The 62695-nt window shown below is 45.3% G+C and overlaps 2 protein-coding genes across 3 annotated transcripts; one reads left to right on the top strand and one right to left on the bottom strand.

Annotated features, from left to right (window-relative positions):
• Window positions 1–27245: 27245 nt before the first annotated feature.
• Window positions 27246–34706, bottom strand: LOC136405857 (small ribosomal subunit protein eS4, X isoform-like). 2 transcript variants are annotated; one of them, XM_066385434.1, is made up of 2 exons: window positions 34583–34706; window positions 27246–28331 (listed from the first exon to the last, which is right to left on the bottom strand). In XM_066385434.1, exon 2 carries the CDS (start codon window positions 28293–28295, stop codon window positions 27504–27506), a length of 792 nt encoding a protein of 263 aa, XP_066241531.1. In that variant the 5' UTR covers window positions 28296–28331; window positions 34583–34706; the 3' UTR covers window positions 27246–27503. The 2 variants fall into 2 exon arrangements, with proteins under 2 accessions (XP_066241531.1, XP_066241532.1); XM_066385435.1 differs by lacking the exon at window positions 34583–34706 and adding an exon at window positions 28592–28642.
• Window positions 34707–34847: 141 nt separating this feature from the next.
• XRCC2 (X-ray repair cross complementing 2) lies at window positions 34848–57383 on the top strand. The gene is made up of 3 exons (XM_066385433.1): window positions 34848–34991; window positions 40587–40668; window positions 51850–57383. Exons 1-3 carry the CDS (start codon window positions 34953–34955, stop codon window positions 52569–52571), a joined length of 843 nt encoding a protein of 280 aa, XP_066241530.1. The 5' UTR covers window positions 34848–34952; the 3' UTR covers window positions 52572–57383.
• The last annotated feature ends 5312 nt before the right edge of the window (window positions 57384–62695 follow it).

The raw sequence follows: 62695 nt of genomic DNA, 5'->3' as shown, positions 1-62695 counted from the left end.
TATATATATATATATATGTACATATATATGTATCTGAACATATATGTGTGTCTGTACATATATATATCTTTACATATATATGTGTGTCTGTACATATATATATATGTATCTGTAAGGCAGGGGTCTCAAACTCAACTTAGCATGTTGGCCGCAGAGCAAGATCACAGGGTTCGGTGGGCCGCACTAGGTCTACAAAAGGCAACTGTTACGCAACACTTTTCTCACTGCAGTTGAAAAAAAAAAAGTCAGTACAACAAGCACAATCGTACATGCAGTTTTACTCAGTGTCACAAAACGACCAGAAACTGTAGTTCGCATCGCAACTGCTGTTAACTAAGCTAATATCTAGCTAGGATGCTAGAGAAATGAAAAATACAAGTAGGCCCCTAGGCTTACTTAATTTTATCCAAAATATTTTGAACTTCGTGGATTAGTCTGCGGGCCGCACAAAATTGTTCGGTGGGCCGCGAGTTTGAGACCCCTGCTGTAAGGTGACCAATCGTCTTCCTTAAGGGAGGACTGTCCTTCTTTTGTAAGTTCCATCCTCCCTGGAAAAGTGTCCCCCTACATGTCCTCCTTTTTGATATTGGAAGATTAATCTGTCAATGTTCGTATTTGATCAAAGTAGAGTCGATCCACTGCGTGTGATGTGACGTATTTGTATCTGAGTACTTTTTTCTTACAATTATTATTAAAAATTAACAGGCGTGTAAGCATAATTACAATATAAAATATTACAAATGTTTTTATTATACATTTATCATATTATAGTGTATTGTTGCAATGAATAAAATGTTTTTTTTATTTACAATATTGTTTTCTTCAATTTATTTTTGTCCTCCTTTTCATTGTAAAAAAGTTGGTCACCTTAGTGTCTGAAGCCTGCCCCTACCCCCCCTCCCTAGGATAGGGCTCGTGTTTGTTCTACCACTGGTGATCGGTGTTGCACGCATGTGTACAGTAGTACTCGCAGCACCCATGGAAAGCAGCCAAATGTCTGTTAAATGAATGAATAATCTTCACCTTAAAGAAAAAAAAATATAGGCCCTGGCCGGTTGGCTCAGTAGTAGAGTGTCGGCCTGGCGTGCATAAGTCCCCGGTTCGATTCCCGGCCAGGGCACACAGGAGAAGCGCCCATCTGCTTCTCCACACCTCCCCCTCTCCTTCCTCTCTGTCTCTCTCTTCCCCTCCGGCAGCTGAGGCTTCATTGGAGCAAAGATGGTCCGGGTGCTGGGGATGGCTCCATGGCCTCTGCCCCAGGCGCTAGAGTGGCTCTGGTCGCAACAAAGCGACGCCCCCGGAGGGGCAGAACATCGCCCCCTGGTGAGCAGAGCATGGCCCCCTGGTGGGCAGAGCATCGCCCCCTGGTGGGCGTGCCGGGTGGATCCCGGTCGGGCGCATGCGGGAGTCTGTCTGACTGTCTCTCCCCGTTTCCAGCTTCAGAAAAATACAAAAAAGAAAAAATATATATATATATATTGTTAGACTCAGGATACCTAGCAGAAAACTGCCTAATTTCTTCTCTAGGAGGAGAACACACAGAACAAATGCATGGCCAGCCTTCAGAAATGAATGGCCTCAGATTGAGTCAACGCCACACCCAGAGCATTAGGGGGAGGAATGTTTTCAAGTACAGTACCAAAGACGGGATCGTTCCAAAGTTCTTACCCAAACGAGGGACCAAAGCAGGCAAGCCCCTGCTACGTTTTATAAAGAGATCGAAGGTTCCAGTGGCTTCCTGCTTCCTGCCCTCTCACACAGTCTTGGTATTAATTTTCATGAGCCTTCTGGAGACGTGGTTCCATGTAGCTTAACTAGTATTTAAAGCATTGTTTCTTGTTTTTTCTTTTCCCTAGGAGAAGAGATAGATTAGTTGGTCATTCTAGGTAACCTATGATCATTTCTTTTTGAAAATGTACCTATGAGGGTCAAATAAGGCTCAGAGCTAAGAAACACATTCCCAGAAGTCCCTAGCTGCTAGCATCTTCTAGGAACTGAAAAAAAATGGTTATCCAGCCTGACCAGGTGGTGGAGCAGTGGATAGAGCATCGGACTGGGATGCGGAGGACCCAGGTCGCCAGCTTGAGCGCAGACTCATCTGGCTTGAGCAAAAAGCTCACTGGCTTGGACCCAAGGTCGCTGGCTCAAGCAAGGGGTTACTCGGTCTGCTGAAGGCCCTCAGTCAAGGCACATATGAGAAAGCAATCAATGAACAACTAAGGTGTTGCAATGCACAAGGAAAAACTAATGATTGATGCTTATCATCTCTCTCTGTTCCTGTCTATCTCGCTCTGTCTCTGAAAAAAAAAAAAAAAGGTTATCCAATAAGTAAAAGTCATCAGGCAGTTTTTAAAACCTATCGATTACACGTAACATTTGCTTTTATTAGCTTTTTATTATCACAAGCAAATAAAAGTGGAAATTAGGTGTAATTTCTTTTTTTTTTTTTTTTACAGAGACAGAGAGTGAGTCAGAGAGAGGGATAGACAGGGACAGACAGAAACAGAGAGGGATGAGAAGCATCAATCATTAGTTTTTCATTGCGCATTGCAACACCTTAGTTGTTCATTGATTGCTTTCTCATATGTGCCTTGACCGTGGGCCTTCAGCAAACCGAGTAACCCCTTGCTGGAGCCAGCGACCTTGGGTTCAAGCTGGTGGGCTTTTTTTTTTTTTTGCTCAAACCAGATGCGCCCGCGCTCAAGCTGGTGACCTCGGGGTCTCAAACCTGGGTCCTCTGCAACCCAGTCCGACGCTCTATCCACTGCGCCACCGCCTGGTCAGGCTAGGTGTAATTTCTGTGTTAACGTTTTTATTGTTTTTTTTCCCCTGTACACGGTGAGGCAAAAGTAGGTTTACAGTTATTCATATGGAAAATAATACAATAAGAAATAACAATACACAGCATCCTGAAAGAACAAGATTGCGAGTTCGTTCCTACCTCAGGGCACACAGGGGAAGCAACCAATGAATGCACAACTAAATGGAACAACAAATGAATGCTTTCCTCCTCCCCTCTCTCTCCCTTCCTCTCTCTGTTTCTCTAAAAATCAGTCAATAAATTAAAAAAAAATACATATGACAAAAATAACCTGTTTCCTGTACTCATAACTGTAAACCTACTTTTGCCACCCACCCTGAATATTACAACACATGCTTCTGTGTTATTCTTCTCAGATCCTACACTCCCTGAGACCAGAGATGAGTGGCATTCCTTTTGACAGTGTTTTGAGCAACACATCCACGGAGAAATAAAGCTCAAATTTCGTAAGAATCACTTCTATTAATTACATTCCTAAGGAGGTTTGCTCCTTCCAACAGACTGCAGAATTCTCTCTGGGTGAAAGGAAAGGAAAGTCTTAGTTGTCTTTCTTTAGCTACGGGGCATCTCTTTAGGTGCTTTTGCCCAACAAGGGCCTCTTACTCCACCCCTAGCCCAACCCACTTCCACCCCACCCCCACTCATCCTCAATAGGCAGAAACATGGAAACTGGAACAGTTCCTGCCTAGAAGAGATGCTGACATCTCTCTTCCATAGTGGATGATGGGACGATTTCATAGCAACTATCCTGACTGCGGCACAGCCCAGCACCACCCTCAGATGAACTTTTTTTTTTTTTTCTTTGTAGCTCATCTTTCTATTCTGACATCATTCTTGGGCCTTCATCAGTGTCTCATAAGAGAGTCTTAATTTTCTTCCTTTAACCCATGCTTAGTAAGTAAGTCTTCATTTAATGCTGGTCTTTCTTTTCTTTTCTTTTCTTTTTTTTTTTTTTTTTTTTTTTTTTTTGCATTTTTCCGAAGCTGGAAACGTGGAGGCAGTCAGACAGACTCTCGCATGCGCCCGACCGGAATCCACCCGGCATGCCCTCTAGGGGGTGATGCTCTGCCCATCTAGGGTGTTGCTCTGTTGCAACCTGGGCCATTCTAGCGCCTGAGGCAGAGGCCATGGAGCCATCCTCAGCGCCCGGGCCAACTTTGCTTCAACGGAGCCTTGGCTGCGGGAGGGGAAGAGAGAGACAGAGAGGAAGGAGAGGGGGAGCGGTAGAGAAGCAGACGGGCGCTTCTCCTGTGTGCCCTGGCTGGGAATCGAACCTGGGACTCCTGCACGCCAGGCCGATGCTCTACCACTGAGCCAACCAGCCAGGTCTTGGTCTTTCTTTTTTTTTTTTACAGAGACAGAGAGAGTCAGAGAGAGGGACAGACAGACAGGAACGGAGAGAGATGAGAAGCATCAATCATTAGTTTTTTGTTGTGCATTGCAACACCTTAGTTCATTGATTGCTTTCTCATATGTGCCTTGACCATGGGGCTACAGCAGACCGAGTAACCCCTTGCTTGAGCCAGAGACCTTGGGTCCAAGCTGGTGAGTTTTTGCTCAAACCAGATGAGCCTGCGCTCAAGCTGGCGACCTCGGGGTCTCAAACCTGGGTCCTTCCACATCCCAGTCCGATGCTCTATCCACTGCGCCACTGCCTGGTCAGGCAGATGACCTTCTAATTAAACTCCTTATGATGCACGTTTATGTCTAGGAATAAGGTGACCCAACTTTTTTACAATGAAAAGGACAAAAATAAATTGAAGAAAACAATATTGTAAATAAAAGAAACATTTTATTAATTGCAACAAAAATACACTATAATATGATAAATGCATAGTAATTTTTTTTTTTTTTGTATTTTTCTGAAGCTGGAAACGGGGAGAGACAGTCAGACAGACTCCCACATGCGCCCGACCGGGATCCACCCGGCACGCCCACCAGGGGGCGATGCTCTGCCCCTCCGGGGCGTCGCTCTGTTGCAACCAGAGCCACTCTAGAGCCTGGGGTAGAGGCCGAGGAGCCATCCCCAGCGTCCGGGCCATCTTTGCTCCAGTGGAGCCTCGGCTATGGGAGGGGAAGAGAGAGACAGAGAGGAAGGAGAGGGGGAGGGGTGGAGAAGCAGATGGACGCTTCTCCTGTGTGCCCTGGCCGGGAATCGAACCAGGGACTTCTGCACGCCAGGCCAATGCTCTACCACTGAGCCAACCGGCCAGGGCCTGCATAGTAATATTTTAATTACAATATTACATTTGTAATATTTTATATTGTAATTATTTTTACATGCCTATTCATTTTTAATAATAATCAGAAAAAAGTACTCATTTAGATACAAATGCGTCACATCACACACAATGGATTGACTCTGCATCGATTGAATATGGACCTTTACAGATTAATCTTCTAATATCAAAAATGAAGACATGTAGGAGGACACTTTTCGAGGGAGGACAGAATTTACAAAAGAAGGACAGTCTTCCCTAAAGGAAGACGATTGGTCACCTTACTAGGAAGACAGCTTTAAAATAATAATAATAATAATAATAATAATAATAATCAGGGCTTAGAGGGTGTCCATCTCGTGGGATTTTAGTCAGTAAGCGCTGGGACATGATCTTAATTTCCTGCATTTAACTAGTCATGCTGCGCCAACACTAAGGGCTGTGTTCAAAATCTGCCCACCGGGCAGCTCCCTGCATTCTCAATGGTGGAGCGGCAGGCAGGGGCGATCTGTGTGTCCCATGTTGCCATGAGGATGCAAATACAGAAAGGGGGACCAAAAAAAAAACGAGTGTCCCACTCCTTTGAAAGTAGCTGGCATTCTCTTATTTTTCCAGAGGAAGGGTCTGTCACTGGGCTCAATGGACCACCCCACTGATCTTGGCAGTTGTGGAGGAAAATGTTCCAAGTTGGAGCTGATTGGCCAGAGCCTGTGGACTAGGCCAGAGTTGAGAATGAGAAACCCAAACCCTCAAGGCTGCTGAGGAAGGACTGGTTAGTCAATCTGACCATATTCAGATCAACTCTGCTGTGTTTCTGTCCCTCATCCACCCCCATGGAGATTATGGGTCCTGGACCCCTCCCCCTCCTCTTCTCCTCTCCACTATGGCTCAGCTGCCAAGTCTTGTTCATTCAATCCTACCGCTCATTTCTCTTGTGCCTACAGTCCTGCTTTTTTTGTCTCACTGTCAGTGTCACTCTGGCCTAACCGCTCAATAGCTTCCCTGGAGCCGGGCTGCCTCCATGCTTCTGCCATCCTGCACATCTCTTGGGAACACAAGAACTCCCCCACCCACCACCCACCCCTGCTCTGAGAAGGCGTGGAACACAGAAAGTCTGCATGCACATCATATCGACGACTCCATGTGATTACGCAGTGGTTCTCAAAGTGTGCACCAGGGTGTACTGGCACGCCCTAGAAGATTTCCAAGTGCTCCCTGTGGTATTCCTGAGAACTATGTGCCTGTTGGGGACCAAAAAACAAACAGGGTTTTTGGAGTTTAGATTTTTGGGGAAAGAGGTGTGGGGAATTAGCTGTAAGCTGACAGTCTGTCCAAACCCCCACCTCACTTGCCTGATTAGGTTGCAAAAGGATGTTAAGCTGTGATGCTGGATTGTTTACACTACCCCTTATGTTCCCCAGAAAGACTGGAGGCAAGTTTCTTCTATCCTTTGTTTGGTGTAAAAGTTAGATAATATGTACGGTAGGGTTTTTCTGCATTCAACACAATTAAGAGTAAAAAGAGAGGAATTCTTCAATGTATTGTCGAGGAAATGAGAGTTCGCCTTTCAGATATAAGCCCAAACATTGAAGAAATCGCTAGAACACATCAGGCTCATGTTTCTCATAAACACGAGAATGAAGAAACTTAACACAGCCTGACCAGGCGGTGGTGCAGTGGATAGAGCATCAGACTGGGATGTGGAAGGACCCAGGTTCGAGAACCCGACGTCACCAGCTTGAGCACAGGCTCATCTGGCTTGAGCAAAGCTCATCAGCTTGGACCCAAGGTTGCTGGCTCCAGCAAGGGGTTCCTCAGTCTGCTGAAGACTCGCGGTCAAGGCACATATGAGAAAGCAATCAATGAACAACTAAGGTGTCGCAACGAAAAACTGATGATTGATGCTTCTCATCTCTCTCCGTTCCTGTCTGTCTATCCCTATCTGTCCCTCTCTCTGACTCTCTCTCTGTCCCTGTAAATAAATAAATTAAATTAAATTAAATTAAAAAAAAAAAAGTAACTTAACACATTCATGCCAGGACCTGCTGAATTTACTAAATCTTACTAAGAACGTGTCTATATATATATAAAAAGATAACTTTTTTGTCGTTGTTTTATTTTTTAACCCCTCTTTTTTATCAGAATAAATTTAATTTTGTCATATTTATTTTGTTTAATTACCATAAAAGCATGCTTGGCCTTTATATTTTTTTCTTTAATATTTGACTTAATTATTATAACATATTTCTCAGAAATTTGTATATAGTGTGCCTACAATTATTTGTAGGATTTCAAATATGCCCCAACTTCAAAAAGTTTGAGAACCACTGGATTACGGACTTGGATCCAAACCCTTATGATGACATTCAGGGTCCTTCCTCTGTGGTCTGCTCCCGAACTACCTTGCAAATCTCAGCATATGTGATGCCCCTTGGACACATCTGGGCACAGAGGCTGCATGCCATAAGCCTCAGTCTAGAACCGTGGTAGTCAACCTGGTCCCTACCGCCCACTAGTGGGTATTCCAGCTTTCATGGTGAGTGGTAGCGGAGCAACCAAAGTATAAATTAATAGATTTAACTATAGTAAGTTGTTTTATAAAAATTTGTTCTGCCAAACTTAGCTAAAATCCAACATAATGCACTTGGTAAGTAATTATTATTATATGCTTTAACTTGCTGTAACTCTGCTTTATACATTTTATAAAGTAAAGTTACTTCCCTACTTTATAAATCACCATTACTGTGGGACCAGTGGGTGGTTAGAAAATTTTACTACTAACAGAGATACAAAAGTGGGCAGTAGGTATAAAAAGGTTGACTACCCCTGGTCTTGAACATTCTTCTTCACCTACCCCCATCCTCTTCCTCCTTCAAGACTCTGTTCAAACTTCACTCATCCTTCCAACTTTGCTTCAAAGCCACTCCATTTATTCTTTCAACAAAATAAGGGAAGGGGGGCCCTGGCCGGTTGGCTCAGCGGTAGAGCGTCGGCCTGGCGTGCAGGGGACCCGGGTTCGATTCCCGGCCAGGGCACATAGGAGAAGTGCCCATCTGCTTCTCCACCCCCCCTCCTTCCTCTCTGTCTCTCTCTTCCCCTCCCGCAGCCAAGACTCCATTGGAGCAGAGATGGCCCGGGCGCCGGGGATGGCTCCTTGGCCTCTGCCCCAGGCGCTAGAGTGGCTCTGGTCGCGGCAGAGCGACGCCCCAGAGGGGCAGAGCATCGCCCCCTGGTGGGCAGAGCGTCGCCCCCTGGTGGGCGTGCCGGGTGGATCCCGGTCGGGCGCATGCGGGAGTCTGTCTGACTGTCTCTCCCCGTTTCCAGCTTCTGTAAAATACAAAAAAAAAAAGGGGGGAGAGGGGCTTCTTTCATCAATACTAAGTGCGAGCTCTACAGGGGGGTGCAAGTCAGGATCCTGGGATGAAACCAGGTGGTATGCATTTTGAGGAGGTCTGCTGTTCTAGCAAACAGAATTATGGCTTCATTCTTTTTTTTCTTTTAATTTTTTTTAAACTTTATTTATTTATTTATTTTAGAGAGGAGAGAGAGAGAGAGAGAGAGAGAGAGAGGAAGGGAGGAGCAGAAAGCATCAACTCCCATATGTGCCTTGATCAGGCAAGCCCAGGGTTTTGAACCAGCGACCTCAGCGTTCCAGGTCGAAGCTTTATCCACTGCGCCACCACAGGTCAGGCTTATGGCTTCATTCTTAACTACTGCCTGTCCAGTGCTCATGGAGGACAGAGTTACAGTGGTATCTTAGCTTCCAAAGCAGTTCGGGACATCCTCACAATTTAATCTTTGTAACAGTCCTCCCATAGGGAGATATTATAAACACCTCTCTTGCTCAAATATGAAAATGGAGGCTTCACACTTTTCACAGTAGGACATGTTAGAATTTTAAGTTTGCTCTGGGCCCCTTCTTGAGGCCCTAGGGAGGAAACAGGAAAAGACTAACATGTTGCCACCCCAGAGTCTAGTGAGCCTAGGGCTAATGTTATGTTGGGGCTGAAAGGAACTTCAGTAATCTGTTTGTCCTTCAGACTAACTGGACCCTTCAGTCATTTCAGATGCACTTGGACAGTTTTGAGAGCTCTTCACCTTGAATGTTTCCCATTTCCAGTAACGAAGGCTCATGAAGTTCCATTAAGCAGTCACTATATGTTCTAGAGACTGAGCTGCAGCCAAAACATATCGAATTCTTTTGCCAAATGGGCATAGAACTGCTGAGTCATATAACTGGATGCCTAGCAATCTGGACAGAGCGTGCTGCCAAGTGCTAAGCCCAAATGTTTCTTGCCATTATGAAATCTAACAAGCAACAGGTTCTGGAGGCGTTGGCTTCCCGGGGGCCTTTCCTTTCCTTATTGATGCTTATTCTAGAATTTTTTTTTCAGAAGTGCCCAGCAGGAAATCTTGTGTAATTATAATAGAATGAATGAATCAAGACCATGACATTTCAAACTATCTTGCCTGACATAGGCAGGGTCCTTTTGAATGTGAGAAGTTGGGCAGGGGCCCTGGCTGGTTGGCTCAGCAGTAGAGCATTGGCCCGGCGTGTGGAAGTCCTGGGTTCAATTTCTAGCTAGGGCACACAGAAGAAGTGCCCATTTGCTTCTCCACCCTTCCCCCTCTCTTTCCTCTCTATCCCTCTCTTTCCTTCCTGCAGCTACAGCAAAATTGGCCTGGGCGCTGAGGACAGGTCCATGGCCTCTGCCTAAGGCGCTAGAATGGCCAGAGTTGCAATGGAGCAATGCCCCAAATGGGCCAAGCATCACCCCCTGGTGGGCTTGCCGGGGTGGATCCCCATCGAGGGTATGAGGGGGTCTGTTTTTCTGCCTCCCGGCTTCTCACTTCCAGAAAAAAAAAAAAAAAAAAAAAAGGTTTGGCAGGGAACCACACAAGGTTAGGGGAAGGGTGAGGCTGCTAAGTTTGTCTTTTCATCCTACTTGACATTACATTTGCAACAATGTATATGTGAAAACTGGGCGCGGAATTATGTTTCTGGGTCTTATCTTACTATTTTTTGTGCTTCCTTACTTATCTAGGGACAAGATGGTTCTAAGCAAGAGTAGTTTTCAGAAAAAGGAATAGTCATTGTATTCCTGATTATTGTAACTGGTAACAACTAGCTGTCAGTTAAGGTAAAAGAAAAAAAAATTGTATTCTTAATCCAGACATTTTTTTTTAATCCAGACATTTTTCATTGTATCAGTTTATAGCAATAAAAAATGTATAAAATCAATTTTGCTTGTTGATTAAAATATGGAAAGAACTCCAACCTTCGTAGCTTTTCAGAACCTCAAAATCCCCCCTTAGAAACTTAAACATGTTTGCGCATGAGTCATTTAACGTGTCTGAGCTTTAGCTTTCTTATCTGGAAGGATTTCTCCAAGTTTAACCGTGAGTTTATAGAAACACAAGACACTGTGACCTAGAAAGCATTCCGTACCATTATCGCCCTGATTCTTGGCAACTGCTTTTCTAGTTCTTAGAAGAACCTGAGAGTTGTGTGGCCACAACCACACAGCTCTATTCTGGCTATTTGGATTATAACTAAGGGATGAAAAAAGAGGTGAAGTAAGTGAAATAAATTAGGCAGAGAAAGACAAACACTGTAGTGTATGATTTCACTTACACGTGTGGAATCTAAAAACAAACAAACAAAAACACATGGCCAGGAGGTGGCGCAGTGGATACAGTGTCGGCCTATCCACCGGGATGCTGAGGACCCAGGATCAAAATCCCAAGGTCGTCAGCTTGAGCCCAAAGGCCACTGGTTAGAAATCTAAGGTCACTGGCTAGAGTCCAAGGTTGCTGGCTTGAGCAAAGGGTCACTGACTTGGCTAGAGCCCCTCCCCGGTCAAGGCACATATGAGAAAGCAGTGAACAACTAAGGTGCAACAAGGAAGAATTGATGCTTCTCATTTCTCTCCTTTCCTCTGTCTGACCTTTGCTCTGTGTCTCTCGCTAAAAGACAAAAAACAAACAAACAAAAAGCAAAGTCTACCCCCCCTTATAAACACACATGACATTCAAAAGATTATTTTGATGACAAGCGAAGGCTAGTCTCCTTATGTTTGGTCTGATTATTATGGAGCCGTGGCAAGAGTGTTACCTTAATTTGTCAAGTGCAACTCTCAAAAATATCTTTGGATTGGAAGTAACTCCCCTGTAATCCAACAGTTCCATTCCCAAATATATACCCAAGATTAGCAATGCATACTATCTGCAAAAAAACACACAAACATGCTCATGGTGGCTGTGTTATAATAACCAAGAATTCTACATTCCCCATCTACCTGAAAGGAATATTGGAAGGTCAAACGAGATAATAAATGTCACAGTGCTTTGAGACAGTCAGAAGAGGAGTTATAACTCCTATAAACATCAGGAGTTATAACTCGTGAATTTGAAACAATGAGTGACATTCTCCAACCAGAATTTTAAAAATCAGTTCTTGAATTTAGATTTTTTATTTTATTTTATTTTATTTATTTATTTTTTTTTTTGTATTTTTCTGAAGCTGGAAACGGGGAGGCAGTCAGACAGACTCCCGCTTGCGCCCAACCGGGATCCACCCAGCATGCCCACCAGGGGGCGATGCTCTGCCCATCTGGGGCGTCGCTCTGTTGAGACCAGAGCCATTCTAGCGCCTGAGGCAGAGGCCACGGAGCCATCCCCAGCGCCCGGGCCATCCCTGCTCCAATGGAGCCCCGGCTGCGGGAGGGGAAGAGAGAGACAGAGAGGAAGGAGAGGGGGAGGGGTGGAGAAGCAGATGGGCGCTTCTCCTGTGTGCCCTGGCCAGGAATCAAACCCGGGATTCCCGCACGCCAGGCCGACGCTCTACCACTGAGCCAACCGGCCAGGGCCAAATTTAGATTTTCTAAATTCTATTAAGTTTTACTGCAAAATGCCATTTATTAAACACTGGACACATAGGGGTGGCTCTTTCTCAACACATAGTTTGTATGTAAGGCACTAAAACCTAAAGGCTTGACTTGTAGGCAGAGACGATGAACTCAACGGTGAAAGCCCATTGTCCAGTGTTCAAAAAGATATTTAAATCCAATGCTTTCAAGAATCTGTCCAGGGAGGCTTCTGGGAAGGTGCTAATTGCCGTGAGGAATCAGTGGTCATTTAGCAGGGTCTGATGACATCAGTCTGACTCATGCGAGGATATAAAACTAGCATGAGGTCATTTTAAGCTAATCAGATGGGCAGCTGAGAAAGGTCCCACCTCACTGTTTATTACCTCAACCGGCAACAAAGGGACTGGACTCAGTTAGTGGAAACCCTGGGTTTAATGAATCCGACTCAATCAGGAGGGTCGGTGTAATTATGTCATTAAAAGCCATACTCCCGGACTCTGTCTGCTCCCATTGGCCCTAAGACCACTTTCCCAAAGGTGATGTGATTCTGTGGTCATTAAAAAAGGGCTTCCTGCTTTCAACAGTCGAGTTTTTCTTAGGGTGGTAGCCAATGAGCGTTGTCTGGGTGACCAGGAGTTTGTTCTGGGTCACTGGGAATGTTTGTTAGCGGTCTGCAGAAACTGTTGGTAATGCCCACCAGCTTCTCTTCCAATGGCAGATGGCTAATCGGCCAGTGGATGTGACCATACTAAGAAAAAGAAGGCTGGTTTTATTGAATGGCGTTTGGGAACTGGTCTGGTCTTAATGGTGGGTTCAGGTCAGACGTCCACAAATTATTACAATTCAGGGGAGGGGCCAATAAAGAAGTTTGGAGGGCTGTGGGGAAGGGGAGTACCAAAGGATGGGCTTTTTTTTTTTCTTCTTCTACTATCTGACGGGTGGGGTCAGGCGCGGCTCTTCAGAGAAGTGACTCTTTCAGCCATTTGTAAGATGGATTGACATAGAGGTGAGAGCCAAAAGGCCATAGAAGTAATGAGAATCCCAGACAAATGAAAACAATTACTGTGTCAGGGCCAGAAGATCAGAAGTGGATAAGAGATTTTTCCACAGAGTATGAAGGGGACCACCATTTAACCACATCCCAAAACATGCCCCTCTGGGATTGTGATAATTTGAGGCTGGCTAATTTTAAGAACAGGCAGACCTGGGGAAAAGCTCTGAAAATCCAGGTATGTTCATCTTTGTAAAGGATACTGGCATTGGTCAGGAGATCTCAATCTGCCGGGGGTAGGGGGGCTTCCCTTCACTGGACCAGGCCTGCCCTCACGATCATTGGAAAAGGCAAGGGCTGAAATCTGCATGTCACCCTGCCCCTTGTTTTCTGTGCTTTTCCTGGTCCCCTCTCCTAAGTGATCCTCCACACCCAGCCTCATCTTTGATCTTTAGCCAATAGGTGGTACTCAAGGTGGCCACCTCCACTATTTTGGTGAATGACTCAGTGTTCCTGGGTCTCTCCCTCCGTGTACAGGAGGTGTACATGTTATTAAACCTCAATTTGATTTTCTCCAGATAATCTGTGTCATGTTAATTGGATGATCCATCCAGCCAGAAGAAGGGTAGAGGATAATTTTTCCTCTCTGGTCCCCTGCCCGATAACGGTGTCAGGAGCACTGAACCACACACATGGGACCATCCTAACTGGGGTGCATGCACTGTTTGTGCGGGCCCCGCCCCGTGAAGCTGGTCCTGGCTGCAAGACCCTAGTGTCACCTGTGGTGCTGGGGCCCCCGTGCACTGGGGAGAGCAGGTAGCCCGTGTTTGTAAGCTCTGTAGCACAGTTCACAAGCGCCAGGAACCTCTTGGAATCAAAATGAAACTCCAAGAGAAAGAAAATCTTGTTTCTCCCTTTTGGACTCCCTTCCATGCGACATGGTGACTTACAGTCTAATGTGGTCCCCAAAGGCTCCCCCGACAATTTAGAAATGGAGAAGAGCAAGTGCCTTCATAAGAGGGGCGTCTTGGTCACAGTGCCAGTGGCCTTGTGCCTCTCTGCCACTCTCAGGAAGTAGACTATCACTGCTGGTAGACTTTGAGTTGTGGTCATGAAAAGCTCAAAATTCCCAGTATGGGATCATTTTGTGACTGCTTTGACATCCCTGAGGTGTGTGCTAGCCAGTATGTGTACTTACGCGCGTGCGCGCGCGACACTAGGAGGTGGTGTTGTCCGGTTTTATCTCCGTTCTGCTTGTCAAAGAACTTGGAACCCCTATTGTCCAGAGGTGAAGAAATGCTCCTAATTGGTGCTTCGCAGCCGTTTAAATAATATCAGCTTGCCTGACCAGGCGGTGGCGCAGTGGATAGAGCGTCGGACTGGGATGCAGAGGACCCAAGTTCGAGACCCCAAGCTTGCCAGCTTGAGCGCAGGCTCATCTGGTTTGAGCAAAAAGCCCACCAGCTTGAACCCAAGGTCACTGGTTCCAGCAAAGGGTCACTCAGTCTGCTGAAGGCCCGCGGTCAAGGCACATATGAGAAAGCAATCAATGAACAACTAAGGTGTTGCAACGTGCAACGAAAAACTAATGATTGATGCTTCTCATCTCTCTCTGTTCCTGTCTGTCTGTCCCTGTCTGTCCCTCTCTCTGACTCACTGTCTCTGTAAAAAATAAATAAATAAAAAAATTTTAAATAATATCAGCATTAGGAGGGTGCCCACCAAGGAAAAAGGCAAAGGTAGTCCGGACTGCAGGGTCCCTTGATTCACTCGGTTTTGTAATCCACTCAATCTAAAACCACAGGGTCAGATTCTGGTTTCTAGGTAGCCTGATATTCCGGTGACTTGACTAACTGTCCAGGAACTGAAGGAGCCTTTAGATTTTTTTCCAGGTAAACGTGCAGTTCAGTGAACCCAAGTGAGGCACTGGCTTTGACGAGAGGGGAAGTTTGTACTTGATTTACGTGGCCCGTGGCTTAATAGATTTCCTTGGTTGGGAAAACAAAGTAGACGTGACACAGGGGAACCTAGGAATTCATAGTCTAGCTGCCAAGGCTGTTCACCGGTTCACTGGAGCCTCAGGCAGGTCTGTGAGCAACTGCACCCCTTCCCCAGGGGCCTCAGATCCTAGCACCCATGTCTGGGGAAAGCCAGCGGGGGCAGGGAGGGAGGAGAGGTGTATGGTGTTTCCCATCTTACAGCACATCAAAGGGGGTAATGCGTGTTACACAAGTAAGGATGCATGACTGGGTATTTAAGGAAGTAATATGAACTGTGTGGTCTATGTGCCCGCAGGGTTTCCAGGTGAGGTCAGTTGAGATCCCTTTCTGACTGTCATAACCCAGCTCCACAAAAAGGTGTCACCCAAGAGAGGCAGAGGCCAGCGGGGGTGTTACCAGGCGCAGACGGAAGTCCACAACCCTGCCTTGATTTAATTTTTTCCCTAATGCTTTTCTTTTTTTTTTTTTTTTTTTTTTTATAAATTTTTATTAATGATAATGGGATGACATTAATAAATCAGGGTACATATATTCAAAGAAAACATGTCTAGGTTATTTTGTCATTAAATTATGTTGCATACCCCTCGCCCAAAGTCAGATTGTCCTCCGCCTCCCTCTATCTAGTTCTCTGTGCCCCTCCCCCTCCCCCTAACTCTCTCCCTCCCTCCCTCCCTCCCATGTCCTCCCTCCCCCCACCCCTGGTAACCACCACACTCTTGTCCATGTCTCTTAGTCTCGTTTTTATATTCCACCAATGTATGGAATCATGTAGTTCTTGTTTTTTTCTGATTTACTTATTTCACTCCGTATAATGTTATCAAGATCCCACCATTTTGCTGTAAATGACTTGATGTCATCATTTCTTATGGCTGAGTAGTATTCCATAATGTATATGTGCCACATCTTCTTTATCCAGTCTTCTATTGAAGGGCTTTTTGGTTGTTTCCATGTCTTGGCCACTGTGAACAGTGCTGCAATGAACATGGGGCTACATGTGTCTTTACGTATCAATGTTTCTGAGGTTTTGGGGTATATACCCAGTAGAGGGATTGCTGGGTCGTAAGGTAGTTCTATTTGCAGTTTTTTGAGGAACCACCATACTTTCCTCCATAATGGTTGTACTACTTTACAGTCCCACCAACAGTGGATGAGAGTTCCCTTTTCTCCACAGCCTCTCCAACATTTGCTATTACCCGTCTTGTTGATAATAGCTAATCTAACAGGGGTGAGGTGGTATCTCATTGCAGTTCTGATTTGCATTTCTCTAATAACTAATGAAGCTGAGCATCTTTTCATATATCTGTTGGCCATTTGTATTTCTTCCTGGGAGAAGTGTCTGTTCATGTCCTCTTCCCATTTTTTTATTGGATTGTTTGTTTGTTTGTTGTTGAGTTTTATGAGTTCTTTGTAAAGGATATTAGGCCCTTATCTGAGCTGTTGTTTGAAAATATCATTTCCCATTTAGTTGGCTGTCTGTTTATTTTGATATCAGTTTCTCTTGCTGAGCAAAAACTTTTTATTCTGATGTAGTCCCATTCATTTATCTTTGCCTTCACTTCTCTTGCCATTGGAGTCAAGTTCATAAAATGTTCTTTAAAACCCAGGTCCATGATTTTAGTACCTATGTCTTCTTCTATGTACTTTATTGTTTCAGGTCTTATATTTAGGTCTTTGATCCATTTTGAATTAATTTTAGTACACGGGGACAGGCTGTAGTCGAGTTTCATTCTTTTGCATGTGGCTTTCCAGTTTTCCTAACACCATTTGTTGAAGAGGCTTTCTTTTCTCCATTGTGTGTTGTTGGCCCCTTTATCAAAGATTATTTGACCATATATATGTGGTTTTATTTCTGGGCTTTCTATTCTGTTTCATTGGTCTGAGTGTCTATTTTTCTGCCAATACCATGCTGTTTTGATTATCGTGGCCCTATAATATAGTTTAAAGTCAGGTATTGTAATGCCCCCAGCTTCATTCTTTTTCCTTAGGATTGTTTTGGCTATTCGGGGTTTTTTATAGTTCCATATAAATCTGATGATTTTTGTTCCATTTCTTTAAAAAATCTCATAGGAATTTTGATGGGAATTGCATTAAATTTATATATTGCTTTGGGTAATATGGCCATTTTAATTATATTTATTCTTCCTATCCAAGAACAAGGAATATTTTTCCATCTCATTCTGTCTTTTTCTATTTCTCTTAATAATGCCTTGTAGTTTTCGTTATATAGGTCCTTTACATTCTTTGTTATGTTTATTCCTAGGTATTTTATTTTTTTTGTTGCAATCGTGAAGGGGATTATTTTTTTGAGTTCGTTTTCTAATATTTCATTGTTGGCATATAGAAAGGCTATGGACTTTTGTATGTTAATTTTGTATCCTGCGACCTTACTGTATTGGTTTATTGTTTCTAATAATCTTTTTGTGGAGTCCTTCGGGTTTTCGATGTATAGGATCGTATCATCAGCAAAAAGTGATACCTTTACTTCTTCTTTTCCGATATGGATGCCTTTTATTTCTTTGTCTTGTCTGATTGCTCTGGCCAGAACTTCTAGCACCACGTTAAATAAGAGTGGAGAGAGTGGACAACCCTGTCTTGTTCCTGATTTAAGGTAGAAAGTCCTCAGTTTTATGCCGTTTAATATGATGTTGGTTGATGGTTTATCATATATGGCCTTTATCATGTTGAGATCTTTTCCTTCTATACCCATTTTGTTGAGAGTCTTAAACATAAAATTGTGTTGTATTTTATCAAAAGCCTTTTCTGCATCTATTGAAAAGATCATGTGGTTTTTGTTCTTTGTTTTGTTGATATGATGTATTACGTTAACCGTTTTGCGTATGTTGAACCATCCTTGAGATTCTGGGATGAATCCCACTTGATCATGATGTATTATTTTTTTAATATGTTGTTGTATTCGGTTTGCCAGTATTTTGTTTAGTATTTTAGCATCTGTATTCATTAGAGATATTGGTCTGTAGTTTTCTTTCTTTGTGCCATCCTTGCCAGGTTTTGGTATGAGGGTTATGTTGGCCTCATAACATGTGTTTGGAAGTATTGCTTCTTCTTCAATTTTTTGGAAGACTTTGAGTAGAATAGGAACCAAGTCTTCTTTGAATGTTTGATAGAATTCACTAGTATAACCGTCTGGGCCTGGACTTTTATTTTTGGGGAGGTTTTTAATAGTTTTTTCTATTTCCTCCCTGCTGATTGGTCTGTTTAGGCTTTCCGCTTTTTCATGACTCAGTCTAGGAAGGTTGTATTGTTCTAGGAATTTATCCATTTCTTCTAGATTGTTGTATTTGGTGGCATATAATTTTTCATAGTATTCTACAATAATTCTTTGTATATCTATGATGTCTGTGGTGATCTCTCCTCTTTCATTTTGGATTTTATTTATTTGAGTCCTGTGCCTTTTTTCCTTGGTGAGTCTTGCCAAGGGTTTGTCAATTTTGTTGATCTTTTCAAAGAACCAGCTCCTTGTTTTATTGATTTTTTCTATAGTTTTTCTGTTCTCTATTTCATTTATTTCTGCTCTGATTTTTATTATCTCCTTTCTTCGGCTGGTTTTGGGTTGTTTTTGTTCTTCTTTTTCTAGTTCCTTAAGGTGTGAAGTTAAGTGGTTTACTTCGGCTCTCTCTTGTTTGTTCATATAGGCCTGAAGTGGTATGAACTTTCCTCTTATTACTGCTTTTGCTGCATCCCAGAGATTCTGATATGTCGTGTTGTCATTTCCATTTGTCTGTATATATCTTTTGATCTCTGCGCTTATTTCTTCTTTGACCCATTCATTTTTTTAGAAGTATGTTGTTTAGTTTCCACATTTTTGTGGGTTTTTCCCCCTCTTTTTTGCAGTTGAATTCTAGTTTCAAGGCTTTATGATCAGAAAATGTGCTTGGTACAATTTCAATTTTTCTAAATTTGCTGATATTGTCTTTGTGGTCCAACATATGGTCAATTCTTGAGACTGTTCCATGTACACTAGAGAAAAATGTACACTCTTTTCGTTTAAGGCCACTATATCTTTATTGATTCTCTTTTTGGATGACCGATCTAGAGCCGTCAGCGGTGTATTGAGGTCTCCAAGTATGATTGTATTTTTGTTAGTTTTTGTTTTAAGGTCAATAAGTAGCTGTCTTATATATTTTGGTGCTCCTTGGTTTGGTGCATATATATTAAGGATTGTTATGTCTTCTTGATTCAACTTCCCCTTAATCATTATGAAATTACCATTTTTGTCTCTGAGTACTTTTTCTGTCTTGTAGTCAGCATTATTAGATATGAGTATTGCTACACCTGCTTTTTTTTGGGTGTTGTTTGCTTGGAGTATTGTTTTCCAGCCTTTCACTTTGAATTTGTTTTTATCCTTGTTGCTTAGATGTGTTTCTTGTAGGCAGCATATAGTTGGATTTTCTTTTTTAGTCCATTCTGCTACTCTGTGTCTTTTTATTGGTAAGTTTACTCCATTTACATTTAGTGTAATTATTGACACTAGTGGGTTCCCTACTGCCATTTTATAAATTGCTTTCTGTTAGTTTTGTATCTTGTTTGATTCTTCTCTTTTGTTTTTCTATCATTTGTTTTTGTTTGTTTGTGTTCCATACTTCTTTCCTCTGTTGCTACCTTTTTTAAGTCAAGTGTTTTTGTGGTGTTTTTTTCAAGGGTGGTTACCATTAAGTAATGAAAAGGGTACCTACCATATTCATTGTAGTACCCTATCTTATGAGTATTTCTGCACTTCATCGTCCTTTGCTACTGTTAATCTCCATCCTCTCCCCCCTTTTTTTCCTTTGCTGTCACAGTTTAAGTTTGGTTTTATTGTGTTCTTGGTGGAGCTGTTACTTGTGGTGTTGTTTTCTTTTGTTCTTTGAATCTGGTTGGAAAACGCCCTTTAGTATTTCCTGGAGTGGGGGCTTTCTGCTGATAAATTCTCTCATCTTTTCTGTATTTGTGAATGTTTTTATATCTCCTTCGTACTTGAAGGATAGCTTTGATGGGTATAGTATTCTTGGCTGAAAGTTCCTCTCTTTCAGGGCTTTAAATATTGGGGTCCACTCTCTTCTAGCTTGTAGAGTTTCTGCTGAGAAATCTGATGATAATCTAATAGGCCTTCCTTTATATGTTGTATTCTTCTTTTCCCTGGCTGCCTTGAGAATTTTTTCTTTGTCATTGGTTTGTGTCATCTTTATTATGATGTGCCTTGGAGTGGGTTTGTTGGGGTTAAGAAAACTTGGTGTTCTGTTTGCTTCTTGAATTTGAGGCTTTAGTTCTTTCCACAGGCTTGGGAAGTTCTCGTCTATTATTTGTTTGAGTATATTCTCCATTCCATTTTCTTTCTCTTCACCCTCTGATATACCTATTATTCTTATGTTATTCTTTCTGATGGAGTCAGACAATTCCTGTAGGGCTTTCTCGTTTTTTATTATTTTTGAGTCTTTTTCTTCTTCTCTCTGTTGTGCCTCTAATTGTTTGTCTTCTACTTCACTAATCCTATCTTCTATCTGGGCTGTTCTGTTAGCTAAGCTTGTTACCTCGTTTTTCAGCTCGTGAATTGAGTTTTTCATTTCTGTTTGATTTGTTTTTATACTTTCAATTTCCTTGGTAATATATTCTTTGTGTTCATTGAGTTGTTTTCTGATCTCCCTAAATTGCCTTTCTGTGTTTTCTTGTATATCTCTGAGTATTTTTAAGATTTCTATTTTAAATTCTCTGTCATTTAGCTCCAAGGCTTCCAATATGTTAAGTCTTTTCTCCATAGATTTTTCCACATCTATTTGTGTTACCTCTCTTTCTTTTGTATCCATAATATTCGATTTCCTCTTTCTTATTGGCATCTGAGGGTGGTCTTGTTGATAGCACTAATTAGAATTAATAAAGAGTAAAAAGAAAGAAAAAAAAAAGGTAAAACACCCCACAAAAAAAACAGTAATAATTTATTATTTCCCCCTTTTTTCTTTCTTCTCTTTCCCTCCTTTCCCCTCCTCAGGGAAATATCGTGATGACCTGTGAATTATAATATGCTAAATGGAACAAAAACTGCCTATAATGGAGGGCCTGATTTGGGGTGAAGAGTCCAAGGGGCAAAAAAAAGGGAGTAGGGACCTACTAAATGCAAAAAAAAAAAAAAAAAAAGGAAGAAAATCTTAGACAAGCATAAGATGATTTGCTTGTAAGTGATGGTTGACTAAGAGATATAATGAGAGGGATAAGAGGAAACCAGAAAAAAGGAGAAAAAAAAAAGAATAATAAAGAAAAAAATAAAAATAATAAGTAAAAATCTGTTGTATTAAGTGGAGCGAAGACTAAATACAATGGAGACCTTGGGTTGGGAGGAATGCTAGTGAGTTAAAAAGCAACGTAAAAAGTACCCAAAATGCCACAAAAATAAACAAACAAACAAAAACAAAAGCGAAAAAGAAAAATAAAACCAAAAAAAAAAACCCTTGAGTCCCAAATTAACTAATTTGTTCGTGATTGAGGATTAAATGGGATGAAAAGTAAAACGAGAAAAGAAAAAACGAATAGAAATGAAAAAATAAGAAAAAGAGAAAAACGAAGGAAGAAAAAAAAAGAAAGAGAAAAAAACAAAATAAAGCAAAACAAAAAAAAAAACAAAAGAGGAGAGAGTGAGAGTTAAGTGTTTTGGAGTATAACCTTAAAGGAGGGTGAGGATGAATATAAGAAATAAAATGTAACACTCATGGGTAGTGTAGTTCAAGAAAAGGGAAGCATAAGATGGGCAGAGAATAGAAGGACCGAGGTGGAGGAAATAGAAATAATAATAATAATAAAGGCAATAAGATAGAAGAAACAAACAACAGCAAAAAAAAAATTAGTGGAACAAGTTGTAAAGTCTGTGGATTTTTCTTGATTTTGAGAGGTTAACTTCTTCCTTTTTCTTTTCTCTTCCTCTTCCTGGTCGGTGACTCTGTACCCCAGGCTCTGCCCCTGTGTCACACTTAGGTAGGGATTTGCAGTTGATGGGATTCTATGGCAATGTCATATAATTGGCTTTAGTCTTGCTGGTAGTCAAGGCTTGTTGGTGTTTGCAGGGTCCAACGATGAGAGAGTTTGCTTTCCTGGAGTCTCTCTCCTAGTCCCCCCTTCCTGAATTAGCAGCCTGGTGATCCAGCTATAAGGCTGCTACTGCTTCTGCCTGGGGAGTAAGAGGCTCAAAGAGCTAGGAAATCCCCACTCTATCCCCACTCAGCGCAAGGCTTTGGGAAAGGCTCTGGCAGTCAGAGCCTCCAGTGTAATCAGGCGGGGGTGGGAGTCAATTGTTGTCAAGGTGAATGTTCAGCGCCTAGCATTCAGTTGGACCACTCAACCCAGGTTTTCCACACTTTGTAGCCTGTTTTGGCTGGGAAGAAGAGGCACTAGTCTCTGCTTGCGACTAGTGTAGTAAAGATCTTATTATCTGCCAAGTCCCTCTTGTTAGCGTTTATCCCTGAATATGGAGGCTCTATCAATCAGAAGTTGCCCCCACCCCTTTAGCGAGAGGCACTAAGAAATATCACGCCTCTTGTCTTCTATCGCTGAACTGAGAGAGATCTTATCAATTAGAGCCCGTGGGTGCGCAGATTTCATGGGTTAAGCTAATTTCAGTGATTGGGTCCGCAGCTGTGCTCCCGAAGGTATTTCAGGCTGCCTGCGCGCCCCTCCCCCAACGCTTGATTGTTAGCTTGAATGGCTGGGTGAGGTGCCCCGCCCACGGAGAGAATCTCCCAAGTAGGGAAGACCACCCTGGCGCCTCTCCCGCTCGCCTCGCCACTGGCGGCTGGGGCGCACCGGGCGCAGGATAATGGGGCACCCTGGGTGTGCGGGCCAGTAGGGCGCACTGGGCGCAGGATATTGGGGCACCCTGGGTGTGCGGGCCAGTAGGGCACGCGCGCGAATGGGGTGCTCCAGGCACCGGTGGCTGGGGACTCTCACTAGCAGTGCGCGGGCCGCTGGGAACGTTAGCGGTGCTCGCTCTGCAACCGGACCGGGCGCGCGCTGGCGGCTGCTCGCCGCTCCCGAGTGTGGGCCGACTCACCACAGGCGCACTCCCTCTGCGGCTTGAATGAACGTCCCTGTGGTAGTTAGCTTCCTCCACACCCTCGTCTCTCAGATTCAAGTTATAACAGTCCTTTCGCTTTCAGTTTGTGTGGAACTCCGGAATGCTCCGAGGATAAATTTTTCTGTTTCTAGTTGATAAATTTGTTGTGATTTTGGGGAGATCTGTCGGACGCGCTGCTCACGGCGCCATTTCCGTGACGTCACTCTCCTAATGCTTTTCTTTGTGTATCTTTCATTCCCCTTTTCGTTTCGAATCAGCACAATGGCAGATATCATCCACACCTATTGTCTCCGTCCTGAGGTGACTATCAACCCCTGGGGAAGAGAAATGGGATCAACTCTGGGGGAAATACTGCCCGGGCTGTGTTTATTCTAGGGGTTGTAATTGCCCCTGTCAGGAGACGTATAAAACTCTACTTCCCTTTCTGCCCTGAGAAAACAGTGATGGACTCTCATCCCTCGCACACCTCTGCGAATGTCCCCATTCAGACAAGATCGGGCGCGTTCAGGGTGGAATGGCCGTAGACGAATGTCCCCATTCAGAACAAGGCTCGGCTCTGGATGAGAAGGAAATCCAAGCAGAATGCTCCCGTTAACAGATGTCTCATTGGATCCGTCCAAGGGCCAAGGTCCTTAGTCAGCTGACCTCATACCCCTACCCCCCCTCCCCCAGGCACCACAGCCTGCTGACTGCCAAGGCTGTCTAGCCTCCTTAGTGGTATCCACTTTGACTCATGGCTCCAGCCCAGGCTTGGACTGATGGACACTGCTCATAAAAATGAGGGGAATCAGGGAACGTGCAGATACCCCAGTATTTTTAGCCTTTGGTCTAGTGCATATTCACCAATGAAATAAAAGTTGTTTTTGCATCTCATCTGCATAACTGAACAACTTTCTGTGACTTGTTGTTTGCTTTTCTGATGTTCTTGTTTAATAAAAAATCAAGTGCTTCTTTTTTTTATCGCTTCATATTCATTTTGAAATATCCCATAATTTTTGTGAGCAGATTTAGGGTTGATTTCCTGACCACCTTTGTCACAAGGCCACCTGCCTTGCTTACACCTTCAGCCTGGTGCCTCCTTACACCCCTGGAGTGACGTTATGTTCTGTTCAAGCCCCGGTCATTAAGAAGGTACAAGACAAGTTCTGTCCTGCCCAATGACACACTGCTTTGCCTAAAGAGAAATCTGCTTCGGGGGTCAAATAATACGTAAATGCGGAAAACAGGATTGCCTTTTAGAAGGAATACCTACCTGCTCAGCCTCATTTGGGAGACGTTCCCTTTCACCTCCACTGTTCAGGTGAATGATGCAGTTTGCAACCAACTTTATGTAAGTGAAGCAAAAAGTGGAATTAAAAGAGAAAGACACAAACATGTATCAGGGAACGCAAGGATCATAATGTTACCGATCCCAAACCACAGAATAGGATCTAAGCAAGATGAAATTATTAGACCCACAAAGTACTGTCTCTCTGCTATTTTCCCTCTACATTCCTCACTTACTCTTCTATTCCTCTGAATACTCGGTTTTTCCTGTGTCAATTGTGGCCACCTCCCCTAGCCCCTAAATTTGTGGTTTAGGGTCCAGCCATACACAGGGACTGAGTGAGTTTTACAGATACTAATTCCAAAGTTCCTGCTTTGGTCAGACTTTCTCTTCTGGTATGATTAGTCTGAAGCAAGGGGTGAGGTCAGGTAATACAAACATGATTGCTAAAAATTCAACTATAGGAATTATGGGAGAAGTTTCAGAGAAAGGGATATGGCTCTACTTAGCTCAGCATTCACTACAAGTGAGAAAAGTGCTCTGTGATAGAATGTTAACTGTGGCCCTGGCCGGATAGCTCGGTTGGTTAAGATCATCCTGGAATGCAGAGTTTGCCAGTTTAACCCCATCAGGGCACATACAGGAATAGATTAATGTTCCTGTCTCTAAAATCAATAAAATAAACATAGCCTGACCAGGCAGTGGCGCAGTGGACAGAGAGTTGAACTGGGACATAGAGGACCCAGGTTTGAAACCCCAAGGTTGCCAGCTTGAGCGCGGGCTCATCTGGTTTGAGCAAGGCTCACCAGCTTGAGCCCAAGGTTGCTGGCTTGAGCAAGGGGTTACTTGGTCTGTTGTAGCCCCCTGGTCAAGGCACACATGAGAAAGCAATCAATAAACAACTAAGGTGCCGCAACGAAGAATTGATGCTTCTCATCTTCCTTCCTGTCTGTCCCTGTCTCTGTCACAAAAAAAAACCATTACAAAAAATGTTAGGCATGGACCTGGAGTGCTTTCTTCCAGGCTTCTCAAAACAGAATACATTCCCAACAGTCGGAAATTTATATATTGATATATCAATTATTCTTAAAACTTGTATCACCCCCTATATGCTCTTAAGACAGTCAAGGACAAGAATAGTAATCAGTCCTCTTCATATTCCTCCCTATGCCTTTATCTCAATCCTGATTCAGGTAAACTAAGTACAGACTTAGATTGATCAGTGCAGGATAATGATACAGGCTGGTCCAGCATCCCTTCCTCCCGCTGAACTAGCAGGATGCTGTTTTAGGAGTACCTAACACAGCAGTTCTCAACCTGTGGGTATTTTCCAATGGCTTTAGGCGACCCCTGTGTTTTGGTCGTTCGACCCCAGCCGGGGTCGCAACCCACAGGTTGAGAACCGCTGACCTAACAAGTCCCAGCTCAGGTCAAACTAAAATTCAGAGTGAGGGGGATGGTCCTCAGAGAAATTCCTCCAGATGCCTGCCCTCTTGGCACCAAGTGCTATGAACACACAGGCCTTCATCCATAGGGCTGTGAGGGATACCATGGATGCCTAGGGAAGATGGTGAAACAGGGGTCATGAGCAAGGATGGCAGGTCCATGTCCCCAGCAACCCACTGAGGGTAAGGCCCCACAGTGGAAGAAATGTGTCCTCAAGACTGAGGGTTATGTGGTCCTGAGAACCAGTTGATACTGCAATGCAAAATGGGTGGAGGTTCACCCTCCATGGTCGGCATATCTGGGCCTCCAAGGACTCAGTGCGGCCACATGCAGAGGACAGATGCACTCAAGCTGTATGCTCTACAAGGGCACCAGTAGCCAAGGCCAGGCCCTGATCTCTCCATGAGAAAGCTGGTCAGAATCTGAGTGAATGCACTTCTGAGGACATGACCCAACTCTGGTGGATCCCAGAAACGCATTGAGGAAGTGGGGGTGGGGGCACAGAAGAGGTGCATCCTATGTAAGGTATTCACTGTTACTTCGGTTAAACCTGAGTGGGACCTGAAATTTCTGGCACTGAATTGAAAAAAAAAAAAATCATAGCCCAACCTGTGGTGACGCAGTGGATAAAATGTCAACCTAGAATGCTGAGGTCGCTAGTTCGAAACCCTGGGCTTACCCAGTCAAGGCACATGTGGGAATTGATGCTTCCTCCCCCACCCCACTCCCTAAAAAGACATAAAACCTTTAAAAATAAAAAATAAAACTAGCCCTGGCCAGTTGGCTCAGTGGTAGAGCATCGGCCTGGCGTCCGGAAGTCCCAGGTTCGATTCCCGGCCAGGGCACACAGAAGTGCCCATCTGCTTCTCCACCCCTCCCCCTCTCCTTCCTCTCTGTCTCTCTCTTCCCCTCCCGCAGCCAAGGCTCCATTGGAGCAAAGATGGTCCAGGCACTGGGGATGGCTCTGTGGCCTCTGCCTCAGGTGCTAGAGTGGCTCTGGTCACAACAGAGTGATGCCCTGGATGGGCAGAGCATCGCCCCCTGGTGGGCATGCCAGGTGGATCCCGGGTCGGGCGCATGCGGGAGTCTGACTGACTGCCTCCCCATTTCCAGCTTCAGAAAAACAAAAAACAAACAAACTAGTAAACATATTGTGATGTCACATTGACCCCATTTTAAATATCAAAGGTGATAAACTACAATAAATTACCAGTTTAAACAGCATCTTTTTACCCATAAACTCCTCAATTTTGCACACATACATTTTTTTTAATAGGCTTTATTTTTCAAACCATTTTACATTTACAGAAAATTTAAGTAAAGAGTTCCCATGTACCTGGCACCGATTTCACCAATTATGAACATCTTATACTGGTGTATTTGCTACACTTACTAAGCCAATATTAATACATTATTAACTAAAGTCTATATTCACACTTCAGTTGCAACTACATAAACACCTACAAACTCAAGTATACTAGAAAACACAGAGTAATTGCCTATGCAGTTATGAGACAGGAAGTAATGCAGCTAAAAGGGAATCAACAAATAAGTGAAATGAGTTTTGCAGGAGCAGTTGGTTACAAAATGGAAAGTACAATAACTCTGAGGGACATAAAAAAAGGAAAAGGCTGAGTGAGAATGAGTTCAGGGTAAGGGACTGTCACATTCATTTAGCTGTTGTTCAACAAGCCTCAAAGGAAAAGGGAATGGAATTTAGATTATGAATAATCAGCACCTTAGTGGCTAGGTCTATTCCCCATCTTATTCTTCTTTCTCATGCTGTGTTAACTCAGATTCAATACAAAGACTCTTCGCACCACACTGCCGAGGCTCACTTCACCCACTGCTTGGCCGCCAGCCTCTTGTCTCTCTCCTCAGCAATGGTGAGACGGACGCCCTTCCCACGGGGAAGGGAGATCCACGGCTTGTTGCCTTTGCCGATCACAAAAATGTTGGAGAGCCGGGTGGCAAAGCTGTTGCCGTTGGCATCTTTCACATGGACTACGTCAAATGAACCAGGGTGCTTCTCTCTGTTGGTGATCACACCAATTCTTCCCAGGTTAGCGCCTCCGGTCACCATACACAGGTTGCCAGTGTCGAACTTGATGAAATCAGTAATCTTGCCTGTCTCCAAATTGATCTGAATGGTGTCGTTCACCTTGATGAGGGGATCAGGGTAGCGGATGGTGCGTGCGTCGTGGGTCACCAGGTGAGGGACCCCTTTGGTGCCCACAGAGGTCTTCCTCACTTTGCACAGCTTGTACTTGGCCTCCTCGGGCGTGATGCGGTGGACAGCAAAGCGGCCCTTGGAGTCGTAGATGAGACGGAAATTCTCCCCGGTCTTGTCGATGCTGATGACATCCATGAAACCAGCAGGGTAGGTGACGTCGGTGCGGACCTTGCCGTCAATCTTGATGAAGCGCTGCATGCAGACCTTCTTCACCTCGTCCCCTGTCAGGGCGTACTTGAGCCTGTTCCTCAGGAAGATGATGAGAGGAAGGCACTCGCGCAGCTTGTGGGGACCAGTCGACGGCCGAGGAGCGAACACGCCTGTCAGCTTGTCCAGCATCCAGTGCTTTGGTGCCGCAACACGCTTCAGGTGCTTCTTGGGACCACGAGCCATGGCTGCGCTGGGCACGGAAAAGGGACCCTCTTCTGGCTTAAAAGTAAAAAGCACAAGGGGGTCAAATAAATACACAGTGATGGAAGGAAACTAGATTTTGGGGGTAAGCACACAACAGTACAGATGATGGACTGTAAAATTGTATACCTAAAACTTCTGTTATTAGCCCATCTTATGCCAATAAATTTAATTTCTAAAAAACAGTCAAGAGTCACAGAATCTAGAGTTGTGAAAGGCCTCAGATAATTGCATCTTCTGGAGGAAAATTAATGTGCTAGGAAGACCTGGGTTCTTACCAGCTGGAAAACGGTGTGATTGCTAAACCTCTCTGGGCTTCAAGTACTCACCTATAAAATAGGAGAAAGAATAAAAACCTTGCAGGGGAGGCTGGGAAATCATATACACAGAACTATTGGGTTGGGGAATAAGTTCATAGCGTTTTTACCGAAGACTTTTATTTAAACAAAAACCAATAATTATATCAATAAGTTAATCAATTATATATTTGCCGTTGCTGCTTACAACTTCTTCCCACCTCTCGACCAATTTGTTGATGCCGTTCCGCCAAAAATCGCCTGGTCTGGTGTCAAAGAAGTTGTTGAGCCAGTTTTTAAGGACCTCTTTGTTATCGAAGGTAACGCCCTTCATATGGTTTGACAGGGAGCGGAAAAGATGGTAATTGGTCAGTGCAAGGTCCAGAGAATATGGCCGATGCTGAAGGACCTCCCATTTGAGCTCTTGGAGTGTGGCTTTGACGACTTGTGCAACATGGGGCCTGTCCTTGTCGTGAAGGAGTATGGTTTGACCATGTCGATCAGGTCTTTTCAGTCGAATAGCCTCATTCACGCAGTGTAGCTGGGCAATGTAGAGCTCCCTGTTGACCGTGGCATTCTTTTTGAGCATTTCCCAGTGCACCATGCCCTCCCAGTCCCACCAATCACATATCATGATCTTCTTTAGATGAAGGTCTGGCTTGACTCTTGGCTTTGGCGTATCTCCTGGAGCCACCCACTCCTTTGTTTGCTCCATATTGATGTATAGGCACAATTTCTCATCTCCCATGACGATTCGGTACAAAAAGCGCTGTTTATGACCGCGTGTTGCTCGATGGTGGGCGAGATGCTGAGAAGCAATTTGAAGGCGACTTTCTTTGTTTTTTTCTTTTTTTTTTCTTTACTTTTTTTTTTTTTTTTTTTTGTATTTTTCTGAAGCTGGAAACGGGGAGAGATAAACAGACTCCCGCATGTGCCCGACCGGGATCCACCCGGCACGCCCACCAGGGGCGATGCTCTGCCCCTCCAGGGCGTCGCTCTGCCGCTACCAGAGCCACTCTAGCGCCTGGGGCAGAGGCCAAGGAGCCATCCCCAGCGCCCGGGCCATCTTTGCTCCAGTGGAGCCTCGCTGCGGGAGGGGAAGAGAGAGACAGAGAGGAAGGAGGGGAGGGGGGCTGGAGAAGCAAATGGGCGCTTCTCCTATGTGCCCTGGCCGGGAATCGAACCCGGGTCCCCCGCACGCCAGGCCGACGCTCTACCGCTGAGCCAATCGGCCAGGGCCATCTTCTTTGTTTTTTTCGTTGAGCTCATGAGGCACCCAGGCTCCCAATTTTTCGGTAAATCCCATTGAATGAAGGTGATTGAGAATCGTTTTATGATCGCAGTTCATTTTTTCCGCCAATTCACGACTGGTTTGGCGACCATTCTCCTTCAAAAGTGATTTGAGACGTTCTTTATCGAATTCAGAAGGCCTTCCGCTGCGGGACGTGTCATCGACGTCAAAGTTGCCATTTTTGAACTTTGCAAACCATTTCCGTGCTGTAGACTCGCCTATGACACCTTCTCCATACACGTCGCAAATGTCCCAGGCTGCTTTGGCAGCTTTTTGACCTCGATGAAAAGCAAAGAGCAGGTGTCGAAAATGTTGATTTTTGCCTCCTGGGTATTCCATTTCTAAGCCACAAAACTAATAAAAAATTAAATAACTCAAAAATACAATTAACATAGTTTTGTAGAGCAGAAAGAGTTTTATCGAATGAATACTTACCCTTTGCCAAACAGCAAACAAATCGTTGTAAAATAAAGAAAATATAAAAACGCTACGAACTTATTCCCCAACCCAATATAAGCATAGCGTCTGAAACACAGTTGACTTTCAATAAGTGGAAACTATTATCTACTCCAAATTCCTCATTTCACGAAGAAATGGAGCATGGAAGTTAGAGGCATACCCAGAGTCAAACAGGCAGAAAGGAGCTGATTGTGGATTTTAAATATAGACATTTAAAGTATTTCTTGGGTATACACCTAGGGAGTGGAACTAGAGGTATGATTTAGCATCAATTCCTAGAAGTAGGGTTGATAATGTTAAAGAGTAAATAAATATATACTTTTGTTAGCGATTGCCAAATTCCCCTCCAAAATGAATGAGCGTGTTTGCTTTTCTACAAGCAATCTATGAGAGCGCCTCAGAGTACTGATGTCTCTGGAGCATTAAAGTAAATTCAAAAGCATGTTGTTGCCTGATCTGTGGTGGCGCAGTGGATAAAGTGTCGACCTGGAAACACTGAAGTCACCGGTTCAAAACCCTGGGCTTGCCTGGTCAAGGCACATATGGGAGTTGATGCTTCCTGCTCCTCCTTTCTGTCTCTCTCTCTAAAATGAATAAATAAAAAAACAAAAAAGCATGTTGTGTAAGACAGCCCACACAAACAGGTGTGCACCCAATGTACTGGACTAGTTCCACTGACACTTATCTTCATCAGGAACAGGGTAAGGACCAAGCAGTTCATTTAGCAGGGCAGCTGTTCAATTGCAAAGCTTTCTTTCTAAAATACTGATTTACATTGTACAGAAGCATGTGGGACGGGATAGAAGGGTGACCTGGGTACGTGGCATTGTACATGTGTCGTCATTATGGAGAATGTAATATAGATGTTGCCTCCTCTGCATCCACCCTCGCTTCTCTGAACTACTTGCCTTATGCTGTTGTCCTTGTCACTGACTGTTATCCACTCCTCTCCACAGAGCCTAAAACCATGGAAAGAACATACTTCTATCCCTGGACCTAAGGTTTGGGCCTATGGCTCAGGCCTTGGCTAACTAGTTCAGTTATCCCTGACTTTTTAACGGTTCAGGTATGGACACAGAGGACCATGAGTACCGAGGTAGAGTACAAGAATCTGACCAGAGCAAAAAGAAACTAGCTACTTGTATAACTGAGTTTCTCTATTAACTAAACTTGAAGCCCGTCTTAGCTCTGGACTTCCAGCTGACCCAGTCAATTCCATTTATTATTTAAGTCAGTAAGAGCTGGGTGTTCTGTGCCTCACAGCCAAATATATTCTAATTTATACAATGAGCAATGTCAGAATTACCTACAAGACGTATTTCATAAGCCCATGCTATTTCCTAGGCTTTTTAAAGAATAGGCAGGTGAAAAATAGGTATCTTTGCACAAAGGTTTTCCATTTCAGAAAAGTGTGTTCTGATATTGATGGCCAATGCTACCAGTTTAAATTCTTACCTTTTAGAACCCCATAATGGGCATTATTATTACTACTAGGTTTAAATTTCTAGTTACTGCCTGACCAGGGGGTGGGGCAGTGGATAGAGCATTGGACTGGGACGCGGAGGAACCAGGTTTGGAACCCCGAGGTCGCTGGCTTGAACAAGGGGTCACTCACTCTGCAATCAATGAACAACTAAGGAGCCACAATGAAGAATTGATGCTTCTCATCTTTCTCCCTTCCTGTCTGTCTCTCCCATCTGTCCCTCTCTCCCTAGATAAAAAAAAAAAAAAATCTAGTTCCTCATACCATATCAAAACCAAACCTTTATCAAAAAAGTTTAACAGCCCTGGCTGTTTGGCTCAGTGGTAGCGCGTCGGCCTGGCGTGCAGGAGTCCCGGGTTCGATTCCCGGCCAGGGCACACAGGAGAAGTGCCCATCTGCTTCTCCACCCCTCCAGCAGCCGAGGCTCCATTGGAGAAAGGTTGGCCTGGGCGCTGAGGATGGCTCTGTGGCCTCTGCCTCAGGCACTAGAATGGCTCTGATTGCGGCAGAGCGATGCCCCAAGATTGGCAGAGCATCGCCCCCTGGTGGGCATGCTCGGTGGATCCCGGTTGGGTGCATGAGGGAGTCTGTCTGACTGCCTCCCCATTTCCAACTTAAGAAAAAAAAAAAAAAGTTAACAAAACATTAAAAAGTGCCTGACCAGGCAGTGGCGCAGTGGATTGAGCTTCGGACTGGGATGAGGAGGACCCAGGTTTGAGACCCCAAGGTCGCCAGCTTGAGTGCGGGCTCCTCTGGCTTAAGCAAAAAAAAAAAAAAAAAAAAAAGGGGGGGGGGCTCACCAGCTTGGACCCAAGGTCGCTGGCTTGAGCAAGGGATTACTCGGTCTGCTGAAGGCCCACAGTCAAGGCACATATGAGAAAGTAATCAATGAACAACTAGGGTGTTGCAACAAAAAACTGATGATTGATGCTTCTCATCTCTCTCTGTTCCTGTCTGTCTGTCCCTATCTATCCCTCTCTCTGACTCTCTCTCTGTCCCTGTAAAAAAGAAAACCAAAATAACAAAACAAAAAATAAAAACATTAAAAAGTTTTCAGGTCAGAATGAAAGGCACATTCACCTATTCTGGCTGCACTTTGCCACCATTTTGATTGTCTTCCTGTCTTTCTAAATTGTGGTCAAGTTCATGCTTCTCTGAGCTTTGGCTTTGTTCACTCAAAATGTTACTTATCCTGTTACAGACTGTTGGTGTGTGTCAAGTGCCTGCAAGCTGACAAGTCAGCCTAACTCACAGCCATAGCTGCACCCAGAATATCCCCATCTCCTTGACCTGGTCACTGGAGCCCCACTAACCACAGGGCAATGGGGAAAGGGTAAGGTTACACTTGCACGTGGAGTGAGTGGGTTGCATTCCAGGAGAGGCAAGTTCAGTTTAGGAACCCAAACCTTTTATAATGGGTAGCAGGCATGACTTGTTTTTTTCCCCCCACTATGCAAACTACTTTATTACCTTATACAACTAAAAAGAAGGATTTCATAGCTCAAGCCATCACTACCATCAATACTATCCGAACTGGGAACTGGATTAACGGGCAGGTGAATGTCGGATGAGGGAGTGTACCAGCCGATTCACCTACCCTTCCACCCCCTAGCCCCCTACCTACATTCACATGGTGACCAGCTGTTAGCCTGGTCGCTCCTGCTGTCTCTTTTGCCCTCTTTGCAAGGGCCTTTCCCTTCTAACCACACACAGTTTTCTCCTTGAAATGAATTGTAATAAAAAGTTATCCCTTCATTATATGTACATATATATGTATATGCATGTACATATATACACATACACCTATGTATATGTGTGAATACATATGCGTTTATATGTATACATTTTAACATTTTCCTATTAGCGTCCTTATTTCTTTTTTACTTTTTTTTAATTTTTCTGAAGCTGAAAACGGGGAGACAGTCAGACAGACTCCCGCATGCCCCGACCGGGATCCACCCGGCACGCCCACCAGGGGCGAAGCTCTGCCCCTCCGTGGCGTCGCTCTGCTGCGACCAGAGCCACTCTAGCGCCTGGGGCAGAGGCCAAGGAGCCATCCCCAGCGCCCGGGCCATCTTTGCTCCAATGGAGCCTTGGCTGTGGGAGGGGAAGAGAGAGACAGAAAGGAAGGAGGGGGTGGGGGTGGAGAAGCAAATGGGTGCTTCTCCTATGTGCCCTGGCCGGGAATCGAACCCGGGTCCCCCGCACGCCAGGCCGACGCTCTACCGCTGAGCCAACCGGCCAGGGCGCGTCCTTATTTCTTAATGACACATAGGCGCTGGAAAGAAAGATTTTTTTAAAAAAGTTAAAAAAACAAACACCACCACCCATATTCCAAGAAACCACTTAACAGGGTGCAAACGCCATTCGGACACGTGTCCCGGTCTCGGCCGCGCTCTCAGGACGCGGCGCAGGGCCCGCCGTCCACTCCGCACGGCGTCCATCTTTCCATCCACGTACCCGTCTCTTCACCACCCAGCTTACCGATGACACGCCGCAGCGCCGGCAGTCACAGACCCCGTCCCCCTCCGGAAAGAACCAGACCAGCACGCAGCTCGGAATGGGCTTTCCATTCTTTTAACTCGAGCGTCGTTTTTCTATTTTCTAGGAAGGAACGGCGAAATCACACGCACGGCCAGCCAGAGGTGCTTTGAGCCCCAAGAACTGACACAAAAAACACCGGCTTTCTCAGTAAGCCGTGTGTGAATAAAGGATGTTAAGTACACGCTGTTAGCTTTACCTAAGATACACGAAGTGACGTTCACCAGGGGAAAAGAGGCGCCCGCGTTGTCTAGCTCTCCGACGCGATGGCGGCGTCCCGCGTCCTGTGACCTCACGTCCTCCTGCGCAGGCCTGTCACCAACGCACACCCACTCCTGCGCATGCCCGCCCCTTGCGCGCCTGCCCACTCTTGTTCGTGCCCCGCCTCCTGCGCCTGCCCCCCCCACCCCACCCCCCGGTTGAGGGCGGGCGCAGCGCGTCTGTTCGCGTCCGGGTCAGCGGGTCATCGCGCCTGACTGGCTGGCTCACGGACGCAGCGGGCATAGCCCGAGGTAGATGGCGCTGGTGGCGGGAAAGTTGAGCGCCGGGTGTGCTGAGCCTTCGGGGCGATGTGTAGTGACTTCCACAGGGCCGAGTCTGGAACGGAGGTGAGAGTCGTTGGGGTGGGAGCGAGAGTGAAAGAGCACGGGGCCGTGGCCCGGCTGGCCGGCGAGCGAGGCCGGAAGGCGGGGGAGGCCGGGGGCGCGGCCCGGGCATGGAGTCCCACCACCTGTGCACCCCCTAACCTGTGTCCCCACCTCACTTTTGCACTCTCCCACGTGTGCTCCCCACCCCACCCGTACAACACAACCCACCCGTGCACCCACCTCACCTGTGCATCTTCTGGTGGAGGAGCGGGAATCAGAAACAGCTTGTGTCCTTGGAGAAGTAGGAGAGGAGGCTGATTTAGTCATGCTGGCGTGTGACTAAGGCTGGCCTGCGTGTGGCTAAGACGGGCTGTCCAGAGGCGGACGGACGGGCATCGCGGGAGACCAACCGGGACCGTGAGCCGGAAGGGCCAGAGCTGGGGTTGGAGGGAGTCTGTGACGCGGGCCGGCAAGGAACAGGTGGCGTGGGGAGCAGAGAGCAGCAAGCCCAGGGCCTGTGTGTGCAGGTGGGACGCAGCCAGCGTCTGAGAACGAGTTGGGAGATGAGCATGGAGAAACAGGCACGGGTGGGTTAGGCAGGGTCTTTTATACGGGGGGGGGGGGGGGGGGGGGAGGAATTGCGTGCCCGGACTGATCCCCAACGCCCGGTTCGCCCGTGTGGGTGTCGTGGGAATGAGCTCGGAAGACAGGACAAGATGATGCAGGCCGAATTTCTTGCAAGGAGCTTGTGCACGTGCACGAGGGCGTGGACCAGAAGAGGGAAGCGGGTGTAGGGCTTCTTGTGGGCGGCTCACGGGGGGCCTCGGGCCGCTGTGTGGCTGGGGAACGAGGATGAGGTCAGGGCCGTCTTGATCCCCGGGTGGTCACAGGATGTTTTCCATGGTCAATGGACCCCTCAAAGGGCCTGTAACATAGTACTGACGCAGGTGTTCTAGTTACCACTCAGTGGACAGAACAACTCTTGCAGGACACGATGTTTCTAGAAAGGATGCCATTGCCCTACTTTCTTTCCTTTTAAGATGTGGTTTGGTTTGTTTCAACTGCGAAACTTGCCCAAAAGCAAGGAACCATGGGCAGGCCTCCAAGATGAAGTTTTTTCGGCCCCTGTGGAGTCCAGTGCTGCCCCTAAACTGTCTCAGGAGCAGTACTCTAAGACCAGTCCCTGCAAAGAATAACATTTAGGCTTTGCCAGCCCTGCCATCTCTGTCAAAACTGTTATTATTTTGGATTTGACCTACTGGCCATCATATATATATATTTTTTATATGCAAGCTTTTTTTTTTTTAGGTTTTATTTATTTTATTTTATTTTTTTAGAGAGAAAATACACAGAGAGAGAGAGAGAAAGAAGGGGGAGGAGCAGGAAGCATCAACTCCCATATGTGCCTTGACCAGGCAAGCCCTGGGTTTCAAACCAGCGACCTCAGTGTTCCGGGTCGATGCTTTTACCCACTGCGCCAACAGAGGTCAGGCCTACTGGCCATCATTTGCCAACCCCTGCTCCTTTAAGTGCGGAGCCACTGCTTGATACAGGAAACTCTGCAGTTATAACCTTACTGGTTTAAAAGATCACTGTGAAACCCAGATGACTTGCCTGACTGGTGGTGGCACAGTGGCTAGACCGTGGACCTGGGACACTGATGTCGCAGGTTCGAAACCCCAAAGTTGCCAGCTTGCTTCTTTTGAGCATAGGCCCACTGGTTTGAGCATGGGATGTGATCCCATTGTTACTGGCTTGAGCCCAGGGATTGTTGGCTTGAAGCCCAAGGTCGCTGGCTTGAGCAACGGGTCACTGGCTTGGCTGTAGCCCCCCCCCCCCCCCCCCCCCCGCATGTATGAGAACCAATCAATGAAAAACTAAAGTGATGCAACTACGAGTTCATGCTTCTCATCTCTCTTCCTTCCTGTCTCTGTCTCTGTCTTGCTCTCTGTTTCTCTTGCTCACTAAAAAAACCCAAAAGAAAACTCAGATGACTTGTCCTCAGAACAAGCCTAGTTAGTCCAGAAAACGGGAGCCCAGCACAGCCCACTCACTGAAGAAAAAACTTAGCCTCCTGTCCGTTAGCCCGCCATGCCTGTCTGGAGATCCACAGATTGCCTCTCATGTTACTTTGGAGTTCAGTGGGTTAAACAGGCAGCCGGGCAATGGGTACTATTTTATTCTTTTTCCTTTGTGTTAACAGAGCCAACTAAGGAAGGCTTCTCTCCCCTTAAGTGCTTCTTTTGTCTGGACAGTGTTTTCTTTCTGTACCCGTTAGTTAAGTCTACTTTAAAGAGGCATTGTGTCAAAGTCAGAAACTATCCCAAGGAACTGAAATAAGCTACTTTAAATTTTTAATTCACTGGAGTCAGTACCTTAAAAAGTGCCTGACCTTTCTTTCCCACATATCTGCAAAGCACCCTGTCTTTCTTGGTGATTTGCAGTCTTTCCCTTTGTTAAAGAAAATCTTGGCCCTGGCCGGTTGGCTCGGTGGTAGAGCGTCGGCCTGGCGTGCAGAAGTCCCGGGTTCGATTCCTTGCCAGGGCACACGGGAGAAGCGCCCATCTGCTTCTCCACCCCTCCCCCTCTCCTTCCTCTCTGTCTCTCTCTTCCCCTCCCGCAGCCCCAGCTCCATTGGAGCAAAGATGGCCCAGGCGCTGGGGATGGCTCCTTGGCCTCTGCCCCAGGCGCTAGAGTGGCTCTGGTCGCAACAGAGCTACGCCCCGGAGGGGCAGAGCATCGCCCCCTGGTGGGCGTGCCGGGTGGAACCCGGTTGGGCACATGCGGGAGTCTGTCTGTCTCTCCCCGTTTCCAGCTTCAGAAAAATACAAAAGAAAATAAAAAAAGAAAAAAAAAGAAAATCTCGTCTCCCAGGAAACCTAGACAGCAGGTTCGTTATGGGCAGGTTGTCATCCTTACCTTGGTTGTCTCTGTTCTACCTGCTTAGTGCTTTATACAGAATAGAAATGCAATACATACTTGGTAAGTTAGCGCTTTGAACCTTTTCGTCACTTCAGGAAATCCTCTCAGAACTTTTGCTTCAGTTAAAAAAACAAGAACAGTGTGACTGTTTTTGTTCCTGCTTGTGATAAGCTCACTCTTTTGCTGTATAGAAGGGTTGTCAACTCTGCGGATTCAGAACTTTGAGCAGCAGCTTTGGTCATGTTCACCTTGACATTTACGGCAGTCCCCAAGTTCTGCTGGCTTTGGTCCTGACTTCAGTCCCCCGCCTTCTTCCCTCCTTCCCCCATCTGGTTTTACTCTCAGGTCTGTCCCCTACAAGCCACCAAGGCACTCTGTTAGAAAATCAGGTGACGATAGCTCCGACTTCCGAAGTGCTAAGCACTTTGTGCAAATTGACTCCTCAGCAACTGTACAGTCAGTCGTCACGGCCATCGTGGCCATTCACATGCAGGTTCTCGTTAGATTCAGGCAGACGGTAAAGAAACAGTGTAGCCAAAGAATGGTAGTCCATTCCTTTATTCAAATCTTGCACCAGCTGATGAGCAACACACAGGGAAAAAAACACTTCCCTTCACTCAGGGCTCCCAAAGCCACTGACACATTCTCCCGTTCCACAACCAGAAGAATCTTCTCCGGTTCCTCCTAGAATCAAAGGCCCCACCATTCTCAGTGGAGCTCACAAAAGCCCCTCACCTCTGGTTCCCCATCTGCTCACCTCTCTCTCTCTCTGCAAAACATGGCCTCCCTCTCTTTTTTTCCTAAACTTTCTGGAGCAAAAACCTCTCCTCCAGCAAACATTAGCAAGACAATGGCTCTTCCCAGGCAGGAAGGTAATTTGCCAATTTCACAGATCACATATGTGGTGCTGCCCAGCACCATTTTTTTTTTTTTTTTTTTTAGAGAGGAGAGGGAGAGACAGAGAGAGAGAGAGGAGAGACAGAGAGAGAGAGAGAGGAGAGACAGAGAGAGAGAGAGAAGGGGGGAGGAGCTGGAAGCATCAACTCTCATATGTGCCTTGACCAGGCAAGCCCAGGGTTTTGAACTGGCGACCTCAGCATTTCCAGCTCGATGCTTTATCCCACTGCGCCACCACAGGTCAGACCCCAGCACCATTTTTTTTTATTTTATTTTTTTGTATTTTTCTTTTTTTTTTTTTTTCATTTTTTCTGAAGCTGGAAACAGGGAGAGACAGTCAGACAGACTCCCGCATGCACCCGACCGGGATCCACCCGGCATGCCCACCATGGGGCGACGCTCTGCCCACCAGGGGGCGATGCTCTGCCCATCCTGGGCGTCGCCATGTTGCCACCAGAGCCACTCTAGCACCTGAGGCAGCGGCCACAGAGCCATCCCCAGTGCCCGGGCCATCTTTGCTCCAATGGAGCCTTGGCTGCGGGAGGGGAAGAGAGAGACAGAGAGGAAGGCGCGGCGGAGGGGTGGAGAAGCAAATGGGCGCTTCTCCTGTGTGCCCTGGCCGGGAATCGAACCCGGGTCCTCCGCACGCTAGGCCGACGCTCTACCGCTGAGCCAACCAGCCAGGGCCTTTGTATTTTTCTGAAGCTGGAAACAGGGAGAGACAGTCAGACAGACTCCCGCATGCGCCCGACCGGGATCCACCCGGTACGCCCACCAGGGGCGAAGCTCTGCCCACCAGGGGGCAATGCTCTGCCCCTCCGGGGCATCGCTCTGCGGAGACCAGAGCCACTCTAGCGCCTGGGGCAGAGGCCAAGGAGCCATCCCCAGCACCCGGGCCATCTTTGCTCCAATGGAGCCTTGGCTGCAGGAGGGGAAGAGAGAGACAGAGAGGAAGGAGGGGGGGGGGTTGGAGAAGCAAATGGGCGCTTCTCCTATGTGCCCTGGCCTGGAATCGAACCCGGGTCCCCCGCACGCCAGGCCGACACTCGACTGCTGAGCCAACCGGCCAGGGCCCCAGCACCATTTTTTAACACTCAAAGTGAGCAAACTCAAAAAATACAAATTTTACAAACTCATTTGCCCAACAGCAACCTTGTGAGGGCAGGGCTGCTTGTTGTCCCCAGTGTACTGATGAGAAACCCCAGCCCCAGGAGAGTGACCTAGCAAGTCTGGAGTCCGGAGTGATGGTCTGCTCTGCACGGTACAGACTGCTTCTCATTGTGTGGCTTCAGACCCCTACTTTGTGTACAAGCCCAAGGGCAGGGTCCTAAACATGGCATCGAAAACCTTTCTGCCACCTGACTTCTGCTCTTTTAGGATTTTGTATCTCCTGCTGGTTCTGTGCTACAGTCTCTAGCAATTCAGATCTGCTTATATACAGTTTACCTACACACTGTAGTTTATGACCTCGGCCTCACTTGCCTAATTCAGGTGGGACTTCCCTCTTTCTCCTTTGTTCAGTCCCCCCCACAAGATAAGGAGCTGACAGTATGAAAGCTGATACCTTCATAAATGTAATAAATAGGCGACGACGGTCATAATGTATGAGGAAGTTCAGTACTTTGCAGTTAGCTGTTCAGTACTGTATCCTAGACTACACTGTCGGCTCCTTTGAGGGCAGGGACTTATACCTTCTATAGCCTTTTGGAAAATTCTATAAATGTGGATTTTTTTTTAGGATTTTATGTTTTTAGGTAATGACTTTTTCTTCTCTCTTTTTTTTTTTTGCTTTTGAAGCTTCTTGCTCGGCTCGAAGGGAGGAGGTCCCTGAAAGAAATGGAACCCTGTCTGTTTGCTGACGAAGACTCACCTGTACACGGTAAAAACACACTCTCCAAGAGAAGTGCAGGGTCACAGATGACTTTTTGTAAAACAAGTCTTGAAATATACATTCAGATACTCCTAGCGAGAGGCTCTTGTAGGTTAAACTGTAAAATGAAAACTGAGAAACAGGTCCAGGCTGGGTTGCTCAGTGGATAGTGTTGTCGTGAGGTTGCAGGTTCGATCCCAGGTCAGGGAACATAGGAGAAGCAACCAATGAGTGCACAACTAAGTGGAACAAGTTGATGCTTCTCTCTTATTTCTTTTTCTCTCTCCCTTATCTCCTTTCTTTCCTCCTCCTTCCCCTTTCTCTCTCTTGAATCAGTGGAAAAGAAAAAAAAAGGCAAAACCAAATAAAAAGCAAAGCTGAGAAGCACGATGACAGAACACTTTTAAGCTTTCCTCATCTATGTCAGACGCGATAAAGTTTGGGTATCTGCGGTGACTCTTCAAAATAAACTGACTTCCTGTGTCCCAACACACAATATTTGTGGGAATTTTATTTTATTTTTGTATTCTTTAGAAGTTTGAGAATTACAAGGAAGACGTAGGCATCCTGCTGTTCTGCTAATATTTCTACATTTGGGAAAATACTTAGCTACTTGTACCATTGGCATTGCTATCTCAGGGAACTCTATGAAGAAGGTCGTGGGCTTAGGTTGTTACTTTTTTTTTTTTTTTTTTTTTTTGTATTTTTCTGAAGCCGGAAATGGGGAGGCAGTCAGACAGACTCCCGCATGCGCCCGACCGGGATCCACCCGGCACGCCCACCAGGGGGCGTCGCTCTGTCGCGACCAGAGCCACTCTAGCGCCTGGAGCAGAGGCCAAGGAGCCATCCCCAGCGCCCGGGCCATCTTTTGCTCCAATGGAGCCTCGGCTGCGGGAGGGGAAGAGAGACAGAGAGGAAGGAGAGGGGGAGGGGTGGAGAAGCAGATGGGCGCCTCTCCTGTGTGCCCTGGCCGGGAATCGAACCCGGGACTTCCGCACGCCAGGCCGATGCTCTACCACTGAGCCAACCAGCCAGGGCCAGGTTGTTACTTTTTTAATGTAACAGTTTTATAGAGATGCAGTGTACCCATTTAGGTGTACAATTCAGTGATTTAAAAAAAAAATTTTTTTTTTTCCCAAAGAGAGAAGCAGGGAGGCAGATAGACTCCCACATGCTCCCGACCAGGATCCACCCGGCATGCCCACTAGGGGGCGATGCTCTGCCTATCTGGGCCGTTGCTCCATTGCGGCCTGAGCCATTCTAGTGCCTGAGGCGGAGGCCACAGAGCCATCCTCAGTGCCCGGGCCAACTTTGCTCCAATGGAGCCTTGGCTGTGGGAGAAGAGAGAGAGACAGAGAAGAAGGAGAGGGGGAAGGGTGGAGAAGCAGATGGGTGCTTCTCCTGTGTGCCCTGGCTAGAAATTGAACCCAGGACTTCTACATACCGGCTGATGCTCTACCGCTGAGCCAACCAGCCAGGGCCTCAGTGATTTTTTTTTTTTTTTTTTTAGTATTCAATTTGTTATGTAACCATCACAATAGATTTTAGAATATTTCATCACCCCAAAGGGAGCTCGTGCCTATTAGTAGTCACTACCCATTTCTTCCCTCAGCCTTTTCTGTATACTTCATATCATTGGGGCCATATATACTCTGTGGTCTTCTGTAACTGGCTTCTTTTACTTTGTATAATCTCTATCTTGTATCAGTAGTTCCTTCCTTTTTACTGTTGAATAATATTCTATTTTATGGTTGTGCCACATTTTGTCTATCCTTTATCAGTGGATGAGCATTTGGGTCGTTTCTACTTCGTGGCTGTTACGAAGAACACTGTGTTTATGTTTGTATAGGTCTTTCTGTGGATGCATGTGTTTCAGTCATAGGGTAATGCCTACAAGAGGAGCTGGTACCTGCTGGGTAGCCTAGTGTGGACCTGCCCGACCTCTTTCCAAAGCAGCTGGGCGTGTTACTTGCTACCAGTAGCAGTGAAATGTATAAATGATTCCCATTTCTCCACATCCGGCAAACAAATGTTATTGTGTCTGGCTTTTTGATTCTGGCCTTCCTAGGGAGTATGAAGTGATGTCTCCTTGTGGTTTTGATTACAGTTCCCTGATGGCTACTGATGGTAAGCATCTTTGCGTGTGTTTAGTAGCAAATTGTGTGTGTCATTTGGAGACATGTCATATCTCTTGCCCATTTTAAAAATTGGGTTGTCTTTTTTTTTTGTATTTTTCCGAACTTAGAAGTGGGAGGTGGCAGACAGACTCCCGTGTGCTCCCGACTGGGACCCACCCTTCAAGCCCCCCAGAGGGCAATGCTCTGCCCATCTGGGCTGTTGCTTCGTTGTAACCAGAGCCATTCTAGTGCCTGAAACAGAGGCCAATTAGCCGTCCTCAGCACTGAGGCCACCTTGGCTCCAGTGGAGCCTTGGCTGTGGGAGAAGAGAGAGAGACAGAGAGGAAGGAGAGGGGGAAGGGTGAAGAAGCAGATAGACGCTTCTCCTGTGTGCCCTGACCAGGAATCAAACCCAGGACTTCCGCACGCCGGGCTGATGCTCTACCAGCTGAGCTAACCAGCCAGGGCTGGGTTGTCTTCTTATGATTAAGTTGTAAGAGTCCTTTATGTATCCTAGGTACAAGTTTCTTACCAAACACATGACTTGCAATTTTATTAATTAATTAATTAAAATTTTAAACCATTTTGTGAGTTGTCTATTCACTATCTTGATGGTGTCCACTACCTTTTTGATGGCACAAAGTCATTGATTTTTTTTTTTTCCCCCGAAGCTGGAAATGGGGAGAGACAGTCAGACAGGCTCCCGCATGCGCCCGACTGGGATCCACCCGGCACGCCCACCAGGGGACGACACTCTGCCCACCAGGGGGCGATGCTCTGCCCACCAGGGGGCAATGCTCTGCCCCTCCGGGGCATCGCTCTGTTGCGACCAGAGCCACTCTAGCGCCTGGGGCAGAGGCCAAGGAGCCATCCCCAGCACCTGGGCCATCTTTGCTCCAATGGAGCCTTGGCTGCAGGAGGGGAAGAGAGAGACAGAGAGGAAGGAGAGGGGGAGGGGTGGAGAAGCAGATGGGTGCTTCTCCTGTGTGCCCTGGCCGGGAATCGAACCCGGGACTTTTGCACGCCAGGCCGACGCTCTACCACTGAGCCAACCGGCCAGGGCTGATTTTGATGAAGTATAATTTGTCTGGGTTCTTTTGTTGTTGTTATCGTGTATGTTTTTGCTATAGTTTAGCCATTGCCTAATGCTTTTTGGGATAGTAGTGATTCTGCACCATACTGCAATTTATTACTTCTCCAGAACTGCAATGATTGTAATCTGCCACTTCAACATATTTGTTATACAATTTGTAGGTTAGTACCAAGAGGATGTATTTTTTTTTTAGGCATTTTTTCTTTTCCTTATTTTGAAGGAGATTTAGATTCATAAACTCCCTCTGATAATCTGTTACTCAGACCCTCCCCTGGCAGCATTCCGTTTGCAAGAGTGACTATTAAGGCCAAATCATCCAGATTCCTGGATTTAGTGTAACTTGTCAAATGCCAAACTGTACGGGTTTTTTATTTCTTTACTGTCTAAGTTGTTGTATTCAGTACTATCACTGGGCAAGGGTGTGTCTTTCTGGTAATGTCTCACAGAAACATGAACAAGTGACTTCAGATACATGTAAGAGGTTTATGTCCCCTTTATAGAACATAATGTGTGAATATGATTTTTTTTTTTTTTTTTTTTGAGACAGAGAGAGAGAGGGACAGATAGGGACAAACAGACAGCAAGGGAGAGAGATGAGAAGCATCAATTCTTTATTGTGGCACCTTAGTTGTTCATTGATTGCTTTCTCATATGTGCCTTGACCGGGGGCTACAGCAGAATGAGTGATCCCTTGCTCAAGCCAGCGACCTTAGGCTTCAAGCCAGTGACCTTTGGGCTTAAGCTAGCGACCATGGGGTCATTCCCACGCTCAAGCCAGTGACCCCGCCTTCAAGCTGGTGAGCTCAGGGTTTTGAACCTGATTCTCTGCATCCAAGTTGGATGCTGTATCCACTGCACCACCCCGCCTGGTCAGGCTGCATCAGGAATCTTCTTAGTTAATGTGTGGATGTAGACAGCTCTCTCAAAGACTTACTCTTTCGAGTGATGCTGAAAGATGGTCTGAGTACCGCCCCTCTCTTCAGGCAAATACTTGGCAAAGTTTTCCTTTTTCCCCCCCCATTCTGGGAATTCCACAGATACCCAGATCTATCTTACAGTTACCCGCTGACCAGTATCCTCCCATTTCCGTCAGAACATGTTACATTTCTCTTACTTCAGCTCATCCCTCTCTGACTGTTCATCCTCAGGAGACTGCGATTGAATTCTTGTGCCAAGCATTGTATCCTTTCTGAAAGTCCTCTCGAACTCCCGCCTGCCTGTCCTGCAGTCTGAGCTCCCCTCACTGTTCCTCTGACAGCAGCCCGCTCCCTGTGAGGCCTCTCTGTCCAGCCCACCGCTTTCAGACCACTTGCTTGTGACAGACACAGTGACCTCTTTCCTGCCTCTCCTCTTCCGTTGTCTCCTTTTAGGACTTTTCTGCAGCATTTAGTATTATTTAGTACTCTATTTTCTTAAATCCTTTTGTGGTCTATATTGTCTTCCTCTTGATTTTTCTATTAAATTCCTGTTTTATCTGACTTCCCTAAAGGTAGCGATATCCCAAAAATTGAGTCTTTGGCCTCCCATTCTTAATTTTAAGTTCACTGTCACCATCAAAAAGTTTCTCTTCTGTATTTCTATGTGACTGTCTCCCAGATCTCTGTATCCAGAGTCTCATTACTGTCTTGACTCTTAACTCCTAGTGTCTGTAGGAAATTTTTATTTTGACTCCTAGAGCTGCATCTCAACATACCATTTGGAAGGTAAATTCATGTTAGGGTATTTACATGAATAATGTTACTTAAAAAACCCTACTTTGGTCCTGGCTGGTTGGCTCAGTGGTAGAGCGTCGCCCCGGTGTGTGGAAGTCCTGGGTTTGATTCCTGGCCAGGGCACACAGGAGAAACGCCCATCTGCTTTTTCACCCTTCCCCCTCTCCTTCCTCTCTGTCTCTCTCTTCTCTTCCCACAGCCAGGGCTCCATTGGAGCAAAGTTGACCTGGGCACTGAGGATGGCTCCATAGTCTCCACCTCAGGTGCTAGAATGGCTCTGGATGCAGCAGAGCAACAGCCCAGATGGGCGGAGCATCACCCCCTGATGGGCATGCCGGTGGATCTGGGTTGGGTGCATGTGGGAGACTGTCTACTGCCCCCACTTCTCACTTGGTGGGGGGGGAGCCCCACTTTGCTAATGTACTCTGTTTGTATGGGAACTTCCAGTCTGTCTATGAGAATGTCTCAGTGGCTGCCTTCTTCTCTGGAACCAGAGGAGGGGGCCTGCAGACCAGATAGAAGCTGAGTGCCAGCTCCTGGGCTGGGGCAGCAGGAGGGCTGGACAGGCCCTGGCACACTGTGACCTATCAGCAGACCTGCTTCCTTTCAAAATGCCACGTTCCAAAATTGATTTTTGGGCCTGTCATCCTGTTGGTCAAATAAGTTTGTTAATACGATGTATATGTTTGCTTGCTTATAGTTTGCATTGGGGGCTGGGCAACGCTAGCAATAGTGGTCTGTGAGGTTGCAGGTCGCCTTCCTGCTGGGAGGGGCCATTGTCTTGCTAATGTTTACTGGAAGGGAGATTCTGCTCCATCACGGAGAGGTGCAGGAGGATTTCTTTTTTCTCTTCTCCCTGATCCCTTGCCCTCCATGGGAAAGCAGGTTTTCTGCTTTTCCCTTGGCTTTTCTTGTGGCTTGCTGGTCTTGGTGAGACACCAATAAACAGAATGGGCCACCATCCTTTCACTCTGCTGTTTCTTTACCGTCTGCCTGAATTCAGTGAGAACCTGCATGTGAATGGCCACGATGGTGGCAGTGGCCCCTGATCTTACAAGTCCTCCCCCAATCAGGACTTAGGTTTTCATTCTTTAGATGTTTCTCAAGTTCTTACAAAGAAAGTCACGTGATGAAAAAGATGCTGTTTTTTGTGTTGGGGATGGGACATTCCAACCTTAAGTAGCCAACAAGAAATATAATCAGGGCTCTGACTGGCCTGCCCAGTGGATAGAGCAGGGGTCGGGAACCTATGGCTTGCGAGCCAGATGTGGCTCTTTTGATGGCTGCATCTGGCTCGCAAACAAATCTTTAATAAAAAAATGTTAAGCCTGACCTGTAGTGGCGCAGTGGATGGAGTGTCGACCTGGAGTGCTGAGGTTGCCGGTTCAAAACCCTGGGCTTGCCCAGTCAAGGCACATATGGGAGTTGATGCTTCCTGCTCCTCCCCCCTTCTCTCTCTCTCTTTCTCTCTTCTCTAAAATGAATAAATAAAAATAATTAAAAAAATAATGTTAAAAATATAAAACATTCTCATGTATTACAATCCATTCATTTCCTACCGCTCATGTTCATGGTTGCAGGTGGCTGGAGCCAATCACAGCTGTCCACCGGGATAACACCAAATTTTTATTGGATAATGCATAACGTACAAGGGTCGTTCAATGGCTCTCACGGAATTATATTTTAAAATATGTGGCATTCATGGCTCGCTCAGCCAAAAATGTTCCTGACCCCTGGGATAGAGCGTTGTCTTGGAGTGCCAAGATTGTGGGTTTGATCCCCAGTCAGCACACATAGCAGAAGTAGTCAATAAGTGCACAACTAAGTGGAACAGAGTTGATGCTTCTCTCCCCCCCCTTCAAATCGGTGGAAAAAATTTAAGTATATTAATAAAAAGAATTATAATTAAGTGAATAGTCAAAATTATATATGCAGTCCTGGAAGATGATGAGGTTTGCGTTTCCTGCCTCGGTATCAGTAGGATCCAGTGCGACACCATGAAGAAGTCCCTCTTCATTTGTGAAACAGTGTAGACATGTCATTGCTGCCCCTAGGCCACTTCTGCCTACTCTTCTGGGCAGAGGAAAGGGAGGTGTGGGTGTTGTGTGCTTGCTGTTTCAGTGGTGTCTCTGGCCCGTTGTGTCCTATGGACCACTCTCAGAGCTGTCCCGCTAAATCTCCCACTAAACTGTGTCCTCAGCTCTCCTCAGCTACATCCACCTTGCTTTCATGTTAACTCATCTTCTTTTTTTTTTTTTTTTGAGTCAGAGAGAGGGATAGATAGGGACAGACAGACAGGAATGGAGAGAGATGAGAAGCATCAATCATTAGTGGGTTTTTTTTTGGGGGGGGGTTTGTTTTCTTTTTTTGTTTTTGTTTTTTTACAGAGACAGAGAGAGAGTCAGAGTGAGGGATAGACAGGGACAGACAGACAGGAATGGAGAGATGAGAAGCATCAATCATTAGTTTTTCGTTGCGCATTGGGACACCTTAGTTCAGGGGTCTCAAACTCGCGGGCCGCATGCGGCCCGCTCACCAATTTTGTGCAGCCCGCAGACTAATCAAACTTCGTGGATTAGTCTGCGGGCCAGTCTGCGGCCGCACAAAATTGGTGGGCGGGCCGCGAGTTTGAGACCCCTGCCTTAGTTGTTCATTGATTGCTTTCTCACATGTGCCTTGACCATGGGCCTTCAGCAGACCGAGCAACACCTTGCTTGAGCCAGCGACCTTGGGTCCAAGCGGATGAATTTTTGCTCAAACCAGATGAGCCCACATTCAAGCTGGCGACCTCAGGGTCTCGAACCTGAGTCCTCCGCATCCCAGTCCGACGCTCTATCCACTGCGCCACCGCCTGGTCAGGCGTTAACTCATCTTCTGTGTGCGGTTTTCTCTCTATTATAAGACAGTAAAAGACTTATCTGGGGGCAGCTTGGCTCCCCAGTTATATAGTAGGAGAGAGTAAACTGAACATCTGTGTTGAGTATAGTTCACTGTGTTAGCTTTTAATTGGGGCATCTATGAACAACTGCTAATGTGAAAATAGCTTCACTCTTTTATTGTGGTTTGAATTTTGGTCGTGGAGGTGGGGCGGGAATCTTTGTCATGAAAATTTGGACTTGTGAAGTATGCGCAAGATTGTAGAAGAAATTGTCTTAAGTGTTACACTGCCTCAAATAGTGTGACAGCTTGCTAGATTTCTCACCCATTATCTGTGACTGTTGCATCATTATAGTGGTTTATTAGTAGTAATAGGAAATAAAGTAACTGGACTCGAAGATGACGTAATTTGTTTGACACTTTAGAATCTGTATTTGTAACAGAGTTTTCATTTATGTGGTTCAGCAATCAATGAAATGTCGGTCGGTTTTTAGCAAGTTTCGTTTTAGTAAGAACTGGAAGGCCACTGTCCAGAGTGGGTTTTGGAAAGCTCCAGAGACAGGACAGTTCCCGGGTGTTGTATTATATTTCATTTATGCTGTGTCCTCAGTGAGAGAGTTGCTGGAACCTACACAGAAAGAGGTTGGGAATCTCCCCAAGTCCAGAGTAATTGACTTGGATGATAATGCTAGGAGAATAGTTCACAATGCAGATGCCATTCTGAATGAGCAGTTTCAAGAGGGATTCCTACCGCGAAGAAGGCGGTTTGGAAGCTGTCTCCAGGGGGGAATGCTGTTGACAGAGCTGTGAGTTCTTGCACCCTGTGCGTGCGAAACTGCACAGTCAAGAATTGCTCTGCCCCTAACAATGACACTGAGAAACCTTGATTAGGTATTGATTGTTTCCTCTGCATGTCGCAGAAATCCCACCTGGTGGCTTAACCAGATACAGGTTTATCTTCCTCGTATCAGAAGTGGTGTTGAGGCAGGGCAGGCTGTGCATCACTGGTCCCGGGTTCCATACTGAGATCAAAGTCCTGGGTGCCCCCTGTCTTCCTGCGCTGCCCTCTGTAGGGCCCACCCTTCCTCCTTGCTGTTTCAGGGTGGCCGCCTCACCTCCAGAGAAGGGCGGCAGAGCCTGAGCGGCACCTGCACCAGAAAGCAAAACACAAAAATCCCAACAGACACCTACATGTGTCTCATTGGCCACAGCTGAGGTATCTGAAGACCCCTCTTTGCAAGGGAGACTAAGGAAAATAGTTTTTACATTGGGTACATTGCCTTCCTCAACTGGGATTTCTTATATGTATATTTTCCTTCTTTTTCAACTTGAGAGGAGGGGAGATAGAAAGACTCCCGCATGTGCCCTGCCTGGGATCTACCCAGTAACCTTGTGTGGGGCTGAGCTTGCAACTGAGCTATTTTTTTTTTTTTAATAATAATTTTATTTTTTTAATGGGGTGACATCAATAAATCAGGATACATATATTCAAAGATAACAAGTTCAGGTTATCTTGTCGTTCAATTATGTTGCATACCCACCACCCAAAGTCAGATTGTCCTCTGTCACCTTCTATCTTGTTTTCTTTGTGCCCCTCCCCACCCCCTTTCCCTCTCCCATTCCCCCCTCCCCCCCGAACTGAGCTATTTTTAACACCTGAGGCAGTAGCTCCACAAAGCCATCCTCAGTGGCCGGGGCTGATGCACTCCAACCATTTGAGCCATGGCTGCAAGACAAGGAGAGAAAAAGAGAGAGAGAGAGAGAGAGAAGGGGGAGGGGTGTAGAAGCCAATGTGTGCCCTGACCGAGAATTGAACCTGGGACATCCACACACCAGGTCAACGCTCTACCACTGAGCCAACCGGCCTGGGCCATGGAGTGAATGTTGGGAGATCAATGACCAGAACTATTATGTACCTAAGTAATTCATGGAGTTGTTAAGCCTAATCCGGAGGGACTCGAAACATTGAAGACACGAATAAAATCCGTCGATTACACACCAAAGCTCTATTGTCTAGCTTGGCCAAGCGGCGGCAACTCTGACAGAAATCTGAGGGAGAGCACGTCGGCCCTTTGTTCTACTTAGTTTTTATAGTTTTGTAAGTGGGAAGTATAGAAGCAAAAATTGCAATGAGGTGCCCTTTACCACTATTGGTTATAGTCATATGCCCTTTAACATGATAGAACCATGTTCAATTTGCAAGCCATACGTCATTTTGGAGAAAACAAAATTTATAAGTCGCCTGACCAGGTGGTGGCGCAGTGGATAGAGCATCAGACTGGGATGTGGAGGACCCAGGTTCGAGACCCCGAGGTCGCCAGCTTGAATGCGGGCTCATCTGGTTTGAGCAGAAGCTCACCAGCTTGAGCCCAAGGTCACTGGCTCTAGCAAGGGGTTACTCAGTCTGCTGAAGGCCCGCGGCCAAGGCACATATGAAAGAGCAATCAACAACTGAGGTGTTGCAACGCGCAATGAAAAACTAATGATTAAAACAAACAAAAAAAGCTAATGATTGATGCTTCTCATCTCTCTCTGTTCCTGTCTGTCTGTCCCTGTCTATCCCTCTCTCTGACTCTCTCTCTGTCTCTGAAAAAAAAAAATATATATATAAGTCAACACAATGATAGAAAGATGTCTTTTTACATATTAAGAGACATTCCTATATTTTCTAATGTTTATCCGCCATCTCTGTCCAGAGTCACATACATTAACTATATGCATTCATATGGGAGAGGTAGTTTCCCTGGGGACAAATGCCCGCAAATGGCTCATTACTATAAGTAAAGGTTTATTTTGGCTTTTCTCTTCCTGCACCTGGTTAGCCATTCACCCCTTTCCCCACAGGTGTGGTGGAATGTCAGGGAATCCATGTTTTCCTTCCCTTTGCATTTACAATACAATGCTAAGAGCCATCCTGGTTTTATGCCAATCACACAGTACAGAGATCATTCACAAAATTTCTCTGCACACCTTAACCCAAATTAATAAAATGTTCTTTAAGCCTCTTAAAATATTAATATTGATTCTGTAGCTTTTGGTACTTTACAACACCTATGTGTGAGGTTGCACAGTGGCTCCTCAGAGTTAGTTCTTGAAAGGCCTGAGCTCTGGGGCACCTCATTCTTAACTTTCACCAGGTCAAGTGTGAGTGCATGTGGGCCTATCCCCAGGAGAGCCTCCAAGACTGCCTCCTACCTTGTCGCTCTGCCTTTCCCACAACGATTTCCCTGTTCGTTTGTGTTTGCTTATACAGATCCACTTTGGGAAATGGGTTTCAATTTTCTTTGACATTCCAGGAGATGTCTTTTTCAACACTTCTGCAGATGGTTTTGTTGTAGTCTACCCTTATTGTGCTGCTGTATTTTGACTGAGATTTTTAAATTTTACACAGGTGATATTCTTGAATTTCATGGTCCAGAAGGAACAGGAAAGACAGAGATGCTTTGTCATTTAACAGCACGGTGCATACTTCCAAAGTCAGAAGGTGGACTGGAAATAGAGGTCTTATTTGTTGACACAGACTACCACTTTGATATGCTTCGGCTTGTTACAGTTCTGGAGCATAGACTGCCCCAGAGTTCTGAAGAAATGATAAAAAGTTGCCTTGGGAGGTTTTTTCTGGTCTACTGTAGCAGTAGCAGCCAGTTGCTACTCATGCTGCACTCACTGGAAACGATGTTTTGCAGTCACCCCTCTCTCTGCGTTTTGATTCTGGATAGCTTGTCCGCCTTTTACTGGATAGACCGAGCCAATGGAGGAGAAAGCGTTAACTTGCAGGAGTCTACTCTGAAGAAATGTTCTCAGTTCTTAGAGAAGTTTGTAAATGAGTACCGCTTGGTTCTTTTTGCAACAACACAAAGTATGATGCAGAAAACCTCAAACTCCACGGAGGGGTCCTCCTCGGCGGGTAGCCACCCCAGTGACGCCTCCAGTGTGGACTACAGACCCTACCTCTGTAAGGCCTGGCAGCAACTAGCAAAGCATAGGATATTCTTCTCCAAAGATGATTCTAACACCAGGAACCGGTTCTCTTTAGTGTCACGTCATCTGAAAAGTAACAGTTTAAAAAAACATTGTTTTATTATTGGAGAAAGTGGGGTTGAATTTTGTTGACGTGTACCAAGACAGTCTTGTAGGATGTTATGCAGGTTTTAAAAAAAGTCTTTCACAGGCTAACGCAATTCAATTCTGACATTTTAAACCCTTAAGGGAATTAACAGCAGTATTCCTACAGAATGGATTTCTTAAACTAGTACAGTAGAACCTCAGATTATTCTGTTCCTAGGTCATTGAAGATGAATCAAAGTGCTGTTAACAACTCTGCATGGAAACAGCTAAATAAATAATTTGCACATTTCAGCCTAAATAAAATGGAGTTTTATAATGTTGTGTTACATTTCTGGAACTCCATTAAGGACTTAACTTGTTTAGGAGAGTTTCAATGCATTTCTCATTTCTCAGAGGTAACTCATTCAGGAAGCTGTGACTTTGGAAAATGTTATTGTGGAGTTGTTATTTCTGTAAAAGTGATGAAAACAGGGAGTCTACCATCTGCCTTTAACATTTTCATCTGAGTTAGTTACACTGACTCCCAAGATGGAGTTGCATTACGCTTGGGCTTCTGTATAATTTCTTAACCACAGGGAAATAAGATAACCACTCGAGGAATTCTGTGAAGGGTGTTTTTTGTGAAATTTTCATCTCCTCGTTAAGTGAGAGACAAATGCTAAAACAATATTAGAACCCGTGTGTTACTTGCATTTTCTTACTCATTTAGAATAGACCCGGATTGTCCCTGAAATGAATCGAACCGTTGCCAGCTGAGGGCTGGACAAGGCTCCGTCCCCTCGGGTCCGGCGATGGCCCTAGGGGACGACACACCTTAGGGGCATGGTGGTAATGTACTGTAGGAGCGCAGGGAACTTTTAGGTCATCTGCTGATACATTTTAATACAAGAAGGGATGAAATTATATCAGTATTTGATCGTCAGATTGACCCCGGCACTCAGTCTTATGTGTTGGGGTTGTCCCGTGTCACAGACATATCTGAGGGACCCTGTGGGGAAAGGAGGAAGAGATGACTGTGGCTTTATCCTGGGTATGTTCATTTATATGTTACCTATTTAGTTAACACTATTGACTCTAATTCTGCTTACCTAACCGAGATTAGATGAAGATGGTGTTTTTTGTTTTTTTTTTCTTTTGTTTTTTACAGAGACAGAGCGAGAGTCAGAGAGAGGGATAGACAGGGACAGACAAACAGGAACGGAGAGATGAGAAGCATCAATCGTTAGTTTTTCGTTGCGCATTGCGACACCTTAGTTATTCGTTGATTACTTTCTCACATGTGCCTTGACTGCCGGCCTTCAGCAGACCAAGTAATCCCTTGCTCAAGCCAGCGACCTTGGGTCTAAGCTGGTGAGCTTTTGCTCAAACCAGATGAACCTGTGCTCAAGCTGGTGACCTCGGGGTCTTGAACCTGGGTCCTCGGCATCCCAGTTTGACGCTCTATCCACTGCGCCACCGCCTGGTCAGGCAAGATGGTGTTTCTCCTGATGCAGGCAGAGCGGCCGTGGCCCATGCTGTCTGTGCCCCACCATGTACCCTGGGCCTCTACCTCCCCTGCGGTTTACAAAGCCTGAGGACTTCTGAAGGTGTCTCTGGACGCCGCAGCCCACTGGGCTACAGGTGGGGCAGACCGCTGTCACCAGCAAGGGTCAGGGTTTGGCCTATAAATATGTGCGCCTCTGTAAGAGGACACTGTCTCAGAGTGGCCCCAGGAGGACTAATTCCCAGTGACTTAAAGCAGTAATTCACACACTGTTAACCACCTTCTGTCCCAGTTCCCCACTATCTGTTGGGGCTTCCTGGGATTGTCTCCCTAATGAGTGACAAGTCCTTGTCTGGGAACTATTTTTGCTGCGGGGTGAGGGGGAACCAAACTGTCTGCAGATAAAAGTCATCAGTCCAGCTACCCTTCTCGGCCCAACACTTGCTTTTCAGCCGCACTGTGTAGTCTAATTGGTAATTGAGTTAAATTGCATTGGGTCATCCACATACCTGTCTGCCCTCAGTAAATGTCATTTTGCCATTAATATAATTTTAGATATTAACATATTATCTATTGTTCATCCATTTTCAATTTGTATTTTAGTTTATTTTGTTGCATGCAATACATGTTACGATAAGTAATTTGTAAATATTTGTATTTGGGTGGGAGAAATGTTTATTGTCCCCCACCCATGAGAGTGATCATTGAGATTGAGAATCTTTTTCTGTATTCTAGAAAAGAGAGAATAAGTCAGCTACCTCCCCTGTCAAGCTCTGCACTCTGGCCACACGGGTGTGTGTTTTATAGATGTATATATTAATAAAACACTTAGCAACTCCTAGCAGAATTCTAGCCTCAAATATGACAGGATTTTATATTTCTCCTCTGTGTAAATGAAGTGTTAATTTTTTTAATTAATTAATTATTTATTTTTACAGGGACAGAGAGAGAGTCAGAGAGAGGGATAGATAGGGACAGACAGGAACAGAGAGAGATGAGAAGCATCAACCATCAGTTTTTCATTGCAACATCTTAGTTGTTCTCTGATTGCTTTCTCATATGTGCCTTGATGACGGGCCTTCAGCAGACTGAGTAACCCCTTTCTTGAGCCAGCGACCTTGGGTCCAAGCTGGTGAGCTTTTTTGTTGTTGTTGTTCAAGCCAGATGAGCCCGCGCTCAAGTTGGCAACCTCGGGGTCTCGAACCTGGGTCCCTCCGCATCCCAGTCGGATGCTCTATCTACTGGTCAGGCTGAAGTGTTAATTTAATGAACTGTTATTCACAGATTTATAACTTATTCTTCGGGAAACATGCTTAAAAAAACAATGAACTTTTGTATTAACTTATATTATCAATTATATATTAATGTGTCAGGCCAAAGACTTCGTTATCTTTATTTTTTATTTACTTATTTTTTTGTATTTTTCTGAAGTTGGAAACGGGGAGGCAGTCAGACAGACTCCCGCATGCGCCGGACCGGGATCCACCCGGCATGCCCACCAGGGGGCAATGCTCTGCACATCTGGGGCGTTGCCCTTTTGCAACCAGGGCCATTCTGGCACCTGAGGCAGAGGCCATGGAGCCATCCTTAGTGCTCGAGCCAACTTTGCTCCAATGGAGCCTTGGCTGCGGGAGGGGAAGAGAGAGACAGAGAGGAAGGAGAGGGGGAGGGGTGGAGAAGCAGATGGGCGCTTCTCCTGTGTGCCCTGACCAGGAATCGAACCCGGGACTCCCGCACGCCATGCCGACGCTCTACCACTGAGCCAACTGGCCAGGGCCGACTTCGTTATCTTGAAAAGGTTTGTTATCTAACATGTTAAAAGGAATTAAGAAAAAGTTTATGCCTGACCTGTGGTGGTGCAGTGGATAAAGCGTTGACCTGGAAATGCTGAGGTCGCCAGTTCGAAACCCTGGGCTTGCCTGGTCAAGGCACATATGGGAGTTGATGCTTCCAGCTCCAACCCCCTTCTCTCTCTCTGTCTCTCTCTCCTCTCTCTCCCTCTCTGTCTCTCTCTCTCTCCCTCTCCTCTCTAAAAATGAATAAATAAATAAATAAATTAGAAAAAGTCTATAAATAAATCATGCTTAGCCTGACCAGCCGGTGGTGCAATGGATAGATCATCAGATTGGGATGCAGAAGGACCTAGGTTTGAAACCCTGAGGTCGCCGGCTCGAGTGCGGGCTCACCAGCTTGAGTGTGGGGTCGCCGGCCTGAGCGTAGGGTCGCCAGCTTGAGCGTGGGATCATAGGCGTGACCCCATGGTCACTGGCTTGAGCCCAAAGGTCGCTGGCTTGAAGCCCAAGGTCGCTGGCTTGAGCAAGGGGTCACTCACTCTGCTGCAGCCGCCCACCCCCTGGGTCAAGGTACATATGAGAAAGCAATGAACAATTAAGGAGACTAAGGTGCCGCAACAAAGAATTGATGCTTCTCATCTCTCTCCTTCCTGTGTCTATCCCTATCTGTCCCTCTGTCTCTTTCACGCACACACACACACACACACACATACACACACACACACACACAAAAGAAAGACATGTAATGAGGTTCACTCTGACTGCAGTTGGAAATACAAATTAAGATCTTGTCAGTTTGTCTCGGGTGGCAGAACCTTAAAGGTGGGGACAAAACCAGGCTCTGAAGAAGACATGCAACAAAGTGCAGTCCATGCTGGGGAGGTGAGCCCTCTGTGGACGGCACTTAGGAAACCTGCTTGGCATGGTTCTATGAAGTTAAGCACAGGGGTACCCCTTTATCGGTGTCTATCCTGCATGCATCGGGAGAGATGTGTCAATATGTTCATGTTAGCATTGTTTACAACGGCAAAAGCCAGAATCTGTGAAAACATCCATTCATCACAGAGCAGATGGTTGAACAAGCGGTGGTCCAGTCACACAGTGGGCGCACTGGACAGCGGGAAAGGGAAGTATACTATGGAACGCCAGATAAATCTTAGAAACAGTGTTGAATTTTCTCAAAACATACTGTCAGGGAATATGTTTAACATTTAGCTAAATGCTGTTATTCATGTGAGCGCTAACATATCACTCAAAGTTTAGGAAGTTTGCATCTGTTTTGGGTAAGCATGTCTAAATTAAGAATATGGGTTAATATTTAGAGTATTCTTAGTCGGATGTATTATGTTGCATTGCAGCTGAACTCTTGAATTGACGTGAATTAAACCTATAGAACTTGAAATATATATTTTGTATGAACCTGTAGTAAATGACCATATTACAATTCAGATGCTGAAAAGTGTGGTGAGAGTTGCCATGGGAACCTTAATGTGATCTTCCCTTGCTTTCATTTAAATGTCATTTTAAATATTGCATTAACATTTTTGCATTTAATGGATAGATATTTGAATTAATTTTGAAGTGCTCTCTCTAATATAAATAAAATATCAGAAATGAAAGTGTGATTTTTCTTCCAGTGAACAAATGAACATATATTGCAAGTTCTTGTAGAAATAACAGCACTTGAGTTATAAATGATTAGATTCCATTAATTTATTTTGAAGTTTCTTAAAAGATGTCTTTTAGAAGATCAGGCAATATTTATTAGTAGTCACATAATTCATGTCTTTACATTTCAAATATGGTTCAGTTTCCTAAAGGCTGTGTGGGGGCAATTTCCTTCATAGTGCCTTAGTTTATTTTTCCGTATTTTTTGAATACCTGACCTCTGAGGCGTCTCCTACCTAATAAGTTCATATTAGTGTACTAATCACTTATAGGGACATATACTTCTTCCTACTTAAATACGATTACCAAATACAGGTTTGTCTACTTAAATTCATTGAAGAAAAATCTAACATGCCAGAGGTATATGATTTTTTTATTACTAAAGATGTTTGACTATACAAAGAATATTTACACATAAGATTATTTGTGAATAGCGCATTTAAAATTGAAATGTATAAAACGCACAGATAACAGAATCTGTAGTTGGAAGGAGCTCTTAGGAGTCAGGACTCTTAAATTATTTCCACGGCATTCCAGCCAACTAGGTCTGTGACTATGCAAATAATTTAATCTCTTATGTATAAAACAAAAAGACTAAATTATGACCACTGGGTTTCTTTCCAACTTTTATACTCCCAAAACAAAATTTGGAAAATTTTGAATCACCTCATATCTTTTGAATTAACATTCAGAACTTTAATTCATATATTTACATGTTGGTAAAAGGTTTGATTTCTGACATTAACTTTATTATTATTTTTTTTACTTTGGTGAGAGGAGGGGAGTAGAGACAGACCCCTGCATGCACCCCAACCGGGATCCAACTGACAAACCCACTAAGGGGCGATGCTTTGCCCATCTGGGCAAAGGCCATGGAGCCATCCTAACTAAGCACATGGGGCCAGCTCACTCCAATCAATCCATGGCTGCAAGAGAGGGAGAGATAGAGAGAGGGAGAGGAAGAGAGAGAGAGAGAGAGAGAGAGAAGTGAGAGGGGGGAGGGAGGAAGAAGCAGATGGGCGCCTCTCCCTGTGCCCTGACTGGCAATTGAACCCAGGACATGCCAGGCCAATGCTCTACCACTGAGCCAGCCGGCCAGGGCTGGCATTAACATTTTAAAATAAAACATATATTAAACTGTGCGTCCGTAAAGTCATGGTGCACTTTTGACTGGTCACAGAAAAGCAACAAAAGACGATAGAAATGTGAAATCCACACCAAATAAAAGGAAAACTTTACCAGTTTCATACCTATTCAGTGCAGTTCGATGTGGGCTCATGCACAGATTTTTTAGGGCTCCTTAGGTAGCTATCCCATATAGCCTCTACAGACTTGTCACTGACTGATGTCCTACCAGAACGGGGTTTCTTCACCATACTGCCGGTTTCCTTCAACTGTTTATCCCACTGAGTAATGTTATTTCTATGTGGTGGCGCTTCGTTATAAACGCGCTGATATTCACGTTGCACTTTGGTCACGGATTCGAATTTAGCGAGCCACAGAACACACTGAACTTTCCTCTGTACCGTCCACATCTCGACTGGCATGGCTGTGGGCTGCTCCCCTGTATACTCGGTGTTTCGTCATCATCTGCGCATGCGCACATGCTGCTACATCATCCTACAGAAACTGGGAGGGCTTTCCTTTTATTTGGTGCGGATTTCACATTTCTGTCGTCTTTTGTTGCTTTCCTGTGACTGGTCAAAAGTACACCATGACTTTATGGACACACTGTATATCCAATGAAATCTATATATCATAGCAATTTGATACCTACCACCCATTTTTTTTTTTTTAAAGCAAAAAGTAAAGGTTATATTAATACTATGTGATTCCATTTATGGGGAAAGGAGACAGTAAAAGGGTGGGTGCCAGGAGCTGGGGGAGGGGTGGGAGAGGTTGAATGGGGACCGAGTTTCAGTTTTGCAGGATGGAGCCTGTACGTTGGCAGTGCGGCACTGTGAATGTGCTGAACACTACTGAGAAATAGTGACAATGGTAAACTTGATGTGTATTCACCACAATTTTCAAATTGAAAGTAGATTTTAAAATTAAAGCTTGTGTTTAATAGTCACAGTTTTTACATTACTACAAGTTTTCTGAATCTCTATTTCCATTCTTTTCCCCTACAGAACTTTAACCAAATCTAATATGCTTTTTATGTTTGAAAGTTCTTTACTGACTTTGTTGGCCCGATCACATGTGTTGGCAACAAAAATATGCATACAAATTTTTTTATATCGTATTAATTGATTTTAGGGAGAGAGACATTGATTTGTTGTTCTACTTACTCGTGCATTTATTGGTTGTTTCTTATATGTGCCCTGACTGGGAATCAAACCTGCAACTTTGGCATATTGGGACAATGCTCTAACCAACAGCTACCCAGCCAGGGCACAAAATATGCATATAAATTCAAATTCGCAACTATTTTCTCCTGTGGCCTTAAGGCATTAAGTATTAAGAAATTGAATATGATTTCATTTTTATTTGGGATCTAAGGGACAAAATAAACTAACAAAACAGAAACAGACTCATAAATACAGAGAACAGACTGACAGCAGTCAGAGGGAAAGGGGTTTGGAGGCTGGGTAAAGAAGGTGTAGGGATAAAGCAAAGAAAAAGAACTCATAGACACAGACCCAAGTGGTGAATATGGGAGGGAAAGGGGGTAGAGAGGGTTCTAGGGGGATAAGTGTTGATGGAAGGAGACATGACTTGGGGTGGTGAGCTCGTGGTACAGGGTACAGATGATGTATTATGGGATGGTCCACCTATAGCCTATATGATTTTATTAACCAATGTCACCCCAATAAATTCAATTTAAAAAATAAAAAATTTTTTAATAAGGAAATTGAGTAATTACTATAGTTATTAGAACACCATTGGTCAAAACCGAAATACTTCAAATGTTGATAAATAATACACACAAAACACAAAGTTAAATCTGTCGGAAAGGCATTTCTTAAGATCTGTAAGTTAAGTCTAAATATAACAAGTACACAGAAGAACTAATAAATAAACAGAATTAGTTGATCAGTAACATCAGGAAGGAGACTTGTCCCAGTTTAAAGATAAGTATGACCTGACCAGGCGGTGGCTCAGTGGATAGAGCATCGGACTGGGACACGGAAAACCCAGGTTCATAAACCCTGAGGTCTCTGGCTTGAACGCGGGCTCATCTGGTTTGAGCAAGGCTCACCAGCTTGAGCCCAGGGGCGCTGGTTCGAGCAAGGGGTCACTCAGTCTGCTGTAGCTCCCTGGTCAAGGCACATATGAGAAATCAATCAATGAACAACTAAGGTGCCACAACGAAGAATTGATGCTTTTCATCTCTCTCCCTTCCTGTCTGTCTGTCCCTAACTGTCCCTCTCTCTGTCTCTGTCACAAAAAATAAAAAAATTATGGATTTAAAAAAAAATTATGTACTGATTTTAGATAGAGGAAGTGGGGGAGAGAGACAGAGAGAAACATCGATCTATTCCTGTGTGTGCCCTGAATAGGGATCAAACCCACATCCTTTGCATATCAGAGCAATGTTCTATCCAACTGAGTTATCCAGCCAGGGCTAAAAATAAGTTTGGCTTTTAAAATCCAACAGTCTAAAATTTAGTGAAACTATAACCAACACAAAACATGAACTTACCTTGAATATATCTTTCTTTTATTTGAAGTGGAGAAGCTCATCTGTCAGAAGTAAACGTCGAAATTTTCATGCCTTATCTTTGGAGTCATCATGCAAAACACAACTGAGACTGTTTTATGGTCGGACTAGGTAAGTGCTTAAGTGCTTTCCTATTATTAAGAACTTGGAAAATGCAGAGAAAACATACCTTGTAACAGATTGGTATGTCCCAAAATGACTTTTACAGATCTTGAGTATTTTCATTGTTGGTTGGTTGGATGGATGGATGGATGGGTGGTTGGAGGGATGGATGGGTGGATGGATGGGGGGAAGATGGATGGATGAGTGGTTGGATGGGGGGAAGATGGATGGATGCTGTGACCAGTGTGAGGAAGTGAAGACCTGAGTGGGGGTGACGGAGGATAAAGGAAAACACAGAGACATAGATCAAGTTTGGGCCAGGTGGGACATTGTGCTCTGATGGAAACACAATGACCCCCCAGCCTGGAAAAACTATTTATTTTTTTTTAATTTATTTATTTTTTTAAAGATTTTATTTATTCATTATAGAGAGGGGAGGGAGAGAGAGAGGAAGAGAGAGAGAGAGAGAAGGGGGGAGGAGCAGGAAGCATCAACTCCCATATGTGCCTTGACCAGGCAAGCCCAGGGTTTTGAACTGGCAACCTCAGGGTTTCCAGGTTGATACCACCACAGGTCAGGCAAAAAACTGTTTATTTTAATATGCTTAAACAAGAGGGTATTGTGCTGGGAGGTGGAGGTGATAATGATGTAAAATTTTATCCTACAAGCATCTCAGGACATTGTGAGACTGCAGTCGCACTGAGTGCTTGCAGCCCTGCTTCTGGTGTCAGTACCAGGAACAGCCTTCAAGTTGTTTCAGTGAATGGCCTTGCTCTGCCAGGTCACTCAAGGCCGAGCAGGGCCCTTCCTCTGCTCTTGGCTGCACGTGGGCGGGACGCATTCAGATACAGTGGCTCTCTCCAGATGGATGGAAGGATGGGTGGATGGATGGAAGGATGGGTGGATGGAAGGATGGAAGGATGGGTGGATGGGTAGGTGGAAGGATGGGTGGAGACATGGATAAGGTCTCCAGGCCTACTCGTTTTATGGTCTGGATGAAGTAAGCCTCCCTTGCCTCCAGTGCTTGTAACTGATGCCTCTTCATAACTTCAGAAGTTATATGCCTTTTTCTAAACAACCAAAGATGTTAGTTCATTAAAAGAACTGTGTTTTCTCCATGGACCCGTTCTATAAGATATCTCACCCTTATCAAAGAACAGAGGGAAAAACATGACACCTTGCCATGGGGTTATGGTCCTTTGTTGAAAGGAGTCCTCACAGACACCAGTATTTCAAATTGGTCCTACCCCTGCCCTCACCTCACATTGTGTGTGTAGGGAGAGTGGACTTAAAAGGTTCCGTGTCTGGGAGCAGCGTCCATAAGATTTGTTATGGCTGAGAGGTAGGCTTTTTTTTTTTGTAAAAGAAGAGATCTACAGTCTTTTATAAAAGGGGATATCTTATGATGCTTCCCTGCTGCAGATAACTGTGCCGGGCGAGGCAGTGAAGGAGTCAGACC

This window comes from Saccopteryx leptura, chromosome 5, assembly GCF_036850995.1.
Source record: "Saccopteryx leptura isolate mSacLep1 chromosome 5, mSacLep1_pri_phased_curated, whole genome shotgun sequence".
NCBI classification, from domain to species: Eukaryota; Metazoa; Chordata; class Mammalia; order Chiroptera; family Emballonuridae; genus Saccopteryx; species Saccopteryx leptura.
This window is presented reverse-complemented; position numbering and strand designations above follow the sequence as displayed.

Excerpts from the sequence above, each read along its gene's own strand:
- LOC136405857 (XM_066385434.1), bottom strand. The coding sequence starts at position 28,295 with ATGGCTCGTGGTCCCAAGAAGCACCTGAAGCGTGTTGCGGCACCAAAG.
- XRCC2 (XM_066385433.1), top strand. The coding sequence starts at position 34,953 with ATGTGTAGTGACTTCCACAGGGCCGAGTCTGGAACGGAG. Across the intron at positions 34,992-40,586 it reads GGGCCGAGTCTGGAACGGAG|CTTCTTGCTCGGCTCGAAGG; the intron begins GTGAGAGTCGTT and ends TTGCTTTTGAAG. Across the intron at positions 40,669-51,849 it reads CGAAGACTCACCTGTACACG|GTGATATTCTTGAATTTCAT; the intron begins GTAAAAACACAC and ends AATTTTACACAG.